General features: G+C 33.5%; 7 protein-coding genes across 12 annotated transcripts; 3 read left to right on the plus strand and 4 right to left on the minus strand.

The window, feature by feature from the left end:
* Positions 1-5,189: 5,189 nt before the first annotated feature.
* LOC107926182 (heat shock cognate protein 80) lies at positions 5,190-8,529 on the minus strand. The gene is made up of 3 exons (XM_016856976.2): positions 8,150-8,529; positions 7,282-7,423; positions 5,190-7,178 (listed from the first exon to the last, which is right to left on the minus strand). The coding sequence occupies exons 1-3, from the start codon at positions 8,270-8,272 to the stop codon at positions 5,344-5,346; spliced, it is 2,100 nt and encodes a 699-aa protein (XP_016712465.2). The 5' UTR covers positions 8,273-8,529; the 3' UTR covers positions 5,190-5,343.
* A 4,654-nt stretch (positions 8,530-13,183) lies between these two features.
* LOC107926183 (subtilisin-like protease SBT5.4) lies at positions 13,184-16,339 on the plus strand. Of its 2 annotated transcripts, none has more exons than XM_016856977.2 (8): positions 13,184-13,268; positions 13,381-13,490; positions 13,569-13,666; positions 13,774-13,938; positions 14,020-14,764; positions 14,859-15,219; positions 15,298-15,511; positions 15,596-16,339. In XM_016856977.2, exons 1-8 carry the CDS (start codon positions 13,185-13,187, stop codon positions 16,135-16,137), a joined length of 2,319 nt encoding a protein of 772 aa, XP_016712466.1. In that variant the 5' UTR covers position 13,184; the 3' UTR covers positions 16,138-16,339. The 2 variants fall into 2 exon arrangements, with proteins under 2 accessions (XP_016712466.1, XP_040931555.1); XM_041075621.1 differs by having other exon boundaries at positions 13,810-13,938.
* A 1,404-nt stretch (positions 16,340-17,743) lies between these two features.
* On the plus strand, positions 17,744-24,431 carry LOC107926255 (enhancer of mRNA-decapping protein 4). Its single transcript, XM_016857055.2, has 12 exons — positions 17,744-18,829; positions 19,073-19,122; positions 19,199-19,355; positions 19,441-19,665; positions 19,861-19,989; positions 20,266-21,843; positions 22,241-22,600; positions 22,671-22,790; positions 22,920-23,090; positions 23,380-23,544; positions 23,688-23,813; positions 23,908-24,431. Exons 1-12 carry the CDS (start codon positions 18,155-18,157, stop codon positions 24,214-24,216), a joined length of 4,065 nt encoding a protein of 1,354 aa, XP_016712544.2. The 5' UTR covers positions 17,744-18,154; the 3' UTR covers positions 24,217-24,431.
* A 1,648-nt stretch (positions 24,432-26,079) lies between these two features.
* LOC107926300 (ubiquitin-conjugating enzyme E2-17 kDa) lies at positions 26,080-28,705 on the plus strand. 3 transcript variants are annotated; one of them, XM_016857131.2, is made up of 5 exons: positions 26,080-26,321; positions 26,821-26,945; positions 27,379-27,506; positions 27,989-28,093; positions 28,374-28,705. In XM_016857131.2, the coding sequence occupies exons 2-5, from the start codon at positions 26,876-26,878 to the stop codon at positions 28,515-28,517; spliced, it is 447 nt and encodes a 148-aa protein (XP_016712620.1). In that variant the 5' UTR covers positions 26,080-26,321; positions 26,821-26,875; the 3' UTR covers positions 28,518-28,705. The 3 variants fall into 3 exon arrangements, with proteins under 3 accessions (XP_016712620.1, XP_016712621.1, XP_040931556.1); XM_016857132.2 differs by having other exon boundaries at positions 26,178-26,321; positions 26,857-26,945; XM_041075622.1 differs by lacking the exon at positions 26,080-26,321 and adding an exon at positions 26,586-26,687.
* A 4,765-nt stretch (positions 28,706-33,470) lies between these two features.
* LOC121203200 (uncharacterized) lies at positions 33,471-35,287 on the minus strand. The gene has a single exon (XM_041075624.1). It carries the CDS (start codon positions 35,285-35,287, stop codon positions 33,776-33,778), a length of 1,512 nt encoding a protein of 503 aa, XP_040931558.1. The 3' UTR covers positions 33,471-33,775.
* LOC107926299 (uncharacterized) lies at positions 33,471-44,111 on the minus strand. Its single transcript, XM_041075623.1, has 4 exons — positions 43,927-44,111; positions 37,997-38,303; positions 36,616-37,633; positions 33,471-36,412 (listed from the first exon to the last, which is right to left on the minus strand). The coding sequence occupies exons 2-4, from the start codon at positions 38,134-38,136 to the stop codon at positions 35,507-35,509; spliced, it is 2,064 nt and encodes a 687-aa protein (XP_040931557.1). The 5' UTR covers positions 38,137-38,303; positions 43,927-44,111; the 3' UTR covers positions 33,471-35,506.
* Positions 44,112-56,183: 12,072 nt separating this feature from the next.
* On the minus strand, positions 56,184-60,288 carry LOC107926307 (probable WRKY transcription factor 2). 3 transcript variants are annotated; one of them, XM_016857138.2, is made up of 6 exons: positions 59,857-60,288; positions 58,603-59,193; positions 58,216-58,398; positions 57,264-58,117; positions 57,026-57,184; positions 56,184-56,920 (listed from the first exon to the last, which is right to left on the minus strand). In XM_016857138.2, the coding sequence occupies exons 2-6, from the start codon at positions 59,023-59,025 to the stop codon at positions 56,362-56,364; spliced, it is 2,178 nt and encodes a 725-aa protein (XP_016712627.1). In that variant the 5' UTR covers positions 59,026-59,193; positions 59,857-60,288; the 3' UTR covers positions 56,184-56,361.
* Positions 60,289-60,948: the final 660 nt, after the last annotated feature.

Here is a 60,948-nt window from a genome sequence, read left to right on the forward strand (position 1 = left end):
AAAATTTATCAATTTAACATCAAATTATTTAAGAAATCATCAATTGGAACTTTAAAAAACTTCAACAATTTTACAAATTGGTACATGGGCTAGCTAAATCAAGCTCTCATGACCACAAAAACATAAAAATTACACGAAAAGAACTTAATTGAGCATACCTAATAGTTGCTGAAACTTTGAAGCTTTTGAAACCCTATTTCTCCTTTTTAATTTGGTGAAGAAGACGGTGCAGAAAAAAAAATGATTTGTTTTTCTTTTAATTTTTGCTTATATACCTTTAATTAACTTGATTAATCATAATTAATTAATAAAAACTTAATTAATTAAACCTTAAGTGTAATCAACTAAAGTTAGTGGGTTTTAAATACATCCACCACTATTTGAAGTAATTAAAATGGTTTAATTACCTTTTTGATCTTTTAGCTATTTAAAAATCTATAGTGATAAGATTTTTATAATTTAGTCCTTGTACCCTAATTAACTATACATTTCTATATTAACATTGTAAGTATTAAATATTAATATTTATGGACTTAGACTATGGAAATGGAGTTGTGAAATCATAGTTTCTGGCACTACTAAAAATTGGGTTGTTACATAGTTTCTTCCGGCTTCCACGTAGCCTCTTAAGTACTGTGATGATGTCATAATACTTTCACTAGTGCCACATGTTTGTTTCTTAAATATTTTATTTCTCGAGCTAGAATCTTTACCGATTCTTCACTAAACATCAAATCAGGATATTTCATCAGGAGATAACACATAGGATGGATAGGATCTATATCTTCATAACATCGATACGTGGAAGACGTTATGAATCTTGTCTAATTACAGAGGTAAAACTAGTTGATATGCTATAGGTCCAATTTTTCCAAGAATATTATGCGACCCAATAAACCTCGGATTGAGTTTTTCTTTTCTGTCAAAATGCAAAACTTTCAAAATACTTTATCACCAATCTAAAATTCAATGTCTTTTCTTTTCAAGTAATATAAAACTTTTTTCTATCGAAATCAACTTTCAAATAGTCTCAACTAATCTAGATATTTTCTTTTATTTCTTATATCAAATCAATTCCTGTTAACTTTCTTTCACTCAACTCTAACCAGCATAGAGGAGTTCTGCATTTATGACCATATAAAACCTCGTAAGATGTCATTTTAATGCTCGAATGATAACTATTGTTGTAAGTAAGCTTAGCTAACGGTAGGAAGCTTTTCCAGCTACCTTCAGATTTAATCACACAACATCGTAACATATCTTTGAGTTGAGTCATTTGTTCTGATTGTCCGTCAGTCTGAGGATGAGACGCTATACTGAAATTCAGTTTCATACTAAGGGCTTCATGTAGCTTACCCCAAAATCTGGAGGTAAATCTTGAGTCTCGGTCTGAAATGATAGGCAATGGCACATCGTATAATCTGACAATATCTGATATATAAATTTTAGCTAACTTCTCATAGTAACCATTACTATCTTCCTAAATAAAAATGTTAATTACTAACAAATAGTAATTAAATCATTTGTCATGGACAAATGACTCGTGGCAATGTTACTTTTCAATTTATCATGTAATGCCGATGAAAGGATATCATTTACCATATTTGGGCTATGAATTCCACTATTGTAAGTGGTGTTATGTCATGCAGAAGTTGTGTACTTAACGTACCAACTTTTGGCTCTATTACCAATTTGAACTTGGGTTTTTAATATCTATGCAAAGAAGGGTAGAAGGTTTTTGGAAGAACCCTTTAGGAAAACACTAGACAAGAACATCCCTAGATTGTCAAGTGTTGAACTTGTTTCCTTAGTTGAAGAATCTTCACTTGTAGCTACTTCTTCGTTGAAATATGTTCCTCTGAACGTTGTTGCCTCCACCCCTTTGAATAGCCTTTAAGGTACTAGCCTGTAAATGAGCTTGAAGGTTATAGAAATCGCACCTTCCCTCAAGTGGCAAAGACATATGTCCCTCTACTCATATATTTTTAGTCTACCTTTTATTTTCTTACTTGTGTGTTGGTTTTTTTTATAACGAATGAGAGAAAAAACTTGGAGCAAAAAATTTAATTGTTGGAGGGGGAATTGGAAGTTTTAAAGAATAAGTGTTTGAATGAGGATAGTCGCCCGAAAAGAGACCAATTACATTATGTGTAACACCCTAATTTTGGCTCAGAAGTCCAGTTGGATCCAAAGCCTAATAGTGGTTGTTAGCACGAACTAGTTCAATCAAGCATTCAATTTAGTCTCGGAATTAAAAATTCAAAGAAGTCCATGATGCATAACAATACTAAAAATCTAAATTTTATCATTTCATCTTAATTTTCTGAAACAATTCATTTTAGGCTTAATTCACAAATTAGCCCTTGAAGAATACCTATTTTTCCATTTTGATACCTAAATTTTTTTGCCCTAATTTGTTACCAAAGGTATCAATTTCCTCTATTTTTGGTCCATTTGTAATAGAAATTAAAAAAAAAACTGTTAAGCAACTTTGGCCAATGAAAAAATGTCACATGGCAATTAATTTTATTTAAAATAAATTATTAAATTTAAATTTAAAAATAAAAAATAAAAAATTATAATATGAAAAAATACTTTTGACTTTGACTAACCATTGACCAATATTGACCAACATTGACTGGCAACATAGCTCATTTAGAACATGCAATGTGTCCCTTTTTTTTTAATTTTTTTTACTATTATATATATTATATTGATTAAGAATGTAAAAAAAATCATATATAATATATACTTTTTAAAAACTTAGAAATATTTTTAAAAAAAATTTTAAAATATATAATTTAAAATTTTAAAGTCACAATAATATATAAAAATTAAAAAAAGGTATTTAAATTTTTTTTAGAATTTTATAATTATATAATTATATATTTTAGAATTTCATAAAAAATAATTTAATTTTTTTAAAATTTTTAAAATAATTTTTACATTTTTTTACACTTTTAGTAGTAATATTATTAATTTCAACTAATTTCTTTTCAGTTATCCTATTTTTTATTAATTTTATTTTATAAAAAATTATAATTTATATGTCTCTTTTCTCTTTTTTTATTTTTTTATAATTTTAATATATTTAATTCCATTTTTTATATTTTTAATGTGTATATGCATTTAGTAAAAGAAAATATTTATTTTTACATAAAAATGTACATGGCGCTTTTGTGATTAGTTATAAGAATTTTTTTAATCATTTATCAGGAAATGAACTAAAAAATATAAGGGAGACATATACAAAATTGGGGATTTGAGTGTATTTTAGATATCAAATTAGAAAAAAATTAGGTACCAAAATAAAAAAAATGAGAATACTTTATAAGTGAAATCGTGAATTAAACCTTTATTTTACTAATATTATATGAATAGTTTGAAAATTTTTCACTAAACTTATCTCATATCAACATGAATTCAATACTAAAATTTTTAGGGTGTTGCATTATGTTATTAAGAGCAAGGATAAAGACACTGACAAATCTAGAGGGGGCTGGCATAGGCCCGACTCTCCTTAAAATATAAAATTATTATTTAAGTTCTTAAATTTTTTAAAATTAAAATTTCATACTGCTTTCTAGCTTCGTCCTTGGACAAAGAGTTGGCACTGTTGGAGAGAGAGACAAAGCATTGTCTGAGGAGCTGAAGAGGGTAATGAAGGAGCTACCTGTTGAGACAGCAGAGAATGAAGATCTACTCAAGCAGATAATCAACACCAGACAATGCCACCGCGAATGGACGCTTCTGGAAATGCAGCTAAAGTATGGGCCATTAGATTTCCTCATGAGTTGTTGCATTCCGTGTTAGAACCCTTCTTAAAAAGAGTGAAGCTTCGTGCTACTGTTGCTGCTCCACTTGAGAATAATGAGAGACTACGAAGGAAGCTACTCTAGATGCTACCCTAGGCTTTGAATAGAATGTTATAATTAGTCAAGCGACTACTTCTGTTGTCGAGGATGACTGAACTTTTATATTGTTTTTATGAACCATTGGATTTGTTTTTTTGTGTTTGTTGTTTATGATCTAGGTTCAAAGTTGTTTGGATCAGTGGCGATCAGGCTAGGTTGCTTAGCAGAAGAATCCATGAAGGATTCCCAGAAACGACATCAATTCTTGACATCGTTTTTGTGATATTGGTCAAGGTAGGTTGAAGGTGCGCTATTGGTGATCTGTAACACAAAATCAAAGGGTGCAAGAGTCAAGCACCCTCTGCTTAAGACAACAAAGTATAACGGAAGAAGGATCAAAGGATGCAGGGTTTAAGGAAGAGATTGTTTTGCGTACCTGATCAACATGGTGAAAATGCATATTTATAGGCTTTGTGCCTAGAGCTGCTCGGGTTGGTACCTCGATTTCAGTTGGTTGTGCTTGGGCATTTTTTTCGCATATTCAAGGTCATTAGCTTCCTACCTTATTTCGTTTTAACTCTTCACGGTCCTTGATTGTGAAAGCTTTTGAGCTTTGCACAAGAAGGTCCCTTATGAAGCATTTCAAACCTGTTCCTATTATATTATGAGCTTAAAACCTTTTTATGCGTTTTTGGTGATTGATTAGCCTACTCATTGATTAAACCATTATACTTGTCTGGGCTTGAGCCTGTGTTTATTGTCTTTAGGTCTAGTACATTGAATTTTGTGTATTAAAACTGTTATTTTGGATTTATCCAAAATCAAAATGGTATTGGATTTAGATGTGTTGAATGAGTTGAGATAAGGCTATTCAAACCGAAAAAGGAAGATTAACACAATTGTGAGTCGGCGTGGCTATGCGTGTCGACGGTGCTTACATTGCATGCTTGATTAATTTCCTCGGCACCTACGGCTCATTGTCGACGGTATTTCCTACTTGGTGATTCGCAGAAGTTCCTGCAGCCGTGACCTCCATTATTCACATTTTTGTTTGTGGAAATCAACAGAAAATACACCTACTGCTGCTGCTGCATACAATACTGGATATCTGAACAAGGCTTTGCACCATTCAATATTAAAAAAAGAAAAAAAAGGAAGCGTTCATCACAGTATACCATCAGATCATGTGGAAGTTAATTTCCAACTTACACATTTTTAATTCAAGTAAAGACCTGATGAAGCAATGTCTAAAAACCATTTAAAGAAAACAAATGGCAACAGCAACCATTCTAAGCAAGCACCAAAGATAAGGCACCGATAAAAAATGTATAAATATACCAGAAACAGAACAGCAATTATCATTAAGAACTTTCTCCATAATCACTAACAAAACCTCCCAAAAAGGCACCAAACAAAATATTAAACCTAAGGATACCTTCAATAATAATTAAAAAAAACTAGTAAAAAGTTCCAATAAGAAGAGTGGTGCTTAGTCAACTTCTTCCATCTTGCTGCCTTCAGCATCAGCATCCTCCAATAGGGGCATATCAGCATCAGCTTCAGCTTCACCTGCATCCTCGTCAATGCTCAAGCCGAGTTTCAGCATCCTGTGGATTCTATTGCCAAAGGTGTTAGGGTCATCAAGGCTGAAGCCAGAGGTGAGGAGAGCAGTCTCGAAGAGAAGGAGAACAAGGTCCTTCACAGATTTGTCATTCTTGTCTGCATCGGCTCTCTTTCTCAGCTCTTCCATGATGGGGTTCTCCGGGTTGATCTCCATCGTCTTCTTGCTTGACATGTAACCAGCCATGCTGTTATCCCTCAAAGCCTGGGCCTTCATGATTCTCTCCATGTTTGCAGTCCAACCATACTCGCCAGTCACTAAACAACAAGGTGAGTCAACCACACGATCAGAAACCACAACCTTTTCAACCTTGTCACCCAGCACATCCTTGATGACCTTGCAAAGACCCTCAAACTTTTCCTTCAAAGCTTCCTGCTTCTTCTTCTCATCCTCACTCTCATCAAGTTTAAGACCTTCCTTGGTAGCTGACACAAGCTTTTTGCCCTCAAATTCCTTGAGCTGTCCCACAGCATACTCATCAATAGCATCAACCATGTAAAGGACCTCATAACCCTTCTTCTTCAGCTTCTCAAGGAAGGGAGAGTTCTCAACGGCCTTTTTACTCTCCCCAGTGATGTAGTAGATATCATTCTGACCCTCCTTCATTCTGGTGACATAGTCCTTCAAGCTGGTCATCTCATCACCACTCTTGGTGGAGTGGTAGCGGAGCAATTCGGCAATTTTAGTCCTGTTCTGAGAATCCTCATGGATACCAAGCTTGAGGTTCTTCGAGAATGCCTCATAAAACTTGTTGTAATCTTCCTTGTTCTCTGCTATTTCAGAGAAGAGCTCAATGCACTTCTTTACCAAGTTCTTGCGGATAACCTTCAAGATCTTGTTTTGCTGCAACATTTCTCTTGAGATGTTCAAAGGAAGGTCCTCTGAGTCGACAATACCCTTAACAAAGCTGAGGAATTCAGGAATCAACTCCTCACAGTTGTCCATGATAAAGACACGTCTCACATAGAGCTTAATGTTGTTGGGCTTCTTCCTTGTGTCAAAGAGATCAAAAGGAGCCCTCTTGGGGACAAAGAGGACAGCCTTGAACTCAAGTTGCCCCTCAACTGAGAAGTGCTTGACAGCCAAATGCTCTTCCCAGTCATTTGTAAGGCTCTTGTAGAAAGCAGCATATTCCTCTTTGGTAATCTCCTCAGGCTTCCTCATCCAGATGGGCTTCTGTTTGTTCACCAAAGACCACTCATGCGACACCTCCTTAATCTTCTTCTTTTTCTTTTCTTCCTTCTCTTTCTCCTCATCAACATCCTCAACTTTCCCTTCTTCGTCCTTCTTATCCTCCTCATCTTCATCATCAGAAATCTCCTTCTCAGTGGTCTTCTCAATCCAAAGGGAAATCGGGTAGCTAATAAATTCAGAATGCTTCTTAATCAAATCCTTCAAACGTCGCTCCTCAAGGTACTCAAGCTGATCCTCTTTCAAAAACAGAGTTATCTTTGTACCCCTACCAAGGTTCTCCCCGGAAGTATCCCTGGTAACAGTGAATGAACCACCAGCTTGGGACTCCCACACATATTGTTCATCATCATTATGCTTTGTGGTTACAATAACCTTCTCAGCAACCAAGTATGCTGAGTAGAAACCAACACCAAATTGACCAATCATACTAACGTCAGCACCAGCAGCCAGTGCTTCCATAAACTCCTTAGTACCAGATCTTGCGATTGTACCAAGATTATTCACCAAATCTAAACAACAAAAATATATAAATGCATTAGATTCCCATTTTACATGAAACTCCACAACTAAATGCACAATAGTTGATACTCCAATACACAAGAACACACTTACCAGCCTTAGTCATGCCAACACCACTGTCAATGATGGACAGTGTGTTGTTAGTCTTGTCTGGAATAATGTGGATGAAGAGCTCAGGTTGAGCATCGAGCTTGCTCTTGTCTGTTAAGCTCTCAAATCTGATCTTATCCAAAGCCTACAGCGAACAAGTATAAGATTATAAGAACTACTAGCATTATTTTATGCACATTAGATTTACGAGATCATTTTTATTCACTAATCATCCATACCAATAAAGAGCACAAATTCAAACCAACTTTTAAGTCTAAAAAATCAGTCATTTGAACAACAAATGAACATAGCGTATCATGTATTGACTAAACAAGCTACCAGGAACAGGTTTAACATTATTTTAATTACTAATCATACCTAAAGGCCCCTTAATTTGCAGTATGTTAAACAAAATTAGATTCACGAGATCATCTTCACTCACTTTTTTACAACTCACAAACACCAATAAAGAGCACAATTTGAAACTAACAACATGAAGCTTTTATAAAAGATTAGAAAATTTTCACTCTCGACTAACTTTTATGCATACAAAATCACTCACTTTTATCCGTAATGATAAAAATACATCAAATGTCAAATCTAAATTTTTTTTACTGAGTAATAAAAGCCATATGCAAATCAAATTGAATAACCAATGAACAGATATCCAGTATTAAACGTCAGAATAACCCTAAACAAAACCTATAGCTTCCATCATGAAGAATAAACAAACAAAAAAAATCCATCATCATCAAATCACGAAATATCAGATTCATTTAAAAAAGCATTCAAAAGGAAATTAAAAACAAAAACAAAAACTCAATATTTCTCAGTTTTTAAAAACGGAAAATACCATAAAAAGGAAACTTACATCGGATGCGTTGCTGATGAGCTCACGAAGAAAGATCTCTTTGTTGCTGTAGAAAGTGTTGATGATCAAGCTAAGAAGCTGATTGATCTCAGCTTGGAAAGCAAATGTCTCTGTATCCGCCATTAATGAATAACCTCTAAACTCCCGATCTAAAATACGCTTAGCAAAATGAGAATCTCGAAAGCTTTCGAGGTTAGAATTTGAAGAGAGAAGAAAAAGATCAAAGTGAGGCACTGCTCTGAGCTTGCACTTAAAGAGAGTTAATATATGAAACTTAATTAGGGTTTCTAGATCCTTCCATTGCCGCTCTTCTTTATATTAAAAATATATTTATTAGAAAAATATCAATAATTGAAGCTGAAAAATAAATACTATCAACCAACCAACCCGAGAACCAACCCGAGATATATATATTTGGAGGTGGAAATTAAATTATAATTTTTTATAGTAAAAATATAATTTATTATTTTAGTAATTTATATTTTTATAATTTTTAAATAATTAAATTAATTTTCATATTTTTAGTGGCTTAAAGAATAATTTTATTTTTATTGATTTAGAATTTAAAAAATTTTAAAGACCTTAGATAAAAGAATTTTTATTTTAAGGGAGGTTGGGCCCTACTATTAGAGAGTATTTTTTTAATAATTTTATTATAGACTATTTTTTTAACAATTTTATTATAGGTTTAGTCATATTTGTTTTTTTTGTGCCATAATACGTAGAATTACATATAATTTCTTCCCAACTTATAAATGAGAAAATAATGAGTTTCAACACTGTCGAATCTACATCTTCCTACATTAGCAACAATACCCATACAAATCGAAACAAGATTCAATCGGCTACTATTAGATAGGAATTGATATGATGAAAAATACATGTAAAAAAATATGAAATAATTTTTTTCAATTAAAATATTATTAATAAAGATTTAATTCGAAATTTTATTACTAATAAAGTTTATGATAATATATTAAATACATGAATATTATTGGTATTTAATAAAGGTAAATTTGGGAATTATCACTACATTCTCAAAAAATAAATAGTGAATCAATCGTGATAATACAACTTTTCAAATATTTTAATTCATACTTTCTAATGTCTACCAAACGTTGCAAAAAAAATCTTGTTGAAATTATAACATTAAAAAGTACCAAGCGCTACCTTAATGAATCACATTAAGTCATTGCAGGCTCGGCCCTAAAGGTTGTTTGATAGTGCAGTCGTCTAAGGCCAAAGACTAAAAAGGGTCCAAAAAAATATTCTTTTAGCTTTTAATATGAAAAATAATTCAAACTAAAATAAATTAATTAAGTGTCTAGTACTTTCATTTTTTTTTACCATAAATACTTCATCTCTTAGGGTCTCAACAAATTTTCAGTTTTTATTATATTACATTTTGTAATTTTTCCTAAAGTGAACTCAATTTATTGCTTTGTCTAGGGCCCAAAATGTCAAGAACGGGTCTAAATCACTGTATCATTAAATAAAACACCATTTGAAAACTTGTAAATTAAAACTGTTGAGTTTACTTCAATGAGATTAAAATTAATTAAACTTATGGTTTTTTCATTTCTTACATAAAAAAAATAAAAAAAAAACTTCTTTAAAATCCTAAGAAAAACTTGTAAAGCTATTATTTTCTTATCTACTTCCTATTTCTCTATAATAAAATTATAATTTTTTTTAGGATTTTAAAGAAGATTTTTTTTCTTGTAGGAGATGAGAGGATTTTTTTACTAAAATAGGACAATAAAATAAAATAATACAAAGCAAAAATTATGTACCAAAATGGTACGTTTGGGTGGTGCCGCCTATGACAGAGGCGTGATCACCCATGTCAAATCAAAATTCTATTTAAAAATTTAAAAACAAAAAAAAACAAAAAGCTAAAAAAAAAACAAAAGCTAGCAGATCGAGGGGGTGCCAGAGGCGGCACCGGTTATGCCTTTGGCAGAGGCGGCACCTTGATGGGACGGCTCATGCAGCAACTCATTTGTTGTTTTGTGTTAGGGACCATTATAAGATCCCCATGTTTCAGCAGCAGAAGCAAGAAGCAGAAAGGAGAAGAAGAAGAATGAGAAAGAAAAAAAAAGAGAAGAGAAGAAGAAGGTCCCCAACTCAAAAAAAACAAACGAGGTGCCGCCTCTGCCAGAGGCACAACCGGTGCCGTCTTTGGCACCCCGTCGATCTATCAGCTTTTGATTTTTTTTTGTCACTTTTTTTTTAGCTTTTTGTTTTTTTTTAAATTTTTATACAGATTTTTTTATTTGACATGAGTGGTCACGCCTCTCCCATAGGCGGCACCACCCCAAATATACCATTTTAGTACTTAATTTTTACTTTGTATTATTTTGATATTTTTTATTTTTTGTCCTATTTTAGTAAAAAACCCGAGATGAGAACATAAAAAAATTAATCAATTTTAATTATATTCAAATAAACTTAATAGTATTCATTAATAAATTTTCATTTTTTTACCTTTTTACTTATTAATGAAATGGTTTGACGTGATACAATGATGATGTATGAGATTTATATAATATGTACAAAATTAAATAAAATTTAATTTAAATTATAAATAAAAAAATTTAAATAGGTAAATACATTGAATTAAAAATATTAAACTCTAAATATTTTTTTAAAATTTTGATTTTTAATTGTTTAAATTTAAACACTTTAATCATATAAAATTAAATAAAAGATGAAAATATCATTACATCATAATTAAAAATAATTTATGTTATTTTGTTAAGAAAATAATAAATAAATTTTTATATTGTTTTTTTAAGTAAATTACCTATATAACCTTTTTAATATATCATGTTTATTTTTAAAAATTAATTATTTGATAAATTCTCAATCGAGTTGGTGTTCAATTAATCTATTATATTAAACTCAATAAAAAATTTTAAATAATAACTAGATTATGATACACCTCGTTATTTGCGTGAAAATGTTTTTATAACAAATTTATAAAAATAAATGAGGTAAAAACTAAGTACAACTTTAGCTAATATAATAAAGTTGAAGATGTGGAAATCATAATATTTTGGGTTTAAATCTCATCATATACATATATATGTATGTATTTTTTTTAGATTTTATATAAAATATATAAAAAAACAAAAGTATCTTCAAAATATATTTTTTAAATATATCTTCAAAGTATTTTTTGTTGATTTGTAAAAACAAAGAGGTTTTTTTTTATAATTTCACAAATGAATTGAAACTCAGTTAATAAGTGGCATTAACTCGATAAATTGATAAATAATGGTATAGAGATGGACATATATGTATAAAAAAATAGTAATTGTCGATAAAGTAATCAAAATGTAAACGATTTTTAATGTTTTTAAAATAATAATTGATAAATTATTAAAAATTGCAAATAATTTTCTAATTGAATTTATTAAAATTTATTAGCACGATGCATACAAGTTCCAATTCATATAAAACATCATATCCTTATACATGTATAAACAAAAGCTTTTGTTATAAAAAATACGATTTAACTACTAACTAGAGGCATTTAATTATTAGTTCTGCTGAATCACTTTATACACATAAACATATTTGCGACATTTATACCCACCGACAATTTAACATATAATAATCATTGAAAGCTTGAGAAATGAACTTACAAACATTAGCAATAATTGTCCTAGTTGCATAATTTAATTTTTTTGTTCTTACTTTAATTATTAAACAAGTAATCACGAAAACGACAGGTTGCACATTCATAACTCAAATGTGACTATCTTGTAGATGCATCTATCAAAATCATATCAAAACATCCACTTGTTGGATAAGCGGGTTCATAGTTCTTTAAAAAATGGTACAAATTCAATTTTAACTTTTGTTAGTGATGTTTTTAATAACTCGTATTCTTTGAGAACAAGCAACAATTAAAAATATTTAAAATTAAGTATATTCAAGTTCTTTAATAAATTTCTATGTAAATTTTTATGTTGCCGTATCATTATTGATTGAGATGATATAATCAATCATGCTAACTAATTAGTATATTTGGACTCGTAAATTTGCAATTTATTATGCACGTGATTCAATAATACTAAAGTAAACTTTCAGTTTACAATTGGACGTGATTTAACCATACAAACAAATATACTAATATTGTATTGAAGAAAACACCAAGTTAATAAGTTGTGCGAGATTAAAATATAAAATCATAGCCTAAAACCACATGGATTTTCGATTAAAAAACAATAATGAAAGCAATTAGTGGTGCGAGATTTAATCTTTTTGTAGGCAGTGATTTTTTTATTACATATTATGAAATAAATAATAAAAAGAGTAAAATAACAAGAAAAATAAGAGAGCGAAAGAGAACGTATTTATTCAAAATTAAAATCCGTTGGAAAGATAATCATAATAATATCACTTAATCTAAACGGTGAGATATAAAGTTATGACAATATAAACGGTGATATATCAAATTATGTAGAAAGTTAAAGTATAAAGATTAAATATCAAATTAAAGACTTGAAATTGCAATTTAAACATTTTTATATATTCTAAAAAAGTAGAGGGATTAGGTTTGAAATTTATCCTTTATGTTAATAATATAATAAAAATAAAAGCCTTGGACGCTTCTCCATAAGTCAATCGTAACTCAAGCTACAAAATTTCGATTCACTTGAATTCAAAATTCGTTGGAAAGCTAATATTGTTTGAATCAATTTCAAGGACGAAATTGGAAAGTTCCCTAAATCATTGTAGATTGTTTCAAAGATTTGATTTGGAGATACACAAATTATGAAATTATACTAATTAATTTTAAAACCAATTAGGAAACTATAATCTTTAAATAAAATCAATTCCCCTAAAATATTGGCTTCCAAAATGGAAGAATTTCCATTTCCCACCCTTCATCAATGGGTGAAATCAAGCAAATTATTTCCAAAAAAAAAACCATGCACACAAAGAGCATTTAGCACCACATCACAAGCAACACACACATATATATATAAACAAACCAAAACATATAATATCAAAGACCAAAGCAATGATGCATACAATTCTTTCTTCATTGCTTTTATCATTCGTTGTTTTCTCTTTGTCGCAGTCTCCTACTTTTGCTATAAAAAAGGTGGGAAAAATCTTCATCTCTTTTAATATCCCAATGCAAATTCTTGGTTTATTTTTAAATTTGTATAAATTCTTTTTTTTTAAATTTATTTTTGTTGTTGTTCTTGTTGCAGTCTTATATAGTGTACTTAGGAGGACATACTCACGGTCTAAATCCGACAACTGCCGATCTAGAGTACGCCACGAATTCTCACTATGAATTGTTGGCTTCATCTGTAGGAAGGTATAGTTAAAAACAATCTGTAAATTTTAATTTAATGTATTTTTGTAATTCAATTTCAATATAGTTCTTGTTTTGCAGTACTGAATTAGCTAGAGAGAAAATATTTTACTCGTACACTCGAAACATCAATGGCTTTGCTGCTATCTTGGACGACAAGGAAGCTGCAGATATTGCAAGTAATATATATATATATGCATATGTATTTGTGTATGCATACATCATTGAACTCTGCGTATGTTTTTTCTGATGCATGTATGTATGTTTGGTCTATGATTAAAAACAGAACATCCTAATGTCGTGTCGGTTTTCTTGAACAAAGGACGAAAATTGCATACAACACATTCATGGGATTTTCTCAGATTAGAGAGGGATGGTTTGGTCCCTGTTGATTCACTTTGGAACAGATCGAATTTTGGTGCCGATGTAATTATTGGAAACCTTGATACAGGCAGGTTATATATTTGGTTTTGCTGGCATGTTTTTTTGATATGTTTTTTTTGTTGTAATGTAATGGTTTTTTTTGGTGAAGGTGTTTGGCCGGAATCGAAGAGTTTTAGTGATGAAGGGTATGGACCCATCCCATCAAGGTGGCGAGGATCGTGTTCCCGTGATGTTGGTGGAGTTGTTTGCAATAGGAAGTTGATTGGAGCGAAGTTCTTCAACAAAGGTTATTTGGCTTTCATTGGTGTTGCACTCAATAACACGTTCAAGACTGTACGAGACCACGAGGGACACGGTTCACACACCCTCTCAACAGCCGGTGGCAACTTTGTTCCCGGAGCTAGTATATTTGGTCACGCTAATGGAACTGCGAAAGGAGGATCCCCTAGAGCACGTGTTGCAGCTTACAAAGTATGCTGGCCACCTCTCGTAGGTGGCAATGAGTGTTTTGATGCAGACATCATCGCTGCTTTTGATGCTGCAATAAGTGATGGTGTTGACGTGCTTTCTGTGTCGTTGGGTGGTAATCCATCTGAATTTTTTGAAGATGGGATCTCGATTGGAGCTTTTCATGCCGTTAAGAAAGACATTTCTGTTGTTTCATCAGCTGGAAATTCCGGACCAGATCCAGGAACTGTATCAAATGTGTCACCGTGGATGTTCACTGTTGGTGCTAGCACACTCGATAGGGAGTTCGTAAGTTATGTCCAACTAGGCAACAACAAGCAACTCAAGGGAGCAAGTTTGTCTTCCGTAGCAATGTCATCCCGGACTTTCTATCCGTTGATCAGCGGTGACAAGGCCAAAGCAGCCGATGCATTAGCAGAAGACGCGTATGAGTCACTCTCCATTTGATTTTCATAATCCTACATCATTAAAATATAAATGAGTTGCATTGGTTCACTTGGACATGTGTGTCTTTTGCAGCATCCTATGTCAGCCCGAAACAATTGATCCCAAAAAAGCTAAAGGGAAAATTTTAGTATGTGTTCGAGGAATCAGCGGGAGAACAGGCAAGGGAAAACAAGCTCTTCTTGCAGGTGCAGTCGGGATGATACTTGTAAACGACAGGAAAAGCGGAAATGAAGTCATAGCAGACCCTCACTTGCTCCCTGCCACACACATAAATTTCACTGACGGTAATACTTTGTTTGCATATATCAACTCTACCAGGAACCCCACAGCATATATTACTCCTGTGGAGACAAAATTTGGTTTAAAGCCTGCGCCGGTTATGGCTGCTTTCTCTTCTAGGGGACCTAGTTTAATCGAGCCATCGATCCTCAAGGTAAGTTTTCAATGGCTGAATCATTGACCCTTCAGATTAGTATATAATGTTTCTAATTTGTTCGAATATCTGTCTCAGCCTGATATAACTGCACCAGGAGTGAGTGTCCTTGCTGCTTTCACTGAATTAGTTGGTCCGACTGAAGATGAATCCGATAAACGTAGGACGCCGTTCTGTTTACAATCCGGAACTTCAATGTCATGTCCTCATGTTTCCGGTATTGTTGGTCTCCTCAAGAGCCTACATCCTGATTGGAGTCCAGCAGCTATAAGATCCGCAATCATGACCACTGGTATATACATATAAACTCTTTTAAAAATCTTCTTCCAAACTGATTTGTCGTCCTAACTTGTTTTTCTCCAATACCATTTCGCAGCAAGAATAAGAGATGACACTGGGAATCCAATGCTAGATTCGAGCAACAAGAGAGCAACCCCATTTGCTTACGGCTCAGGACATGTTAGACCGAACCGTGCAATGGATCCCGGTCTTGTTTACGACCTAACAGTTAACGATTACTTGAACTTCTTGTGTGCCCGTGGCTACAACCAAAGCCTTTTAAGTCTATTTTCGGACAAGCCGTATGCATGTCCGAAGTCATATGGTGTAATGGACTTAAACTATCCTTCCATTTCGGTTTCTCAACTCAATGGCTCAATGACGGTTAGCAGGACAGTTAAGAACGTTGGTTCAGCAAGGTCAACATATAAAGCACGTGTTAGATCGCCAGCTGGAGTTACTGTTTCGGTTAAACCATCGACATTAAAGTTCGAGAAGATCGGTGAAGTGAAGAAATTTGAATTAAAATTCGTGTTGAATAAGAGCAACGCAAAATCTGAGGATTATGTTTTCGGGGAGTTGCTTTGGTCTGATGGTAGTCACTATGTGAGGAGTCCTATAGTGGTGAAGCATAAGTAAAGTTTTTTTCTGTTTATTTTTAGGGTTGGAGGATGAAATTGAACATTTTTATTATTGGCATTCCATTCTTTGGAAAATAAATTAAAATATGTACTCTAGATGAAAATTCAATGCTTTTAAGGAAGTTAATATATTAAAAAATCCTAAACCTGATACACTTTATTCAGATAAGTCCTTAAATAGCAGAAAATTTATTCAGATATATCAAACTTCTTTTAATATATTGGCAGAAAAATAAATTAAGATCTTCCTCGTAAAATAACTTTAAGAATTTTTTTTTTTGCTTTTTACTCTTTTTATTTAATATTTTAAATTTTTATACTTTGTGATGACAATAGGGATTAGTGTGACAAATTTTTGCCAGCCTCGATTCCAACTCAATACTCTACCACCATGCCCTGATCTTAAGCTTAAAAAAATTGTAACCTACCCCAAACTCGAACTTGAAAATTAATTGTATATCTGACCCTGATTTAATTTGAGTTCAAAATTTTTTATTTGAAATTGTGATTAATTAAATTAAAAAATATATAAAAAAACTATGCTTGGGATGATTAAGTAAAAAAATTTACATCATAGAAAAAATAAGAAACAAAATAAGAGGAGACTTCGAAAAATAAATTAAATTGAGAGGGCGAAAGAAACTAGTGTGAAATGAAAGTAAATACGATAAAATGATATTGACAGCTATGAAGTTTAAGAATTTTTTAACTTAATTAATATGAAAAAAAATATAAGACTAATTTCGTAAATATTTTGAGACGTCCCGATTTGATCTAACCATTCTTTAAAACTAACTCGACCTAGAATTCATTTTCAAAAAAATACCTTGACCCTATAAGTCGGATTCACTCGAAACATGTCAATTTCAAAAAATTTTGCCATCCTTAACTTTAGTATGCTTAAATGATTGAAAAAAAAAATCTATATTAATTCAGAAAACATTACAATAATTTTTTCAACTTCTACACATTTAATTCTGGTCACATAAATAAATTTATTATTTTAAAAATATTGCATAATTTAATTTAACGGAACTTTGTAATAAAATTATGGACTTTATTAAATCATAGATAAATTAAATTTTAGGGAATATAAAAAATAAAGGGTAAATTGTATTAGTAATCACTCAATTTTAGTAAATTTATTTTTGGTCACCCAACTATTAGTAAATTTGTTTTGGTCATCCAATTATTAAAAGTTATAAAATGATCACTTTGTTATTCTATTTTATCTTTTTCGGTCACCCAACTATCTTAGATTCTTAGGTGTAGTCATTTTTATATTAGTCCAATGACCAAAAAAAATAAAATTGAATAGTTAGGGCGATCATTTTATAATTTTTTATAGTTGAGTGATCAAAAAGAAAATTTACTAATAGTTGAGTGACCGTTTTGTAATTTTTCATTGTTAGGTGGCAAAAAAAAATACTAATAGTTGGGTACTTAGTGGTGTAGTTTACCCAAAAATAAAAAGTAATTTTCAAATGTATAAAAAGCACAAGGACTTTGGACAAAATTAAACCTTTTAAAATTTTTTTCCCATGAACCTAGTTGCCATTAAAACAGAATAAAAAGAGACAAACCCAGATCCAAAATCTTGAAACTAGAGATCTGGTGTCTTTAATTGTATTTGACTCATGGTTTATATACCCAAAACAGAAAGAAAAATTGAATTCGGTCTATTTTAAATTAAAGCCTCGTTAATCCATCAATCAAATCAATTTAGCCTCTCTAAATTTTCTCTATTTGCCCCAAAAGGCCCAATTCCTCCTTCTTCCCCATCTCTTCACTTTCCAATTTTCCAAGTCACCCATCATTCGGAAAAAAAAAAAAAACAAGAATTTCAGATTCAGAGCGCACTTCGCCTCTTCTTCTACTGTTATTGTTCTCTCAAAATTCTTGGGTTTTTTTTTCAACTCAGATCCTTCATTTCTGGCCAAGGAAACAGATACCCAAGCTTCTTGATTGTGTAAAAAAGATCGTTGTAACCAAATAGATCGGTTTGTGTTTGTGAAATGGCTTCAACGGGGAATCCAAATCAAACCATCCCATTTGATGTGCAAAAGTTCTTCAAACCCACAGTTTCTAACCCATCAAATTCCAACTTTCAACAACAAAATCTATCTTCTTCGCCATATCCTACACCTTCTCCTTACCCTTCACCTTCTCCACCTTTCTTTCACCCACAGTATCACCAATTCTACATGCCTCCTTCTTCTCCTACCCATGCTACTTACCAAGATTCCAAATCCCTTTCTTTCCCTTCACCCCCTCTTAGCCCTTACAATGCTGGCACCCAAATTCTTGCCCTTATTAACTCTTCCCCTCAAAACCCTGATTTCCCACCTCAAAATCAACCCCCTAAACTGCAGCAACCGCCTCACGCTGAGTTTTTGGGTTCTGGGGGTTCCAATGTAGGGCCTTCGAGGGTGCCGAGTTGTAAATTGCCTAAAGGAAGGCGGTTATCAGGCACTCAGGTGGGTTATGATATTGACACGAGGCTGTCCGGGGAGGTTCAGCCTCAGCTCGAAGTTACTCCCATAACCAAGTATGGGTCTGATCCTCAGCTGGTACTTGGAAGGCAGATTGCTGTTAATAAGTCTTACATTTGTTATGGGTTGAAAGGAGGCAGTATTAGGATTCTTAATTTAAACACTGCATTGAGGTCTTTGTTCCGTGGGCACACGCAGGTTTATCTCTTCTTTAACTTTGTTGATTGTGCTTTTAGTTGTTGTTATTGGATTGAAATGAATGTAGTAGTAGACAGTTTAGAGCTTTATGGTATTAAAGTGTATGAATACAATCTTGGCATGTTAAAGTATGAAAGAAATGTGCATTTTATTTCTGGCATCCCAAGCTTTGGGTGCGTAAGTTACTGCTTTTGGATGATTATGATTGTCTATTGATCCAATTGTCATTTTCATTTATCTCAGAGGATCACAGACATGGCCTTCTTTGCGGAGGATGTTCATCTTTTGGCTAGGTATTTGTCTTTCTTTAATTGGTTATTGCACTTCCCTTTTTCCCTTTTTGATTCTTGGTGATACACTTTTCTGCAGTGTGAGTCTAGAGGGAAGGATATTTGTTTGGAAGGTATCTGAAGGTCCAGATGAAGAAGAGAAACCACAGATTACAGGGAAGATAGTTATTGCTGTTCAGATATTAGGCGATGAGGAATATGTACATCCACGTATTTGTTGGCACCGGCACAAACAAGTAATGCAACTTCTTTAATGTTTTATCCATATTAAAAGGGTTATTACTATGTTGTTGCCAATGGTATTGCAATCTCATTTCGCAGGAAGTTTTGGTGGCTGGGATTGGAAAACACATTCTGAGAGTTGATACCATGAAAGCTGGGAAGAATGAAGTCTTCTCAACTGATGCACCTACACCTCTCCAATGTCCTATAGACAAGTTGATTGATGGGATTCAGTTGGTTGGTAAACATGATGGAGAAGTTACTGATGTTTCAATGTGTCAGTGGATGATTACCCGTTTAGTGTCTGCTTCTACAGATGGCACGGTTTGTATTTTCATTTGCCATTTTGTTATATTGACTTGCAGATATCTATGTAATCTCTCTATGCTCCATTGTGGTATAGTCATGGAACCAAGATCTTGGTTTCTTGTTGTTTAGTGCTGGAATTTCATGTTGACTGCATGGATATATGCAGTTATGTCAAGATTGCTGTGCTTACAAGTTTATGTTATGCTACAGATAAAGATATGGGATGACCGCAAGTCAGTGCCACTAACAGTGTTGAGACCACATGACGGCCAACCTGTTTATTCAGCTACATTCTTAACTGCTCCTCACCGACCAGATCATATTATACTCATAACAGGGGTAATGATTTTCATGTTCTCTATGTGTGCATCAAGCTTCTGCCTTTTTGATATTCACTGACTTGCTGATTTAAAGTTCATAGTTGTTCAAATTCTTATGATCTAGTTGGTATGACATGCAAGTTTGTGCATTTACCTTTCAGGCTTTGGTCTATTTTAAATGGGGGTTTATTTATTTATTTTTAATTTAAGGACTATATTTTTGCTTTACTTTTCCCCCATTGAATATCCATTTATCTGATTCATCATATTTTACACTTTTGACCTTTTTCTTTAGGGGCCCCTAAATCAAGAAATCAAAGTTTGGACATCAGCAAGTGAAGAGGGTTGGCTTCTTCCAAGCAATACTGAAAAATGGACTTGCACCCAGACATTGGAGTTGAAAAGTTCTGCTGAACCTCAAATGGAAGAAGCATTCTTCAATCAAGTTGTTGCATTATCACAAGCTGGCCTTTTCTTACTTGCAAATGCTAAAAGAAATGCTATTTACGCTGTACACTTAGAATATGGTTCTTGTCCATCTGCTTCACGCATGGATTACATAGCAGAGTTCACTGTCACTATGCCCATATTAAGTTTTACTGGGACAAGTGATCCTCCTGATGAACATATTGTTAAAATATATTGTGTACAGACACAGGCTATACAGCAGTATGCTTTGGAGTTATGCCAGTGCATCCCACCACCACTGGAAAATATTGGCTTGGAGAAGTCAGATTCAAGCGTTTCTCGTGATGCTATTAACACCGAAGGCTTTGATACTTTCAATCCATCTGGAACTAGGCCTTCTGACTTACCCCTTTATACTTCAGTTCCCAAACCAAGTGCACAAGTAAGTAGCTCTGAAAATTTAACTGCAGCGAGGTATCCTTCAAGCCCCCATTCTATTGAGGCAAATACTGCACAAGAGCTAAACACTTCGAATATTGATCCCAAGCCTGCTTCTTCTGCTTTGGCATCAACAGCAAGTGATGCTGATATTGTATGTGTTGCATCACCACCAACAGTTCCTCCAAGTCCTAGGTTATCTAGGAAACCCTCTGGTTTTCATAACTATGAGGATTATCCAGTTGACAGACAAATGGACACTGTTCGATCGAATTTGTCTGGTATGCATTCATCAGAAGATGGTTCAAGGAATGATGACAAGAAAATGGTATCAGATGACAAATCTGGTGCATATAATCCGCCTATCATTTTCAAGCATCCAACTCATCTTGTGACCCCATCTGAGATATTGATGGCTGCAACATCTTCTGAAACTACTAATGTCAATGAGGGAAAGAGTGAGGGCGAGGTGCACATTCAGGATGTGGTTGTCAATAATGAGGCACGCAATGCTGAGTTGGAGGTAAAAGTCGTGGGTGAAGCAAGATCATCTCAGAACAATGAATTTGGTTCCCATGGAGACTCCCAAAATCGAAATTTGGAAAATAGAGAGAAATTCTTTTGCTCCCAGGCTTCAGATCTTGGTATTCAGATGTCGAGGGAGAGCAGTGCGATATCCAGGGATGCTTACGTTGTTGATGAATCTCAGCAAGTGGATGGTGTTGGTGCATCAGGGTCACATGTGAAGCCTAATATTGCTGAGGAAGAAATTGATGATTCCAGAAAGGATCTTTCTGGAAAGGGTTTGGAATCAGCCATACCTTCTACATATCAACAATCACCAACATCAGGTGCAAAATGGAAGAAACATAAAGGGAAAGGTTCTCAGGCATCTGCTCACACTTCCCCTTCTTCAAGTGCTTTCAATTCTGCAGATTCTACCACTGAACCAGGAGCAAATTCTAATCTCCCCTCAGCTGCTGCTGCATTTCCTCAAATTGCGGCTATGCAAGATATGCTTAATCAGGTGATTGCTAAAGAAAGAAATAAAAAAAAATGGTTATACCTGTATGCTTCTGTTGTATGCTTATTTCTGTTGCGTGTTAATAGTTAAATATGCTAGGAGAGTGTATAGATATAACAAAGCATTATCCTTGAGTATCCTCAAATAGTCTCTAAAGTTTTCATTTGTGTTTATAATCATTGATCATTTCATAATTTTGGATAAAAATCAACCCATGTGCATTTATTCATTTATTTAAAGGTTCACCTCAATGACTATATGCTTATCACATTTTCACCTATTGTTCCTTTGATGTATTTTGCCTAGCAATATGTTAGCTTTCTTTTCTAAACAAATGTGGTTTAAAACTTTTTGCTGCACCGTTATGGTATCTTGACTGTGGTTTCAATCATTCTTGCAGCTAATTACTACACAAAAGGAAATGCAGAAACAAATGTCAAATATTGTCAACCAACCAGTTACAAAAGAAGGAAGAAGACTAGAGGCTGCTCTAGGACGGAGCATTGAAAAAGCTCTTAAGGCCAATACTGATGCTCTATGGGCTCGTTTTCAGGAAGAAAATGCAAAAAATGAGAAGCTGCTTCGAGAACATACACACCAGATAACTAACTTGATCACTAATTTTATGAACAAGGATTTGGCAGTACTGTTGGACAAAGTAGTCAAGAAGGAATTAGCCGGAGTTGGACCAGCTGTTATTCGTACCATTACTCCAGCAATAGAGAAAACCGTAACTTCAGTGATCAATGAGTCCTTCCAGGTTAGACTTTTAAAATCTAGTTCTTTTGCTGGAAAGCTTAATGGAATCTAATTGGTCCTTTGTATGACAGAGAGGGGTTGGAGATAAAGCAGTGAATCAACTAGAAAAGTCTGTTAATTCGAAACTCGAAGCTATAGTTGCCAGGCAAATTCAAGCCCAGTTTCAAACTTCTGGCAAGCAAGCACTCCAGGTATGCACAAGTTCACTGTATTTGGTAATAGCTATAGGCGGATATTTTCTTTCTCTTGTTATGAGATCAAATTAGTGTCATTCGTATGTTCCAGGCAATTTCTGGTTATTAATTTATCATTTCTTTTAGGAGGCTTTGAGGACTAGTGTGGAAGCTCTAGTGGTCCCTGCTTTTGAGATTTCATGCAAAGCCCTGTTTGAGCAAGTAGATTCTGCGTTTCAGAAAGGGATGGTTGAGCATACCAATGCTGCTCAGCAGCAGTTAGAGTCTGCAAGTTCTTCTTTGGCAATTACTTTAAGGGTATGTTCTTTCTCACATTTACTATTTAAATGAAGGCTGGTGATTTGTGTTTTTTTCCAAGATTTATAACATTTGGAGCATTAGACGGTGAATGACTTAGTGAGGAACTAAGGATTATTGTCTGTGTGTGACGTTTTTCTTTTTGGCCATTTGAGGTAATATGCATTAAAGCATGCAATAGTATTTGTTGCTACAGAGCTCTTGTTTGATCGTGTGTGTCTGTTATTTGACTGCTTTTTGAAAGTACTTTCTATGTCATTTTCTCCTTTGAAATCTCTTTTAATTGCAGGATGCCATAAACTCCGCTTCATCAATCGCTAAAGCCTTAAGTGGGGAATTTGCTGAAGGGCAACGGAAACTTTTAGCAATTGCAGCTGCTGGAGCTAACTCAAATGCTGCAACTTCATTTTCTTCCCAACTTAGCAATGGACCTTTAGGTGGTCTGCATGACAAGGTATGTCTGTTTCGCACATTTAATGCCTGCATTAAACATGATTGCCAAAGTCAAATCTGGCTATTAAGTATCACTTCTTTTATAGTTGTTTCAGTTGGTTCCTACCTAGTTTAATTTCTCAAATGAATTCCTATCCCTCTCAGGTTGTTATGCCCATGGATCCCACAAAAGAGCTATCAAAATTGTTATCTGAAGGCAAATACGAAGAAGCGTTCACAATTGCGCTGCAAAGAAGCGACCTCTCTATTGTTTCTTGGTTATGTTCACAGGTAAGCAAAAATGTCTTGAATTTTCTATTTGAATTCTAGTTAAAACTTGAAGCCTTGGCATTAGGTAAGAAATTATTCTTTTTCCTTTTTCTAGGTTGATCTACGTACGATTCTGTCAACTGCCCCTTTTCCTTTGAGCCAAGGAGTGCTGCTCTCCCTCTTACAGCAGTTGGCATGCGACATCAACAAGGACACTCCACGAAAACTCACGTGGATGGTAGACGTGGCCACAGCTATCAACCCAGGTGACCAAATGATTGCGGTGCATGTGCGACCAATCTTTCAGGAGGTCTACAAGAGAGTGCATGAAATAAGTAGCTCGCCATTGCTTACAGGTGCAGACCATGCGAGTATCCGTGCTCTCATTTATGTCATCAACTATGTTTTAATGACTTGTAAATGAAGAAAACACATGAGGATTTTGGGAGTCACAGTTAAGTTTGTACAAGTTTCTGGTTGTTTTCATGTAAGGACCCTCTCCTCTGCTTTGCTTTGCATTATCAGGACAGTTGGGGAGAGGGGGTCCTGGTTTTGTTATCCATAGATATTTTGAAACTGTACGAATTAATGAAGTATTTCTCAGAAAGAAAGGGAAACAAAACGTTAGCATTGATTACATACATTACATGTAAATACAAGTATATACATAACTAGGCAGTGAAAAATTCAACCGAGGAGAGGCGATGCGATTCAATCACCATTGCCTCTGCACACCGTAGCTAGAACATATGGAAAAACACCCTCTGGCACGGAAGATGGTATCAAAGAAACCATTGAACTTTTCGGATATGGTTGTGTAGAATATGCAATTAGCAGGTTAATAGTAGGGAAGGACTTGAAAACGCCGAATATATCTTGTTTCATCTCCGGGATCAGTCGAATGATTATTGGTAAGTATTTCTGAAAAAATGAAGGCTTTATGTGAATTCACTCGGAGTCAAAGGGAGAGAAATTGTAGAGAGCTTGGAAGAGGCTTAGCCAATTAATAAAGTGGTAAAGGGATAGTTTGAGGGAGTGACACTTATGCCACATGTTCTCCTATGATTAGTGAGCTTGTTATTCAAAAGTGTTTTTTAGCTATGTGATTTGTCGTGATGGGATTGTAGGGTATGTTAGTAGTACGTGACAGCAATCATATTCAACTAATTGAGCTTGGTGTGGACTTAGTCTTTTAGGTGGGCGTGAAGGTTGGTGGAGCACTTTGGTAGGTTTTTGTGAGACTTCTTCAACTGGTGGAGGCTTGGGATATATGTAACAATCTTGCATATTCAAGAGATTTTGACGGCTTTCATCCACAGTTTCTAATTGAAGAGATTTTGACGGAAATCTAAGAACTAATGTACCAGTTTAATCGATAGTTGAAGCCTTTTTGTGAAGGTTTAATTTGGCTCCAAGGGGCTTTGTTACGACATGATCTCCCTAATCGGAGGTGTGCATGCCAGTGATCTAATGCTGCTTCTCCTCCGATCTCCGACATCGGGTACTCTCTCGATCTTCTCCGACAGCCAGGGTGACTGCAACCAGGGTTTCTTCTAGGGCTAATCCTTGGTGCTTTTAGGTCCATTGTACGTTTTCATTTTTTTTTCTTTTTTTATGACTTTGTTGGGTCTTTATGTTGTACCCAGTTTAAAAAAAAATCCTACTATTATTCATAACACTTTTAAACACTTAAATTATAAGATAATACTTACTTAAACTCATTTAAATTTATATCCTCTTCAGCTTAATTAACTTTTAACATTACATGCATTGCATGTGATTAGTTACTTTTTCTAAATAATTTTTTAAAATTATAATAATTAAAGTGAAATAATATTTATTATTTAAATTATTAAATATAATTAAAACATATTATCTTGTCATTTCAAATATTATAATAAGAAATTTTCAAATTATAATTAAAACATTATTTAACATATTTCAACAAACAACATTGTTTTATTTTAAGTAATTAATGCAAAATAATATTATTCAAAATAATAACTGATTAACATAATAAACTTTAATATATTAATGATAATTAAAATATTTAGAATTTTATTCAAATAATAATTCTATTGTAAATTAATAAAATTAATACAATTCTTTAAAATAAAATTAGCACAATATTTTAAAATAATAATTATGAATTAAATTAAAATTATTTTTAAATATATAAATATCACCACCTCTATTTTAAAATATAAAATTTATAATTATAGAATTATAGAGTAATCGGCTAACACAATATTTTAAAAGGGAAAAAAGAAAAAGAATTGAAAGGAGTTTAAGTAAAAGTCTAAAAAAGGCCGCGTGGCAGAGAATCGTCGCCACCTTTCTCTTTCTCCTTTTGTTTGTATTACAATTTTTATTTTATTTTATAATAAATTCTACCAAATCCTAATTCCAAAGCACCAATTTCGTCATTCACCAACAAATATATGTGTGTATATATATATATATTTTTCTTCTTCTACTACTACACTTATTCCCATTTGCCACGCCCAACTCCACAACGCCAAATTCAAGGTTCCTCTCTTTCTCTTTTTTTTTTTCCCTCTTAGATTCATATTTTTATCTTTTTTTTTTCAAGAATTAACTTATTTTCTTCACTTTTTTATATGAGATGTTCTCTGTTTATTTTCCCTCTATTATGTTGACGTTTCAATTTACTAGTATTTTCTTCGGTTTTTTTTCCCATCATCGTTTCGTAATCTGATTATGATGGATCGGCGTTTAACGTTTTCTCTTTCTCTTTTTTAATTATTTTTAAATAACTAAGCTGTTTAATCTAATCTCATGTTTTTTTTTTCATCGTTTTTTAAATGCCTCCACACTAGATTTTCACTGGCCACCGCTTCATCAGTAATTTTATCCTGAAAATTTTAGGATAAGGTTGAAAATCTCATATTAGGTTTTCTGTTGACCGGGTTGACTATGAATTAATTTAAAAAAGGGGTTTTTTTGTTGCTGTGATTGTTGATTTAGATCTTTGATTATTTTAATTCAATATTGATTTTTGCTGCAGTTTACCAACCTTATTGTTTATTTGTTCGAGAATTAGAGAGTTTTTTTGAATACCCATGGCTTCGAAGCGGATTAATAAGGAGTTGAAAGATCTGCAGAAGGACCCTCCTGCATCTTGCAGTGCTGGTTTGTGTTTACTTTTCTAGTCACTCAATTTGTTGAATTTATGTCTTTATATGGTATTCTTTGATAGTTTACTTGAAGATCCGCTGATAATTTGATATATATAATATAGTTGATTTAAGGTGTCAGTTTTAATTTGTTTCCACTATGAAAGTGTGGAGATATTTTTGATTAATATATCCAAAAACCCTAGCAATGTCCAGTGGCTGATAATTCGATTATATATAATAGTTTTGGTTTAAGGTGTCAGTTTTAATTTGTTTCTGCTTTGAAAGTGGCAACTGGTTATTGGTTTTAGATACACAAGAGATATTTTGATTAATATATCCGAAAACCCTAATAATGGTCAGTGTTGTAGAAGAGAACACGGTCAGATTGTACCTTTTCATGATATTTATTATTATTATTGTTTAAATAATGTTTTGCTTGTATACAGGCCCTGTTGGTGATGATATGTTCCACTGGCAAGCAACAATTATGGGCCCAGCAGACAGTCCTTTTGCTGGAGGACTATTTCTTGTTTCCATTCACTTCCCCCCAGACTATCCATTCAAGCCTCCCAAGGTAAATTTTTTAAAAATAGAAGTGCAAATATGTTCTATCACGTGCATATACCTAAGTATGTATGTATGTTTGCGGGTTATTGGTGTTTGGGATAAAGCTAGATACACTGTAATAATCACGTTCGGGGAGTTTTATTATTTAAAATATGCTAAAAAATGGGCCTTGTAATGGTGTCCATGTTTCAACCCTGTTTTGGTTTTTGCGTCTTCAAACACTGGTTCACTGAAGTTTAAATGAATGCCTTGAACATGTATTAGAAAAACCTCTTTGTTTGTGTTTGTTATTTTGTTGCTATGATTCAATCTATGTGCCTTTGATTTTGTTACTTCAAAAGTGTAGCTTATTAACTGCTATATCTATAGCTTATTTTGGTTACTGAAGTTAGCGTATATATGTATGCATGTATATGTTATATACTACATCGGAAAAACTAGGTGTTTCTTTCGAGTTATACTTGAGCTGATTGTCGTCTTTATGTTAAGGTTTCTTTCCGAACAAAGGTTTTCCATCCCAACATCAACAGCAATGGAAGCATCTGTCTTGACATTCTCAAGGAGCAGTGGAGCCCTGCCCTTACCATATCCAAGGTAAATATACTTATGCCTCGTTTGGTTATTTAGTGCCTTAACACAAGGAAAACGCCTCATAAACTTGGTATTAGAAGGATGAGTAAAAACTACGAAGCATTAATGTAATCACTATCATGAAATCCTCATGAGTCACAAGCAGACAACAGTTATTACCATCAAAATACGATTCAAACCCGAACATGGAACATTATTATTAACCAACTCCTATTTAGATGTCTTCTGTTAAGGAATCTTGTTCTTAATAACATGCAAAATGTGTGTTATGTACCCATTGCAGGTGCTGCTTTCAATATGCTCACTTCTCACAGATCCAAATCCTGATGACCCTCTGGTGCCTGAGATTGCTCACATGTATAAGACTGATAGAGCCAAATATGAGAGCACTGCTCGCTCATGGACTCAGAAACATGCAATGAATTAAGGGTCGGTCAGGCTTAGGATGCTATGTTTGATACCTTTTACTAAATAATAGTAGTAATAACTTTTGTCGTTTGGATCCTTTGATAAAGTGGTGGTGTGGTGTAATAAGCTCTAAAGTCTTTCAGAGGGTAATTTTTTTCCAATCAAGGTACTTAAAATTACTATTATAAATATATTCGACAGTTCTTATATTTGTGTCATATTCGTCTTATATTTATATATAATAAAAATAATTACATATATTATTTAATTTGTTTTTAATTATATAATAAAGAATGAGTTAAGTATGTGTAAATATAAAAATCAATGCTTAAAAAGTTTCTCAGAAACTAGGATCAAATAAGAAAGACAATGCATCCTGCTTTTCAATTGAAAAATATCAACTGTAGCCTACATTGACAGATGATGAGATGAAATTACAATGAGTATAATTGAGATCTTGGTAAATGAGTTTAATTATTTTTGGGGGTTGAACTTAAAAGTATAAAAATTGATGGACTTAAAATTAAATGTTCAATTTAGCTTGAGTTTGAATCTAAGGACTTGAGCTTGGCTTGATTGCAGACATAGGCACTGTTCCCTGGTGTCTATATGTCACCAAGAGTCACTCCCCGGAGTCACTAACCGGTAGACACGAAACCCCGAGAGAACTTAACTTGGTAAGATGACTCTTGTTACCCATCACCACCATTCTCATGCCGAACTGAAGGGGGTTCACAATCTGATCATGTACAGAGTAGTTTGTCATCCATCCAGCGCCTGAAGTTTTCCATGCAAAAGCTCTTCCCTGGAATTGCGACAGTTTCGTTGGCTTACGCGTTCGAAATCCAAACTTGGCTTGCTTCCATAAGAGGCTCAAGTCAAAGGTGGAGCTTCAGGGAATTGCTTCCATTGTTGCAAATAGAGGCAAGCACTTTAGATGGTGAGAGTCACGAGATAACTGGCAGAATCATCTGCTCACTCACATTGCAAGCAAAGCTTGAAAGTAAGTGTGGGCAAGGAAAGATTTTGTTCAAGGATACGAGGACATACCCTATTTCCTTCCGAGCTCTTAAATTGAAGAAGATACTGGACATTAGGACAGGTCTTCTTTTTCTATACAAACCCATGGCAACAGCAACAATGTTAATTAAAGTAATACGAAACAATATCAATGTGAATCGAGTCAAACTTTCTTGTGAGAAGAGAGGAGATACTGGACGTCGAAACTTACTTATTTTGCAAATGCTGATTCTCTCCTATCAAGATTACATTATCAATTTGGAACTAGTTGAGCGCTCAGAAATGGGAAGAAAATCAAGCTGAATTTCAACCTCAATCTCAACAGAAAAAAGTTTCAGATTTTGCTCAACAATGTAAGAAAAGCTCAATCTCAATCTCAGTAAATTTCAACCAACCATGAATGAATCCCCGAAGTAAAAAGAAAATCCGATTCAATTCGATCCAACCAAGAAAGAAAAAGAAATGGAAGAATATGAAGAAAACAACATTTTTTATCTCAGTTTAACTGCTGTAGTAAACAGATTACAATACCATGATGCAAAGCTTGAACACAAAACTTCAAGAAGAATCAGACAAACTTCAAATTTCAAATCAATGGAAAAAAAAACAATGAAAAATCAAAGCAAACCTCTCTATTCCGACCCTTTGACCCACAATTTTGAATTAAAAATGAGAAGAAATTTTAAATTTCTACAAATTTGTAGTAGTCGAAGATGGAGCAGAGCGGACCAATCCTGTGGACACGGCGTCGTTTTCGTCGAGAAAGAGTCCATCGGAGTTTCTAAGAAGAGCGTGGACGCCGCAGACGAGGACCCCAATCCCTAACCCTAAGGACAAATTTTGAAATACTCCGCAAATCCAGACGGCCAGCACAGAAAGGAAAGCTAAAACTAGCAGCACGAAGCGATCGTTGACACTGTGGCCCCATACCACGAGTGGATCCTCCCGAAAAAAGTAGAGGAGAAGCCAAAGAGCGAAAACGGCGGAGCATAGGAGGAGGGAAAGTGGAGAACCGATGAGTGAGAAGGCGGATGTGGCGGCTATCACGACGGCATAATTGGCGCGAAAATAATGTATGTTAGCGGAAGCGTGGGATAGAAAAGAGTGGGGACGGGAGAAAGATTGGGAACCGGAGCCCAATAGCTGGGGCCAGGGGCGGAGGTGCCGGGAGAGGGTGACGGAAAGGTTGTGAAGGGAGCGGGAGAGGACGTCAGAAGCTGAGATAGGGATTGTGGTGTACGTGGCGGATGTTGATTGGTGGTTCTCCATCTCGTCGTTATTTCGAAGTCCAGTTTGTTTTTGTTTGGTTTTTATTTTTTGACCTCCGACGAGAAGAAAAGAGACGGGAAGATACGAAAACGAGACGGGACAAGACGAGACAAAGACAAGACAGCAACCACTAACTTTTGCGTTCAAAAGTCCAAAGCTGAAAATGTCGGACGGCTTTTGTTTGGTTTTATCGTAGTTGTAATGTTCAGTTGGGGATGACATGCGAGTTTATTTTCTAATCTTATTTTTTCTTTATTTTATTTTATTTATTACCACCTACAGCAGAGCAGTCAAAGTTAACTAAAGCACACCAACAATGAGCTATAAAAAATCATTTTCGTCAATTTTAAGCCTCTTTCCGCTTTTAAATTTTGCTAAATCCATTTTTTTTAATAATTAACGTAAAAAAAATTATACGAAACAGAGACGTGATATCATTCTATACACTTTACTAATTATTTAATGCATTTTCAATATCTTTTTCTATATCATTAATACATCATTTTAATAATTTTTTTAACTTAATCTTTAAACTTTAAATTCTAAACTCCAGACCTCAAATTTTAAATCTTGAACTCTAGATCTTAGACCTTAGACTTTGGACCCTAAACCCAAGATGAGATCCAAGATTTTAGTGTACAAGATCTAGAGTCTAAGGTTCATGGTTTAGGCTAAAAAAATTACCAAAATGATGTGTAATAACATAGAAAAAGATGTTGAAATGACATTAAATAATTAGTAAGTGATATATGGTAATGTGGCATCTCTATTTCATATAATTCTTTCCCAATTAATATTGTTAACTTTATTGACATGGCATACATGTGGATCGCCATGTGGACATTAGCAATTAATTAATTATTTAAAATTTAAAATTTAAAAATTATTAAAAGAGTATAAAAATTAATTAATTGTTAACATGACATACACATGGACTTCCACGTGAATGTCATGTCAACAAAGCTAACAGATTGAGTTTTCTATCCATTTTTGGGTGATTTAACAAATCATGCAAGTTCAATGATTAAAGGACTAAAAATTAAATGAAGAATTAAAATAATTTTTTTATGAAATTAGAAGACTAAATAAATCATTATACTTAAATTTAATTGCATGTATTTTGATCTCATCTCTAATATTATATAATACTTTCTTCTTTTTTTTCATTTATTTATTTTTATAATTTACTTTTATCAATTTTTATGTATCTTTTTACGTTTTAAATTTTTAAAATGAAAATTTATTATTATTTTCATAATTTCTTGAGAATGTTTATAAAGTTTTAAAATGATTATGACTTTTTTAACAAAAAAATTCTTAAATTGACATATAAAATAAAATAAATTATGAAAATGAAATATTCGTTAGTTTCCAAGACTGCAATTTCTAAGTGTTCAATTAAAGCAAAAGAAAAGAAGAAAAAATAGGAAATTAAATTGACAAAAATTATAAATCCTATATAACTAAATGTGATTATGCTTTAATATTTTTTTTTTAAAAAAGTATTACTTAAATGATTAAAACTAAATAATTCTAAAAGTAAAGATACTGATTTTATGTAAATAAAAATAAGACTAAATTAATATAAATCGATAAATACAATGACTATCCTTTCAACTTAACCTTAAACTTCTATTTATATGTAAAATTTAAGGGTGAAAGCTAGAGTTGTCATTTTTGTTAAATTTAATTATAAATATATATTATTTTTTATTATTTTTAACGAGTAATATGATAAGCTGAAAAAAATGCAATTATCATTGTAGATAGGGGTGAGCGTTCGATCGATTCGAGTGAAAAATTTTCAGTTAATCGAGTTGACGATCCTATTTTATTGTCCTAACTCGATTTAAATTTTTTTTTCAAATTGAATCGAGTGAAATGAAATTCGACTGAAATTGTTCAAGGACTAAATTAAAAAAATAAACATGTCAAATTAAAACCTTGTTACAATATAACTAATTTTATGTTAAGAGCACCAAAATTTGAAATCATATATATTTGAAAATTTTTTCAAAGTAAAATAATAATAAAATACTTTAGTATGATAAACTTAAATCATTAATTAACTTATTTAGATCCCAAAATTATTATTCTAGACAATTTTTAATTTTTTAATTTTCTTTATATATATTTTTATAATTTTTAAAAAGAAATAAAATTTGAAATTTTTATAAATATTTTGAATTTTTTAAATTATTCTGAATTTTCTTTTTAATTTGTGCTGTGAGAGATACCAATTTGTTTATTTTCAAACTTGACAGGGACCAAAAAAGTATTTATACCAATTTGTTATTCGAATTGTTCGAGTTATTCGAATTGTAAAATTCAATTCGAAACTCGAATTACTTATTAGAGTTGACTCAAATAATTCGATTAATTTAAAATTAGATTTTTTTTTCGATTTTTTTAAATCGAATCGAGTTTTGCTCACCCTTATTGCAGTGGTTCAAAGTGGTTTAATTAAATGGTTTTTATTTTTTAAAAATGTTTTAAATTAATTTTACTAATTTAAATATAAAATGTTTAATTTTATATTATAAAAATTATAAATTAAACTGTAAAAAAGAAATCCTTTTTTTCCTCAACCATAGCAAAACTGAACTCAGAGAAGTAAAGCAGTTCCGTAAAAAGGGAAAATAAATAAAACTCTTTGTATGATCTATAGAAACACCCAACTCCATTGCCTTTTAAAGTGTGTCAATTTTATTCAAAGATTGCTTATACATATATATGTGTGTGTATGTATACTATCAATCCAAGACTTGCTTGAGCAAAAGCATAAAAAAAGCTGCATAAAGTTTGCCCAACAATAAGTGAATTAAAAAGACTAAATACAATCTCTACAATCTCTCAATTGTTGTTCCAACTTGCAACCAAAATCCATTACATCAAACTGCCATCATTTTCAATCCCCCAAAAGAGAAGCTCGAGTTTCAGACTCGATAGCAAGTTTGATACGAAAAAACGAGCCGATACGCGGACCATCTAAGACAAATTGGGAGCATAGTATCTGAAATGACTTGTTCCCATGAAAGAACTTGAAGTGATTCCATGGAAGTTGTTATTTTGTATCACTACTGGATACCTGTGGTTTGTAATACTATGATTTCGAACTAATGGCTTTGATATGCCATGTGTGTCCCTCGAGACTTCAGACCGTTTGGCAATGTCAGTTGTCTTGTTCGATTCATTTTTGGGATCATCATCGATGACAATGACTTCTTTACTGCAAACAACAGATTCCTCACTCCTATCTTTGCAGTCTAGAGTTGAAACTTTCTCCATATTGTATCTTGCAGTTGGAAGTAGCTTGTATGGCTCCATAGAGGTAGAGAAACTGTGATGCCTATGTTCGTCGAGGAACAAGCCAACAGGAAGTTGCGGAGTTGTTTGTGGTGGGGTTGCGAGAGTGGCACGGTTTCTATAGCCATTCGTCGAGTAGGCGTCAAAAGTTCGCTCCACCAAATCATTTGGATTCTGATTGAAGATCATAGAACATGGAGACATTGCATGATGGAAGGGCATCTCGTCTTGATCCCGATTATCACTCCGGGCACATGGCTGACCTTGACAAAGTGGCATAGATGCTTCTTCCTCCTTGTTAACCACCATTAAGTTCTTCCCCATTAGCCTGAGAACAGGATTAGATGAGGATGGACTCGCAGAATCACATACATCGTGACCAGAAAGCTTGACACCACCATCAGGGCATCCTTTAAAAGGGATGGGACCTAAAGGAGGTTTCATGACAGGGGGAACCATTTGTTCAGATCCTAGTTCTGCATTACTTGTCAGTGAAAATGTTTCTGGTCTTGCCGCCAAATTATTAGGACCGAAACCTGGATTGGCACCATTTTGCATTCTGATGGCAGGCACCATAACCGAAGCCATTGTTCGTCGCCTTAGTAGCTGTGACTCATGATAATTTAGGGCAAAACCTTGGAAGGATCTCTCTTTTGTTTGGCAACAGCATGGTTGATCATCATTTTTGGAAAAGAAAGGCTTCTTTTCAATAGATATTAGAGGGACCCGAAATTTCTCTCCTTCAAAAGTTTTTTCCTGTCCCGGGCTTGTATGTTCCACAGCAACACCATTCTCAACTAAGGGGTCAGACTTGGCAGTAGAGTAGCCAGATCTATCCTTTTCCATAGCTGCAGGAGCACCAAGAAATGCTAATGGTTCTTCATACTTCAAATCAAACCTGGCTTCCATAGAATTAGACATCGTTGACAATACGGATAGGGGTGAATCTGATGAGTCCCCATCTACCAAATCAAGCTGATCTCGAAAGGATCGAATCTGGTTGGCTGTTGATGCATTTCCTTGAAAATCATCAGAGCCCATATCTCTAGGACTTGGCAAAAACGATCCTGGCGGACCAGGAATAAGTATTGGATCAACCTCAAGAAATGACTTGCTTTGTGCCACATCAGAATCTAATTCTCCTACATTAGCAGCTTGTCCAATTATATTGAGACCAACTTCAGCACAAAACATATTTGGTTTATCAACAAGATTTAGCTCAGTAGGAAATACTAGCCCTTCACCCCCACACAAAGGGCCAGTGTAATCTCCATTAGTTTGAAAAGAATCGGATATATTCTTGGGAATATTACTCAGTTTGCCAGGCTTGGTTCCCAGTGACTGAGTCAAACTAGTAATCGTCTCCTCAACAGATTCCAAACCATCAAGTTTATCCAGAATATCCTCACTGCCTCAAGTAGAAGAATACATGTTCTCTGTCTCATCATGATAATAAGAGTGAGGTTCCGATGGTAGTTCTTCAGTAATCTCGTTCCCCTCACGTTGATTTTTAGCATCATCATGCACCAATTTACATTCTTGATCTGCCTCATAATCCCGAGCTATTGCCTCATCTATTTCTGCCATAAAATGAAGTCGATTCTCCCTTGTTGAATGTTTCGTAACCAAGTTAGAACCAGATTCAACCATTGATGACCTGCTGCTAGCAGACATCTTTTTCTTTTGCAAGGAAAAGCTGAAGCATTTGGGTGCGGAAAACTGATGGCTAATAGTTGTTGTAGTATCAGCGATAGGCGAATCAGGATTACTATTTGCATCAATATCAACCATCATTTCACTCAACGAAGATGTGCAATTTTCATTAGAGTTCAAAGATCTCATTGTATGGTCATCATCTAGACAGGGACGGTCTTCGCTGATCGACTGTTTTGCATTTTGCTCACGTTGGTGAAGTGACTTCTCCACCTTGTTTTGCATGCTGGCTTGAAACAAGGCACTCCTTACTCTCTTCATTCCCAAAGAACACTCCTTTCTACAGATAACCGGTGCTTCATAAACAGGCTTTTCTATCCTCGCACATTTCCTAGGAGAAGAAAACGGGTTTTTAGAAGAATGTTTTAACTTGCGAACACAATTTCTCTCCACAACACGACCACCTTCATGAGATTGATCACTCTGAAACCGCAAGTCCCCATTTTTCTCTTGATTATTAGGCTTCCTTGAAAGACCTTCTTGTTTATAGCACACCCTTTCCTTAAAGTTTCTAGTATCATTGGATTTGATTTGCTTCAACACACACGGTTCCACACTCTTGCAACTGTCTTCTTCTTCACGATATCCTTCTCGACCTCCAACTATCTGTTTAAGAACAGTATAGCAACAAATTACCAAACATTGAATCCTTCAATATATCACAAAATATTTGCATTAAAATATGAAAAGCTAAAATTTGCTGAGTATATACCATAGTCACTGCATCCAAAACTTATAACCACAAGCTATAAAATCATGGAGAGCATTCAACAACTAAGAGAATACCATATAGAGAAAGAGATGCGTACCATTGAAGGAGGGGTCTTATGAGAGCAATTTTTTCTGCATTGAGGAGCATGTTTGAGATACTTGTGATGTTTTAGGGCATGGCACCTTTTCTTTTTGCTTCCTTTACCTATTTTCAAAGATTTGTAAGATGGTCCAAGATCATCACCATGTTTTGACACTGGTGGCAATGGAACCAGCACTGGCACATCGTTAACTTTCGATAAAATCCGAAGCTTGGTACCATTAGCATCAACATAAACAGCACCTAAATCGACAGTACCCTCACCGTTATTTTGGGAATTTGTTCTTTTCTTTTTCCCTTCATCACACATTTCAAGTCCTTCAAAGTCAGAGATATTTGAAGCAAGGGCCCAGCTTCTACCATTCCTCCTATCAAGCTCTTCTAATGTGTAGGATTTAGCAGTAGCATATATATCTACCAACAGTTTTGTTTTCCTTGGTTTAATTTTATGCCTTGTAAGTTTAGAATCCACTGTCCATTTGGAAGTTGACTCGACAGAAAGGCATTGGTCTATATGAGCATTCAAGGTGGTATTAGAAGAAGAAGAAAATGATTTACAAACAGGGCAAACTTTCGAACCCATTGATTCCGATACCACGGAACAATTTGAAGCAATATCTTCGGTAGAGCTACAATCAGAATGACCACCAAATTTCACTATCAACCTGCACTTCTTGCCTGATGGTTTAGTTGTTTTTTCAGTCTTTTGAGACTTCAAAGCAACAATAGCTTTAACTTGGGCTGATGATCCTTCTTCCACTGAAATGGATTGCTTGTCAACGAGAACCGAGTCTATATCATATGAATCTAGTATCCCATGACGGGTTGATCTTTGCTTCTCAGTTGGATTGGTTTCGACCACATGAGTCTCTTCGGGTTGGTTTCTCACAATATCAAGATGCTGAAATGGTGGCAATGGATCCTTCATGCCATGTTTCAAAACAAGTTGTAAACTTTCTGAAGAAAAAGGCCAATTCCTGTTGATATCCTTGCTCCGGCCATTGAACACGTAATCTCTACAAAAAAAAGTCAAGATTATCCCTGTTGTTAGTAACCAGCCAATTAGAAAAACAAAAACCGAAGATTCAACAATCTATATATATATATAACTAAACACCCAAAATACAAAAAAGAAATAAAGAAAACTACTTGTTGTACAAAGGTAGCAACTTTGGTCCAAGATGAAATTTCATGTACAAATAAGTAAAAGTTAAGGTCCCTAGAGACCAAAATAGGGGACAAGATTCGGGGATGTGTCAATATAAACATTGAGCTCTGGATCTGACCCAACAAAAGTCATTTAAGATGAGAGATCAAAGAAAAGAGTGTTGGAATAAATACCCATCAAAGGATCATCAAAATAAAGTTATGAAATTTACCTTATGGAGAAATTGGGGAGTGGGTTCTTATGATGATGATGATCAAGAGCTGGATGCTTCAGCAGATCTACCTCATCGTCACTACCAGTGAATTGGGGAGAACATGAAGGATCTGATGAAGGGTGTTCAATGGATAACATTTGATGAAATAGCTAATCTCTTGTTGTACTGTTTACACAATAGTCACAACAACAAGAAGAAGCACGCTGATAGTGATACTGTCCTTACAATCAACATTTTCATTAATCTTCAGCATAACATTACCTCTCTCTCTTCATCTTTGATTGGGTCTTCATCCATATTTAGCCTGCCATTAAATAGGACAAGAAAAAAAAACGTTATTTTATGTGATGGGAAGGGTATGAATTTGAAGCATGATTCTGGGTTTTTGATTGATCAAAGTGAAAGTAAAGAAAAAAGAAAATTTGTTACTCAGTTTATGTAGGGAAACGTTATTTTATGTGGGGTTAACTCACAAAAGAGCAAACAGAAAATCCATAAATTTGAGGAGATACCATTGGTTACCAAATTCTCAACATCAAACAGATTATCAAAATCCCATTAAAAAAAGCACAAATTATTTGATAATATATGAAAACTGTTGGAAACGTGATGGGCCGAAAATTTACTTTTTATTACACACTCAATATATTACAATACGAAGATTACAAATATTTTCTCAATGACTAGATAGTCTAGCTGCTGCTAGATTTTAACTCACTCAAGGTTTGCTAACCTTCTCACTCTCACTCACGTTGCTTCTCTTATTTCTTTTTTCTTCTCATTTTTCTTCATTACAACACAAGTTCAAGCCTCTATTTATAGGCTGATAAAGTGACAACAAATGTGGCTATTAATCCACTTAATTTCCAGCCACAAAACATCTCAATAATGGAGCACTTTGTATGGCTAAAATTTCAGCACTTTGCATGGCACAAAATTGCTCCACGTCTCATGCTTCTAGATTATGCTTGGAGTGGGTTTGATTTCTAACACTCCCCCTCAAACCCAACTTTCATACCGAGCTTCTCTTTGAATTTGTTGAATGTCTCCACTTTCAACGGCTTTGTGAAAATATCTGCCAGTTGATCTTCTGTCCTGCAATGGACCAACTCCACGTTTTTGTTTTTCACTTGCTCTCGGATAAAATGATACTTCGTATCGATGTGCTTGCTTCGGCTGTGCGACACCGGATTCTTGGCAAGTGATATAGCGGATTTGTTGTCAACGTAGATGGTAATTGGACCTTCATTTGAAACACCTATTTCTCCCAAAATATTCTTCAACCACATTGCTTGGCATGTACAAGTTGCTGCGGCCATATACTCTGCTTCACATGTTGAGAGAGCAATTGTTTGTTGCTTCTTTGACGACCATGAAAAAACTGCGGAACTGATGTGGAATGCATATCCGGAAGTGCTTTTCCGATCATCCAAGTCTCCCCCATAATCGCTATCTGAGTAGCCAACTAATTTTGAATCTTGTGAGTGGGTATAGAATAAACCATGGTTCATCGTACCTTTGATATATCTCAAAATTCTTTTTGCGGCAATTAAGTGGTCTTGCTTCGGCTTCTCCATGAATCTGCTCACCAATCCTACTGCATATGTAATATCTGGTCGTGTGATTGTCAAATACCTTAAACTTCCAACGAGACTTTTAAACAACGTCGGATTTATCGATTCCCTTGTCGAATCAACACTTAGCTTCATCCCTGAATCAGCTGGCGTGACTACTGGCTTGCAATCCTTCATTTTGAACTTGTTCAAAATCTGCTCCGCATACTTCTTTTGAGAGACAAAAATTCCATCTTGCATTTGTTTCACCTCGACTCCAAGAAAGTATGACATCTCACCGATATCTGTCATTTCAAATTCTTTAGTCATAGCTTTCTTGAAATCATCAGACATACCTGGATTGTTTCCGGTGAAGATCATGTCATCCACATATAGGCATACGATCATGATATCTCCATATCCATTCTTCTTTGTGTACAGGGTGTGCTCGTGCGGGCTTTTGATGAATCCATTTCTTCGGAAGTACTCGTCGATCCTTGTGTTCCATGCTCTTGGGGCTTGCTTCAATCCATACAAAGCTTTCTTCAATCGGTAGACTTTGTCCTCCTTTCCTTGTATGCTATATCCAGGTGGTTGTTCTATGTAGACTTCCTCCTCCAAGTAGCCATTCAGGAATGCAGACTTGACGTCCATCTGATAGATTTTCCATTTGTATTGTGCTGCGACCGCTATGAGAAGCCTAATTGTGTCTATTCTTGCGACTGGAGCAAATATTTCATCATAGTCCACTCCTTGTCTTTGCTTGTAGCCTTTGGCGACTAGTCTTGCCTTGTATTTCTCTACTTTTCCTTCTTTGTTGGTCTTCGTCTTGTACACCCACTTGACACCAATCGGGCTATGTCCTTCTGGCAGACTTGTTAGCTCCCACGTGTCATTCCTTCTTATTGCAGCAATCTCCTCGTCCATGGCCTTCTTCCATTTATTGTCTTCAATTGCTTCTTCGTATGTCACTGGATCACATTCTGTCATTAGACAGAATAGTGAATAATCGAACTGCGTCTCTACAGGTTCCGTAGAATTGTAGATGTCGTTGAGACTCCGTATTCTTGTGGGTGCTTCATCTGAGCTGCTGCTTCCGCTGCTGCTGGTTGGTGACGAAGGGGCTGTTGTACCAGGACTTTGATCATCGCCTTGTTCTTCTTGGTTGATGACATCATTGTCGTCTTCGTTGAAAAATAATCCTTCCACTTTCTTTTCTTCTTCACTCCATCTCCAGTAATCCGCTTCATCGAACTCGACATCTCTTGAGATAATCAATTTCTTAGTAAGAGGATTATAAAGTCTGTAGGCCTTACTTCTTTTGTCATAGCCTATAAAGATACACTTCTCTCCTCTATCGTCAAGCTTTTTCCTCTGTTGCTCAGGAACGTGTGCATATGCAATGCATCCAAAAATTTTGAGGTGTCCAACTCTTGGCTTGTGATCGCTCCATGCTTCTTCTGGTGTCTTGTGTCTTACACTTTTTGTTGGACATTGATTCAACAGATAAACTGCGCATTCAACGGCTTCAGCCCAGAAAGTTCTCGGAAGGTGTTTACCTTTTATCATGCTTCTTGCCATATCCAGAATTGTCCGATTCTTCCTTTCTGCAACTCCGTTTTGTTGTGGAGTGCGTCTGGCTGTTAACTGATGAATGATTCCATGATCCTTGCAGAAACTTTCATAAAGCTTTGCAGTATACTCGCCTCCTCTATCGGATCTGAGTATCTTCAAATATCGACCACTCTGTTTTTCCACCATTGCTTTGAACTCCTTGAATTTTTCTAGGGCTTCCGATTTTGCTTTGAGAAAATAAACCCAACATTTTCTGCTATAATCATCAATAAAAGTTAGGTAGTACCTGTTTCCACCGAGTGATTCAATGTCGTACGGACCAGATATGTCGGTGTGTACAATTTCCAATGGTCTTCTAGCTCTTCGAGATTTTCCTACTTCAAATTTCTGCCTATGCTGCTTTCCTTTGACACAGGCTTCACACAGTTGATCTGGATGATTAATACTTGGTAATCCATTCACCATATTTGTCTTCGACAACAGCTTCAAGCCAGAAAATCCGAGATGTCCGTACCTTAAGTGCCACAACCATGATTCATTCTTCAGATCCGTCTTCATGCATTTTACTTCTCCAGACTCGATGTCGAGGGTGAAAAGACGATTTCGCGTCATATCAACTCGAACAACTAATTCTCCACTTTTGTTCCTGATGGCGAGTGAGCGGTCTTTCATATGAACTTCATATCCTTTTTCTAGGAGTTGACCAAGACTGATCAGGTTGCTCTTCAAAGCTGGTACGTAGTAAACGTCTGAGATGTACTTCTTCTCTCCATTCCTTTGTGTTATAACAACCTTGCCCTTTCCTTTGATTTCTGCATGTGAGTTGTCTCCAAAAGTTATTTGTCCATGAACTGTTTCATCTAATTCTGTGAACAGCTCCTTTCTTCCACACATGTGGTTGCTTGCACCGTTGTCGAGATACCACACACTTCTCTTGCGATCTTCATTTTCTCCGTAAGTGAGAAAGACACTTGATTCCACTTTTTCGTTGCCTTCTGCTGCGACTGCTACATGGTTTCTTTCATCCACTTTGTGTGTTGATCTGCACTCGTAACTGAAATGTCCATACTTGTTACAGTTGTAGCATTGTACCTGAGATTTATTTTCTTGAAATCTGCCTCGGCCACGACCTCTAGATCCACGTCCACGGTTGGATGTTTGATAATCTTTATTTTCTTGATATCTCCCATATGATTGATTTCCACGTCCTCGTGATCCTCTTCCTCCTCTGTTTCCACCACGGTAGCCTCCACGGTATCCTCTGCGGTTTCCTCTTCCTTGGTTAAAGTTATTACTTGTTTCTCCGTCGTCGACGGACAACTTGCTATGCAAGGCTTGATCAAGATTTTCACTATCTTCATTTAGCTTCATCTTTTGCTCATGGGCTTGCAGAGAACCCACAAGTTCTTCGAGCGACATCTTTGACAAATCTTTTGATTCTTCGATGGCAACGACTACGTACTCGAATTTGCGTGTGAGTGACCGTAGAATTTTCTCCATCACTCTTACCTCGTCAAGAGTTTCTCCATTTCGTTTCATTTCATTTACCACCGATTTTACACGATTGGCATAGTCATCGATATTCTCGGAGCTCTTCATTTTTAACATTTCAAATTCAGCTCTAAGTGACTGAAGGCGTACCTTTTTAGCTTTTTCTACACCTTGAAATGATTTTTGCAAAATCTCCCATGCATTCTTCGCGTTCTTCACATCTGATATTTTCTCGAAGGTTGATTCATCCATACCTTGAAAGATACTATTCAAGGCCTTTTGATCCTTCTTTCGTGCTTCTCGTAACGCCTTCTTAGCGTCATTTGATAAAGCTGCTTCTGTAGCGGCATCTCCGGGCTCGATGTATCCTTTTTCAACGATCTCCCAACAATCTTGCGAACCGAGCAAAGCCTTCATTCGAATGCTCCAATTTCCATAATTTGTCTTCGTCAATTGTGGAACTTGTAGCTGAATTACGTCGCCCATATCGACTTGTTAGATGAACACCAAAGGTACTCCGAACTGGACACGAACCGGACACGAACCGAACTCCGAACCAAGCTCCGAACCGTAGCTCTGATGCCACTTGTTGGAAACGTGATGGGCCGAAAATTTACTTTTTATTACACACTCAATATATTACAATACGAAGATTACAAATATTTTCTCAATGACTAGATAGTCTAGCTGCTGCTAGATTTTAACTCACTCAAGGTTTGCTAACCTTCTCACTCTCACTCACGTTGCTTCTCTTATTTCTTTTTTCTTCTCATTTTTCTTCATTACAACACAAGTTCAAGCCTCTATTTATAGGCTGATAAAGTGACAACAAATGTGGCTATTAATCCACTTAATTTCCAGCCACAAAACATCTCAATAATGGAGCACTTTGTATGGCTAAAATTTCAGCACTTTGCATGGCACAAAATTGCTCCACGTCTCATGCTTCTAGATTATGCTTGGAGTGGGTTTGATTTCTAACAAAAACTTTGAAAGCTAAAACGAGATTTTTTACAGGGCTAGAAACCATAATCAATAACAGTTTGAAAGAACATAAAGGGCATCTAGTTTAGATCCATGGGGTCGAGAAACATTAAGAGTTGAAGAAACCCAGAAACTAAGAAGAAGAAAAAAAAGGCGAAATCATTTATGAAATAAGCAAAGCTAAGCTTAGCTTCAACATTGAACGTACAAGGCAAAGAAAAAAAATAGCGAAGAATAGAGATGCAAAAGAGATCCCAGAATTAGAAACAACGAGATGGAAGATTAAAGATTTAAGATTAAACTTATACAATCACAAAAGCAAACCTTGGGTGTTTTAGAGTAGATGAAGAAAGAGCAAAAACAAGAAGGAAAAAAATGGAGGAATGGACTCAGTGTTTTAGGGTTGAAAGAGAGACGAAGAGCAAGCACAACCCACTCACACACATTCATCAAAAGGGGCAAAAAGAGAGGGCAAATGGGGGCAACAGCAACCATTAATCTGTGTGAAAATGCAAATGAAAATGTTTTTTAAAGTCAAGGGAGAGAAAGAAAAAGTAAGAGAGAGGAAGGGTGTGTTTTTTTCTGCAAAATACACGAAGCTGTCCTATCATATACCTACCCTATCCTACCCTACTATTACTGCAACCTTTCCTCTCTCTTCCATGGGATAAATTACAAACAAAGTCACTAAATTATTAGTGAATTTATATTTTGGTCACTCAATTTCAAAAAATTATTAAATAATTATTAAATTATTTGAAATTTTTCCTTTAAGCCATTAGGCTATTAAAATTATTTTTTATGACGTTCTCTATTCATACTGCTTGTATTAATTGAAATATATCTTTCCTCTTATTTTTTACAGTTTAACTTTTTCTATGAAATAACTTTGAACGTCACATATATGTGAACTAAATCTAAACAACATTTCGTCTTTGATATCCAACACTAATTGTTAGATCAACTTGGATCTAAAGTATGTATGTTTACTCATCGATGGGTATATTAATCCATCATATTGATCGTTACTTGGAGCTTCCTAACCATACTTAAAAAAAAAACCTTAATAGTCGAATGACTTAAATAAAAATTTTTGAATAGTTCAATGATCATTTTATAACTCTCTGAAATTGAGTAATTAAAACGTAAATTTACTAATAATCTAGTGACCTTAGATGTAGTTTACCTTTTATTGTTTTTTAAGTAGAGGTGTTATTTATGGGCCGAGTTATACTCAATTCAAGTCGAGCTTAAACATTATATTAACATAATTTATGTTTGCTCAAATTTTGTCCAATTTGATTTATGAGCTAAAAATTTTGCTCAAACTCCATCCATATTTGTAAAAAAAAAAAAAAAAAAAAGCTAGCCCAAACTCCTTTTATGCTCACCCATATTTTTTTTCTAAATATTTAAATTATATTTAATATTTAATATTTGGTTACTTTTCACGAATTTAAAAATTAATCCTTATACTTTTATTTTTAATAATTTAGTCCCTCTAATTTTAATATTTGAAAATTTAAGTCCAATTATTAATACTATTAAAATTATTTTGTTAAATTTAAATTTATTATAATATTATTTTTATAGTTGCATGGCTACTAAGTAATTTATTTTATTTTAAAATGTCACATCAATAAATTTAATAAAAAATATTTTTAATAACTGAACATGAATTTTAAATTTTAAAAAATAAAGAGACAAAATTCTTAAAAATAAAATTACAATAACTAATTTCTAAATTTGTGAAAAATATATAAATTTATTACATTGTTTAACCTAAATAATCTTATATATATTTTTCATTTATTAAAACTTTATATATATATATATATCTATTTTTTTAATATTTATATTATAGTATTATATATTATTATAGATTTAGTTTTTATATGTTGTAAGTTATATATACAAATATATAACATAATATATATTACAAACATAAAAAACGGATTGAGTCGAATCAAGTTTAAATTTTGAATGTTTAAGTTTAAATCTGAATTTGGTTCGTATTTTAAATAAATTAATTTTTATGTTTAAATTTATTTTTTAAATTTAATATTTTTATTTAAACTTGTTCCAATTAAATCTCTGATTTTTAATTAATAAAATGAAAAATCCCATTTAGGTTAGTCACCTCCTTTTTTCCATAGTCCACACGCCATGCTGTATGTTTGCACGTTACACGATGAACTTACTCATCTTTTCCTGTTTTCAACCAGTTCCAGCTCAAATTCCGCTATTAATTATTAATAGAAAGTAAGTGACAACTCTTTTTTATTTTGGTTAAAATATGACAGAAGTCCTTATACTTTTATTAAATTTAAATTTTAGTACTAATATTTTATTTTTAAACTAAGGGCAAGCCAATTAACATTTTTTTATAAGTGGTAAGAGTAGAGATTGTTTAGGGATTAAATTTAATATTGACATGGATTGAATACTTGACCGCTAGTCCTTTTTCATTTTACTTGTGGTTGAATTTAGGGTTTTTAGAATCAAATCGGTAGTTGAATCGATCAGACCACTTGTTCTTGACCCAATCAAATTTGTCCAGTTCAATTGAATAGATCATTAAAAAATTATAAAAAATAAAAAATAGAGAAAATTGGTTCAATCGTTGGTTCAACCAATTTGTGGGTCAATCAATCTAATCCCTTATTTTGAACTAGGGATGGCAATTCAAATATCCACGAACATTCGACTTGAATTTTGGATTTGGATATTAAAATTACTATCCATTGCAGATGCGTATAGACCCCCTTTAGATATTCATTATTTGAATCTGTATTCCTATAATTAGGGATTCAAGTTCGGATCAAATATCCAAATCTATCGATTAGAAAATAAATGGTTCCAACAAGATTTGAACCCACGACGTCTTATATATATAAGGCTAAGATTTATCACTACCTTAAACATTTATTATAATTTACACAAATAAGTGCATATAAAAACATAATAAAATATTTTCTAAAATTAAATATAAATAATTTTTATTAGAAAAAAGATATATTCTCTAACATCTTATTTTCTTAAATCTTATTTAGCTTTTCTTGAATCATATATATATATATAGTTTTTGTATTTATAAACCTAACTGAACAATGAGATGGGATTATCAGAATCCCTAAATTTGAAAAAAATATTATAATATGAATTTATTTTATAATGTGAGATATAATTATATTTAGTACATATTATATCACAAAAAGAAAAGCACACATACACGTTTAACTACATATAATATATAAATTATTATATATAAGTAAATTATAAATGTATAATAATTATACAATAATGATATTATAGTGTGCATTCTTTTATTAATGATATGCAACCAGAACCATAAATATTTAACTAATTTTATAGTAGATTGTAAAATATACAATTAACATTATATAATTAAGGTAGACTATTAATTATACGTATCCAATTATATAACTATGTTATTATAATGTACATCATTATATTAATGATATGTAAGCTTAAACCCTAAGCATAAATGTTAGCTTTGATGTCTCAAACTTTTAATACGACAACATTTAAGACAAATTTTTTTCTTTTATATGTCTTAAATCCTTTGGTGAAAATATGATTGAAAATTTTATCAAACATTTTCAAAGACTTGCAAAATACTCAAAAATATGTTATAAATGTGTTCTAATTTATCTAAATATGTTTTGGTTAATATCAAAGTGTTTTAAGATGTTTAAAATATTTTTAAGGGACTTTGGCATGCAAGTCTCGAGGCATATGACTATATGTCTTGAGACATGAAAACTTCGAAGCAAAAATCCGCTTCAAGAGTTGTTTATCTTGAGGCATTGTACAATAATTGTCTCTATGTAACATCCAAAAAATTAGAGGTTAGAATTCTTAGAATATTTAAGGATTAAAAATTAGCATTATTTATTAGAAACCTAGTAGGAAGTCTTAAGAAATTTAGGTTCAAGTTTTATAAATTTGTTTTTCTTTAACTTTTTAATTTTTTTTGCACATGTAGAACCTAGGTAATATGACTTATGTATCTATTTGTGTGTGTTTTGAGTATAAATGTGGGCATTAGTCTAATGGTCAAAGCTTTCTTGAGTTTCCCTCATATTCTAAGCTCTACTCATGCCACTCTTAATTAATTTTTGATGATTTTTAGGCCAATGGGCTATTTGCCCACCAGTCCTCAAATTCTTCCTCGACTTAACTTTTAAGTCCTTCCCTGGTTCTATTAAAATTCCTTATATGTTATTTAATCAAATTGAAAACCTGACTCTTTCTATATATCCTAGCCTTCTCTCATTATTCTCTATCTCAAAACTCTTTTAAAACCCTTACGTTTTACTGAAAAATATTCCTAAAGCTTTTGAAAATTAAATAAAGTCCTCATCAATTTTTCTTCTCCAAGTTATTGAAACTCGAGTCATTAGATCGTTAAAATTCTATCAAGATTGACCCTTATAGGTGTTTGGAAAGAACTTAAGCGTGGGATAGTCGCCTAAGGTCTCGGGAAAGTCATGTGTATGTTCTTTTACGAAAAATCAGGTCAAAATTTGAAACTTCCCTATCACACACAACTTACCAAACGGGCGTGTGGCCTGTCCATGTGGATCACACGGTCGTTTTCCCTAGTTATCCCTTGCATTCATGCTTTGCACACGACCTAGACATACGGTTGTATGGCCCCTGCACCTTCACCTTTCATATCGAACACGACTTGGGGCCACGCATACAGACTGGACACATGGCCGTATGGCCTCTGAAACTTAAAAATTACAATTTTACCATATCTTTTATTATTTCATGCAAATCAGTCCCTAGGTAGATTTTTAATGGCATCTAGAAAACTAGATTATGCAATTAAGTCCTGGATTAGGAATAGAATGAGTGAATACATGAATTTATGATTTAATTGTTTATGATTGATGGCATAAACCCGTAAATGATTTAATGCTTGCTATTATGATATAATTTCTTATGGTTGTTTGATTTAATTCGTGAATGATTATATATATTTATTATTGCTATAAATATTGAAGATATGTCTCACATGTTTTAACAATTAATTCATGAATTGTTTGTTCTTGCAATGAAGATAGAATGTTGACAATGATATTGAATGATTGCATTGCATATGCAAGTGTCACGGAGCTAGATCTTTTGTCTTGCGATCCGTGCGGCCTTAGGCGATCTGTTCACTCCAAACTTGCCTAAGTCAGCCTTTACTCCCAAAAGTAAGGATTCGTTAAGAATTTCTCCAAGGCACCAATTTGTATAGCGGAAGCAATTGTGACAAAAGAAGCTACAAAAGAACAACAGAAAGCCACAAAAAAAAACGCTCACAAAGTGTTTGAGTAAATGCTTAAAGAATTCTGTTACTCTTAAGAATTCAACTTACAATGGATGATTTACAAGTGAGGGGAAGGCTCTCTATATATAGTTGAGCTCCCCTAAAATCGACGGTCAAGATACATTTACATCGACGGATGAGATTAGCTTATCCCTTAATTTTAGGAATTTACAATATTATCATATCATATCATATCAAATTTACAATATATGATTCCCACTTACTAAAAATAGCCTATGTTGACATATCTTCATTATTGGGCCAACCAGGCTTCAATCTAGTAGGCTTCTCCAACAGTTCTTGGAATCGGGCCAGTTCTCATGAGCTAAATGATCCCCGTCTAATCGATCGACCTCTATGGGGCGCATCTTGTGCCATGGTCACGGGCTTTGTACTTTGGCCCGTGACACAAGGAGGCGTTATGGTAAGGAGGAAGATCTGACATAAGCCATCATTGTCGGGCAACCTGAGATGACTAAATTAGAGTATTTTGAGGAGGAGTTCTGAGGAACCCCTATTGTAATATATAACAGTTGGGGGTAGGACTATTGAGTGATAAAATGGATTGTTCATTGTATGACATATTGTGCACATTCATGAAAAGTTTTTGTTAATCTTAAATTGATATTCACTTGGGTAAAATAGGTTTAATATTCAAAATTAATTTGTAAAAAGACCGAGCCACCTCAGTGGCAAATGTGATCTCTCCGACTCAAGTCTACTGTCTAGGCCGGGTTAGAGAGGTTACACTCGAGACATGGCTTGCCAACGGCTATATAACAGCTACATTTCATCCTTGTCTCGAGACATCTTGCTAGGTCTCAAGACATGATGTGCAGGGACAATTTTTAAGCCCGAAATTAATGCTGGCTAGATTTCATCCCAAACGACCATAAATGTCCACAAACTTGTTCCTTGGTATAAATACACTTCAAGACTCAAGAGAGAGATATCCAAGTATTAAGATCAAGAGAAAAATATTCAAATATTTATTATTTCATTTCTCTTGTGAATATTCTCTAGGAGCTTAATGTCAAATCTTTTATCATTTACATATATTTGTTTTGAGAGATTAATTTTTGTAAGCACACACCTTGTAAAGGTCTCTTTGTTTTTGTAAATTGAGATGGTTTTAGTTGAGCCACAAAAACTAGGAGGGGTTTTTATTAAGCCATAAAAACTAAGGGTAATGTTATATCTTAGCCTTGTGAAAAATATGGGGATTGTAAAGATTATACATTTTCCTTAAAAGGTAATAATTCAAGTATGGTGAATTCGTAAATTCTTGGTTGAGGTACACCAAGGTAGTGGAGGTAGGTAATTGGGGCCGAACCATTATTAATCGATTTGTCCAAGCTATTCTTAGCATATCATGCTTTTTATCGTCATTCGATGCTACATTTAAAATTACATACTAACATTTAAAAACATGTCTTCATGCATTTACTCTCATCAATTTCACATATACAATTAGTTAGAGCAAGCTAACAAAAGTTTTACATATATGGTATCTTCATGAGAACTAACCGACCTAGTTCGATTACACATATATACAAGTTCATAAGTAGGGTTCGCACTTAGTGGTTCACACATTTTAAGGTTCTCATGCTAACAAATAAAGGGTCCGCATAATAAAACACATGGGTTCTCATATTATTACTAGGGCTAGCATAAATATATTAAGAGTTCGCATAATAAATCCTATATGTTTTAACACATGGGTTCGCAATCAGGGTTTGCATGCAAGGGTTTGCATACTATAGGGGTTCACACAAAGGGGCTCTCACAGAGGGGGGTCACACATAGGAGCTTGCATTAAGGGCTCACCTATAAGGTTTCACATGCAAGGGGTTCACCTATAGGTGTTCGCATACAAGGGTTTTACATGCATGAGGTCACCTATTCGGGGGTTCGCATAAGCTATAACTTACATGGGGTTCGCATAAGTATTAGGCTCACATGTATATAGTGTTCACATATTTTATCATGTAGGGTTCCCATAATAAACAAGTATGTTTCGCATAACTAAACAACTTGTTTTGCATAACTAAACATGTACAGTCTGCATATTATACAGGGTTTGCTCGTCTTATGTATCTCTCATATGCCTAGGGTTCGCATATCCTATGTAACTTGTATACTATCCAAGGTTCATATACAGATTCGTATGCATGGATTACATACATGCAATAATTTACATAAGAAATATTACTTTACACTAATTACTACAGTTAAAAGTACAATGTTTAAAAATTAATAATTAAATATTAAATACGTAAAATTACATGCAATGCATGGACACTAAAAGCTAGCGTATATATATAAAAGCACAAATTTAGAAAAACTTTTGAACCAACGAGAATACCCTTTATTTTCTACCATATTACTAAATTGACATTTTAAAATATTTATAATGTAATTTAAAAATATTACTTATAACCCTATTTAAAAATAAGTTGTGATAATTTTATTGACTCTAGAATAGAGTTATAATTTGAATAAAACTCTAAACATACTCACTATCAGAAAGACGAAATAACTAATTAACTAAGGTTAAAATATTGTTTTAAAAGTTCTGAATTATTTTTATTTTTTATAAATAAACTTTAACGTAATAAGCAAAAGTTATAACTTAAATAGAAGTCTAAGTATTATGATAATAATAACGAGAGAGGTTTTTTTTTTTTTAAATATCTTTCGTATTTATCATGAATCATGTTGTTTTACTTTTTAAAATTTTAATTTTACAACTTATTTTCTAATATAATTCTAATTTTCTATATTATTTTTAAATTTCTATTTATAGAATATTATTTATTTTTAATTTATAAAAAAATAAATGTGATTATTCACCTGCAATGTAGGTGAGAAAGAAATTTAGAGTTTGAAATTTTTTTTGAATTGACGGTCATATCTGTTATTGTTAATTATATTACTAAATTGATATTAGAATAATAATTTTTTAATATTATTAAGTGATAATGATAAAATTAATATTAATTAATATTATGGTATATTAATGCAAAATTAATTAATGTGATTGTATCTTTTAAAAATTCTACTTAAAAAATAACATAATATATTATTAATTAATAAATTTATAAAATCATTGAATATAATTAGATAAATTTAAAAATATATAAATATAAAATTTTAATTAAATAAATAAAAAATTATGTATAAATATGATGTTATTTTAAATATGTTAATTAATAACGTTAAAATTAATTTTTTATAATTAATAAAAATTAAGGTGTGAGATTATCGTTATATATATAAGATAATATTAATATATTAGTATAAATTTATTTATTTATTCTTAATTTATATATCAAAGTTGAAAAGAAAATAAATATTTTATAATTAAATTAGATAATATTTTTTTATAAATAATAATTGCATTTAATCAAATCAGTTCAATTCAACACAAATCTTGATTCGACAAAGAATATAACTTAAATCTATCTGAGAAATTAAAATAAAGAAATTTGATCAATTAAAAATTAGTATTTTGTATTATATATACTTCTCATACTTTTAAATATATAAATAATATAATATAATATAAAAATAATTATAATTATAATTATAATTAATTTATTAATAATGTTTTCATTATCAATGTAATAGTTATTATCACTCAATTAGACTTTGAATCCATGTTAAATTACACTTATTAATTTAAATTAATTATCAATTAATTAGTATTATAGTTATATACCAATTAAAACCAATATTTAATTAGCGTTATAAATATATGCATTAGCAAGACATTTTCATTCAAAATAACATCTAAAAAATTATTGGGAAAATAATATTTTTAACATTATTTAATAGGTTTTATTTTCATCATAAAAAAGTATGATTTTCGTTATTATTTGTGTAACAACCCGATTTTCATCAGTGTCGAAAAAGTCAGATTTGAAACCGAATTTATTTAACCGAGTTGTCCATCGATTTTTATTGAACAGTTGCAAAGTAAGTACGAAATTAAAAATAGAAATATTAATAATTAAATTAGAAATAAAATTATTTAATAATTAATTAAATAGAATTAATTAGTAATTAAATTGTTGAGGAAGCATGAAATGAAGGAATAATTAGATAGGGACCTAAGTGGAAATTCGTCTTGGCCTTAAGTGGTAATTAAACCACTATTAGATATATACTTGATGGATGAGTCCGTTTTCATCCATGGATTCCACTAAGTGAAATGAAATCATAGCCGTTAAAATTTTATTAACTAAGGTTTTATTTAATTTAATAAAACTATGTATATATTAAAATGGGTGAGAGATGAAAATTTTAGTCATTCTCGTCATCTTTTCCCTTCACCGAAATACAAAGAATAAAGGAAAAAAATTGTGGTTTTCTTCTTCCATGGCCATTTATCATCTAAGGAAAATAGGTAAGTTTTCAAGTAATTTTTTGTTAAATTTTTAGGCTAAATGCTAGATTTTCATTGCCCATTAAGTAGATTTTTCAATTAAGATAGATAAGTTAACTTGCCATTGTTGAAGCTTAAGAAAATTTAGGTTTTGAGAGTTGACTTCATGCATGTGTGATGTTGGGCTGATCCATGGTTGAATCACGTTAGTAATATAATGGAAATTGTTAAATCATTAGGGACCCATTTGTAAGAAAGAAAAGCTTTAGAAATAGATGTTATAAATTGATAATTCGAGGTTCCTTGAGAATGAATACGAAATCGGGTTATGGTTCGATAGACTAAATATCGAGATATCAAGATACGAGCATTTCGGATATAAAGATTTAAAAGGGACTTATTTGTAAAGTATGTAACTATGCTTAGCTTTGGTTATGTTTTAGTGAATCTAATACTATTTCGTAAATGAATAATTCAATGTAGTTGAGAGAAGGTCGGATTTTCGAGGGTTAAAGGCGAGAATGTTCGTCGAATCGGTTTGTGCTAGCATAATTTGATTTTCTCACATATAAATTTTAAGTAATTAGCTTATTCAAATATAAATCATAAATAATAGAATGAGTATTGAAATATCATGAATATATATGCATGAGTATATATTCTATGTTATAATGAAAAACTATGGAAAGTTAGACAATAATATGAATGTTTGATGTAAATCTATTATAATGCATGAATGACATGTGAAAGAATGAAAATGTAATAGAAGTAATATGAAAGGTTATGTAATGATTAGTATTATGTGAACTATTGCTTGGTAATATTGTAAATGCCCTATTAAACGATCTCCGATAGAGTCGTTTATAGTTGGCATGTCATAGTATTAGTTATATGGCGATTTCTTTGGTTTATACTAATGAGGTGCGGAGCTCATATTACTTTGGACGTACCGATGAAGTGTGGAGAACACATTACTTCGGTTTATACCGTTGAGGCGTGAAACGCATATTACTTTGGACATACCAATGATGCATTAGGTGCAATTTATATTGGTTTGATGATGAGATGATCTATGTACCCGTCTTGAGTCAATGTTCAGTTGATAAGGGTTGTAAACTATTTTACATGATTGATTATTTTAATTGATATGGGAAAAATGAATAAATCATGTTGATTTGATGAATTGAATGTAATGAATAATAGCATGTGAAGGACCATGCGGATTGAGTGCGATGAGCCTTGAGGGCCAATAATGTTATGAAACGAGTTATGCTACTCAATTTGGTGTAACTGAGATATGGATATTGATTTGAAAATGTCAAAAGTTATAAATAATATTGACATAGTATGGATGTTATGATTTGTTTCAATGTAGATTCTAACTCTGATAATGCAAAAAAATTCAAAAAAAAGTTGTTAAAAATTCAATAAATTTAAAAAAAAATTGTAAAAATTAATATATATATTTAATTCAAAAATAAAGTATGTAAACTGCTATACAAGTATCGTTATAATTTTAATAGTTCAATCAATGTTTTCATAAGAAAAAAAAAGAAAAACTAAATTTATTATTTAAAAAAAAAGATAAAATTATTTTAATATGGATTAATATATAATTATTTTGTACTATTCTTTTACCAGCAAATTATAGAGTTTAATATGGAGAATACCATGGATTATAGAGTTCTTTTTTTTTTGGTTCAATAGAATATAGAATTTAGTACGTGATATAGCAATAGTCCTTAACATTGCTTGGGTGTTGGCATATTGGCTTCTACTGTATGTAGTAGCAGAGGCAAGCATTTTCTATATTGTTGGCCTTGTTAACCTAGTTGATTTGTCTGCCACTATTATACACCTTCCCACACAATTATATGTACATACATATATATATGTATATACACTCCTATATAAAGTTATAAAGTTGAGAGAGAAAACTGAAAAGGATATGGAGTTGAGAGAGAGGTAGAAGCAAGAGTTCCCCAAAGCTATAAAGTTTTGGGGAGTATATAAGGGGAACATTTATATGTACTCTTATTGGTAGGTAAAAATATTATAATCTCATCATTTTTGAAGGAACTAAACAATTTTTTTTTTCATTTTGAGATTAATAAAATTTTGTCAAATATTAATTTATAATTTCACCACTAATGAAAGACTGAATTACAACTTTTCCATTTTAGGGGTCTAGGATCTTACATGTCCCTTTAAATTTACCTTTGACATAATGTAGTTATAGGATATGTTAATGATAAGCGAGAACAATCATATCAAAATAGTAGAGCTTGGCGTAAACTTGATTCTAGGTGGGGCATGAAGGTTCCTCGGCAAGGTTTCCTTATTTGGTGGAGGTGGATTCTTAACCTATGTGTAACAAACATAAACAGCAACAAAAAGACCACAAACATAACAGTAACCACAACAACTTGCTGACTTAAATGGGACCAATCCTACACCTCTAATACCATGAAAGATAGCAGTGAAAGTATGGAAGTCCACACTCTTGACAGTCTTTGCTAGGGGCATGGAAAATATTTTATTACATGCTAAGGTGACCATTCAGTGTATGAAGACTCACTTTCTCTAAAGTAGAAAGACTACAATTGAAGGTTGTTGTCTCCTATCTAATTAGAGTTCATAGATTACCATTTGAATATATATATATTATGAGTACATTGATAACCTCTATGTCCAGAACAAGTCTATAGTTCCAATTGTCCAAATATATTTGGCAAGTTGGTAGCCAACAAAGAAATCAAGTTCCAACAACTACAGTTTGCAGTTGCAGTTACAGTTCCACTTCTGGTAATACGTTATCACATGATGTAGGTGGCAAATAGACATAAATGGAGGAAAAATAGTACTGCATTTCATAATAATTTCAACTTATGTTCTCAAGTCATCAAAAATCAAGAGAATATAATATGGAAGAAAAGAATGAGCACTGATGAAATGCTCATTTCTATATTTGAAAACATAAATGCTTTCTATTTCTTCTCAGAACTGAATAAAAAAGAAGGAAATTTTACATCTGTGGTCCAAGGGGCAGCCTACTCATTAGTTGCTGGTATACTGATGTGTTGTTGGATAGATCCAAACCCGGGTCAGACATCGGTTCCATCTTTGCTTCTCCTTTTGGCAACCTGAAACCCATTTCGTTACCCTGGCGTTGGTGAGGCATGTATGGATGAAGAGGCAGAACCGGCATCTTCGGTTGTCCAGGGCCTAATCCAGCCATTGCCAAATTTGCTAGGCCTGGTTGATTCATTCCAAAGGAGAAGCCGGGTGAAGGCCCCAGTTGTTGCCTTCCAGGCAGGGTAAATGGACCGAATGATGTCGGTCTAACCATGCTGTTGTGAAGTTGTGATGGCTCTGACCTGTGGGCATGGGTTTGGACAGAAGAAGAAGTGAGGGCGGTTGCTGTGTTCGAAGTAGCAGAATTGACGTGACTGCTATTACGAGCAGCTGGAACATCATGATTATGCTTTCCTTCATAAGTAGTAATTACTGATTTAAGGTCATGTGATGCCCTCTCCACATGCTTCCTCACGGTGCAGCCAGCACTTGTGCATTTGTAGTAACTCCTGCATTGAAACAATAGCAAACGAGCTCTGCATTATATCAGCAGTCGAGAGCAGTAAACTGAAAGAGGATATACAAGATAAAACAATGACAGAAGGAAAAAAAACCTTGGATTTGGATTTCCTTTCACTACTTTCTGGCCATACTTGCGCCACCGATATCCATCATCTAGGATATCTACCTCACTGGTTGTCTGGACCACAACCCTAGGTTCACGAATAGCTCGTGTGGCTCCACTCATTTCTGTTGTATAGGCTTCGATTTTCCTGGCATAAATAAAACACGAAAACATTCACATAGTGATCTCAATAATAATATTATTCAAACATTTTATCAGATGTAAACCTTCTCTTTGATTCAGATTCATCTCCTTCACCGTCGTAACCTAACGAGACACTGCCATGTGTCCCCCGATCATCTTCATCTTCATCATTAGAGAATGTAGATGAGGCATCCACTGCATCACCTGATTCAATGTGAGTACCATTTGGGGTCGGTGCAGTGCCGTTCTCTGGACATATAGTTGCAGAAGATGTCATCTCGATGTTTTCATGCGTCCAGTCATGAGTAGCAGCAACTGTTCCCTTCTGTGCAGTTGCCCAAACAGGCTCACCATCTGTACCATTTTGAAGGCCAGTTTGTTCGGGGAGTTCAAGTTGCATGTCAATTAATGGGTTAGATGATCCAATGGATGATCGACGGTTAGGTGGAGGCTTGGGATGGTTGTGAGCTCCCTTGTAGATTATTTCCGTTATGTGACCTTCATGAGAACGTTCGACTTTCTTCTTAACCTGACAAGTTGGATGTGTGCATTTATAATAACTACGAGGATATTCACTTCCTTTAACTTGTTTTTGCCCATATTTCCTCCAATTATATCCATCCTCAGATGGCGCACCACCAGCCATGCAATCTCCACTGACTCTTTGATCTCCTTCTTCATCCTGGGGCTCATCAAGAGGCAATGAATGTTCAACACTCCCACCAACGGGATCAAAGACCCTTTGGTCTGCAGAGTTGTTACTCCCCGTATCTTTTTCAGTTGATGACCTCAAGAAATCTGCCTGAAGGCTAAGCATGTTGCTGTTTTGTTGTTGCAGTTTCCTCGGGTCTACGCTTCGAGATGGCTGAGAATTCTCGGACTGAACTGAAACTTCAATGTTAGAAAAAGACTGCTGAGGAAGACTGGCCGGAGTAACCTGCAGTTTAAAGGAAAATGGGTTACGAACAAATGCGAATACCATTGTGCATTTCCGAAGAAAGACCTTTTTATTCATTAAATCTTTTTCTCTCATACTTTACTCATCGCACCAAGGAGAAAAGAGGAATTCGATTCTGCAATGGGCTTGAAGGCAAATGATGATGCATTGATGTCTTCAAAATAGTTATCCTCACTTTTATCACGAGACTCTGGGATACAGCTCCTATCATTAACATTAGGAATGAATGAGAACTTTCCAGTAGTCGGGGATGGCTGTGCCTGCAGTGATACAACGAGAAATTCATATGCAACATAAATCCAATAAATATCAAAAGATTGATTTTAGGATTGCAAATGCCTTCAGTGGAGTATGGACATCATGGACCCGGGTGACCACAACAGTTGTTTGTTGATACCATCGATACTTCGTTCCAAAAAGCAGAATTATGATGGTACTAAAACTTTCAAGTTAAGCAAACTTACCAACGAATTCGAAACAAAAACCGGAGATTCCAGCAGTGTTGTAGGGCTGAGACCAGGAGGTATTGTCAAGTAAGGAGAACGAATCTCGGGGTTAAGCGAAGTATCAGTAGACCTGATGTTTTCAGTATTCAACCTCGGAGCATTAAAACCAGCTCTGGCTGCCATCCTTTCCAACAAACCAGCCCGTGTACTTGATTTTTGCTCAAAAGTCGATTCATTTGACGGTTCACAACCTTGGTTAACATCCATTTTATCACTATTCTCTCCCAGAAAGAGTCCCTCACTTTTATTTTCAAGAGGAGCTTTAGACACTTGTTTTGAACCACTATCATCACCTAACATAGCTGTGAAAAAGGTCCTTGGACTCTGAGTAGGAGGAATCCAATCTCCGATAAGAGAAACGTTATCATCAATACCAGCCATGATAAATTCCAACCCCCTTGGCTCAAATATCGGTTCGTTTCAAAATGCAGATGGTTGAATTCCTGAAAGAAGAACAACAAAAAACACAAATATATGCTGAAGTCACAACAGGAAACATCGCAGTTTTGGTCCCGAAATCCGATAGCAGAGATGTAATAAGTCCTTGAACTGAAAGTGAAATTATGTGAAAAATTAGAATCTTCAAACTTCAGTTTAACCAAGGCAATTCCCACTTTATAAGCATACTGTAAAAGACACTTATTTCCATGGCAAATAAAATAAAATAAAAGAGAAATTATGAAACAAGAAGATGAAGGTAAAAAAAAAAGTGAAAAGCTTTACATTCACTCCTCAGCTTCACCAAAATGAATAAGGAATACATATATCATGAAAAGGAAATCCATAGATAAAAAAACTAGAAATGATTCCATTTTTGTTCATGTTATTACCCTTTTTCTGCTTTTGTTTTTTAACATAAGAACCCTAAATTAACCAAATAAAAAAAAGTAAACAAAATATTCCAAATTTGATGAACATATCTTAAAGGAAAAGTAATCAAAATTGTTGCTCTTAAAGGAAAAGTAATCAAAATTGTTGCCCAACAAGATCTAATGATAAGGAATTTGAATCATTGCTAGGTTAAGCTAATAAAAAAAATCCAAAAACAGCATAAAATACTTGTAAAATTTGAAAGAAAAAAAAAGGATCATAAAACAATTTCAAACACCAGAATTTGGCTTCAAAATTTGCAATAAACACATAACATAATGGCATTATTTCAACAAATAAATGAAGAAATAAATTGAAAAGGAAAAAAGAACAAATGATTACCTGCTTGATTAAACAACCATGATGAGAGCAGGAAGAAGATAAAAACCCAAATCTTCTCTCTTCATTGCAAATGGAAATTAAAAGCATCCAACTTTCTTCATCATAGTTGGAAAAAAAAATTATAAAAAAAAATTCTTTTTGTTGTTGAAATTTTGTTGGGTTAGTCTAAAAATGATATGATATATGATTTAATGATGATGTTCCTTCTTCTTTTTTTCCTTCTATGGAGAAAACTACAAGAGAAACAGATGCATTTACAGTATCTGTAACAATAAAATAATGATATATATTTATTCTTAATAAATAATGTGAATTTTAAATTAAAATTAAAACAAAAAAAAAAAGGAGAGAAGAAGAAGATGAAGAAAGAGGGAGAAAAAAAGAGATGGTATTGCAATGGTGGTGGACCCTCTCTATGAATGGAATCTTTGAAGAATGAAAAGAAATAGAAATTAATTAATTATTAATTAATGCAAAGAGCATAATAATAAAAATAAAAGGAAAAAAAGTTAGACAGCTTAGTTTTTTATTTTATTTTTACATTTTTTGTTTTAATTAGTTTGTAATAATTCTTGTTTTTGGTTTTTTTTTTTAAAATTCTTGTTTTCGGAGTGGGGTAAAGGGGGTATGGGGTTTTTCAGCTTTGGAACAGAATAGAAAATGACTAAAATGGGCCCCGCTCCGGTGATTGGGGAAGCTCAGCCAGCCAGCTAGCCGGTTAGCCAGCCACGGAGGATAGCTAAAGCCGGCAAGAGAGGATGATATGGATTATGCTGTGTTGTTTGTTGCCTTAATTAGAGAGTAATTTGTTTTTTAATTAAATTAATTTTATATTTATTTCTAAATCCAATAAATAAATAAATAAAAACCCTGGCTGGCATTAAAATTATTATTTTAATTAATAATGATGTGCCTAACACCTGTTGCCTATAGCCTTGCAAAGTGAAGATGTTATAACCGCTTCTTTAGTGTTTCCACTTGGCAGGTGCCCCCTTAATCGTTGCCTTTTGCAAATAAAACCAAAATATATATAATATAAAAATTAAATTAAATTATTTTCTTTTTACAAAAAAATAAAAAGGACAATTGGAT

This window comes from Gossypium hirsutum, chromosome A08 (genome assembly GCF_007990345.1).
Source record: "Gossypium hirsutum isolate 1008001.06 chromosome A08, Gossypium_hirsutum_v2.1, whole genome shotgun sequence".
Taxonomy (NCBI): domain Eukaryota; kingdom Viridiplantae; phylum Streptophyta; class Magnoliopsida; order Malvales; family Malvaceae; genus Gossypium; species Gossypium hirsutum.

Excerpts from the sequence above, each read along its gene's own strand:
- LOC107926183 (XM_016856977.2), top strand. The coding sequence starts at position 13,185 with ATGATGCATACAATTCTTTCTTCATTGCTTTTATCATTCGTTGTTTTC. Across the intron at positions 13,269-13,380 it reads CTACTTTTGCTATAAAAAAG|TCTTATATAGTGTACTTAGG; the intron begins GTGGGAAAAATC and ends TTCTTGTTGCAG. Across the intron at positions 15,220-15,297 it reads TCGAGCCATCGATCCTCAAG|CCTGATATAACTGCACCAGG; the intron begins GTAAGTTTTCAA and ends TATCTGTCTCAG.
- LOC107926300 (XM_016857131.2), top strand. The coding sequence starts at position 26,876 with ATGGCTTCGAAGCGGATTAATAAGGAGTTGAAAGATCTGCAGAAGGAC. Across the intron at positions 26,946-27,378 it reads TCCTGCATCTTGCAGTGCTG|GCCCTGTTGGTGATGATATG; the intron begins GTTTGTGTTTAC and ends GCTTGTATACAG. Across the intron at positions 27,507-27,988 it reads ATCCATTCAAGCCTCCCAAG|GTTTCTTTCCGAACAAAGGT; the intron begins GTAAATTTTTTA and ends CTTTATGTTAAG.
- LOC107926255 (XM_016857055.2), top strand. The coding sequence starts at position 18,155 with ATGGCTTCAACGGGGAATCCAAATCAAACCATCCCATTTGATGTGCAA. Across the intron at positions 19,356-19,440 it reads GTTGGCACCGGCACAAACAA|GAAGTTTTGGTGGCTGGGAT; the intron begins GTAATGCAACTT and ends CTCATTTCGCAG. Across the intron at positions 22,601-22,670 it reads TGATCAATGAGTCCTTCCAG|AGAGGGGTTGGAGATAAAGC; the intron begins GTTAGACTTTTA and ends TTTGTATGACAG.
- LOC107926299 (XM_041075623.1), bottom strand. The coding sequence starts at position 38,136 with ATGTTATCCATTGAACACCCTTCATCAGATCCTTCATGTTCTCCCCAA. Across the intron at positions 37,634-37,996 it reads CTCCCCAATTTCTCCATAAG|AGATTACGTGTTCAATGGCC; the intron begins GTAAATTTCATA and ends TTTTTTTTGTAG. Across the intron at positions 36,413-36,615 it reads ATAAGACCCCTCCTTCAATG|ATAGTTGGAGGTCGAGAAGG; the intron begins GTACGCATCTCT and ends GTTCTTAAACAG.
- LOC107926307 (XM_016857138.2), bottom strand. The coding sequence starts at position 59,025 with ATGGCTGGTATTGATGATAACGTTTCTCTTATCGGAGATTGGATTCCT. Across the intron at positions 58,118-58,215 it reads TCCTTGGTGCGATGAGTAAA|GTTACTCCGGCCAGTCTTCC; the intron begins GTATGAGAGAAA and ends TTTAAACTGCAG. Across the intron at positions 56,921-57,025 it reads AAAGGAAATCCAAATCCAAG|GAGTTACTACAAATGCACAA; the intron begins GTTTTTTTTCCT and ends GTTTCAATGCAG.
- LOC121203200 (XM_041075624.1), bottom strand. The coding sequence starts at position 35,287 with ATGTTTTGTGCTGAAGTTGGTCTCAATATAATTGGACAAGCTGCTAAT.
- LOC107926182 (XM_016856976.2), bottom strand. The coding sequence starts at position 8,272 with ATGGCGGATACAGAGACATTTGCTTTCCAAGCTGAGATCAATCAGCTT. Across the intron at positions 7,424-8,149 it reads TCATCAGCAACGCATCCGAT|GCTTTGGATAAGATCAGATT; the intron begins GTAAGTTTCCTT and ends TGTTCGCTGTAG. Across the intron at positions 7,179-7,281 it reads TGTTGGCATGACTAAGGCTG|ATTTGGTGAATAATCTTGGT; the intron begins GTAAGTGTGTTC and ends TTTGTTGTTTAG.